The sequence below is a fragment of the Parambassis ranga genome, chromosome 15, assembly GCF_900634625.1.
Source record: "Parambassis ranga chromosome 15, fParRan2.1, whole genome shotgun sequence".
Classification (NCBI taxonomy): Eukaryota; Metazoa; Chordata; class Actinopteri; family Ambassidae; genus Parambassis; species Parambassis ranga.
Genome location: NC_041035.1, coordinates 19,064,447 through 19,136,480, shown reverse-complemented (window position 1 = coordinate 19,136,480; position 72,034 = coordinate 19,064,447). Strand labels below are relative to the sequence as shown.

The window sequence follows — 72,034 nt, the reverse complement described above, 5'->3', positions numbered from 1 at the left end:
TGTAATGAGACGCAAGTTAAAACTGTGTTAAGCACATCAAAGTACAACAAGGGATTTCTCCACTTTGATGACTGCTATGAAAATATATCTTGACTGAGGAGTGAGGAAACATCAGAGATGCTTCATTAACGCAGAATTTTAGGCCCTTTGAAAGTTTTTTTTTTTTTTTTTTGGAAAAGTGCCTCAGAACAAGTTTTATTTACAGCTGGATGCAGGTGGGATTATTTCATAAACTTGAGTGTTTTCACATGTACAAGGCTCAACGTAGCTTCTAACATGACCAGCGCTGCTCCGAGAGCAGCAGCAGCAGCACAGTGGCGTATCAATAGCATCTGACTTTATTAATCTCTTTGAACACAGGATAATGCCTTGAGCAGAGATGATTCTGCTTTTAAGCTGGAAAATCCACCCCCCCCCCCCCCCTTCTCTCTCGTCATGTCGAGGAGCTGTTTTCAATAGTCTAGTAACTGGAGGCCAATCTTAGCCCCCTGACCTGGTGATGATTTGTTGTGGAGAGACGACAAAAAAAACCTTAGGCGCATGTCGAAGCACTTCTAGGAAAAAAGTGTTAAGAAACCGACAACAACAACAACAATCCCATTAAATGGTTGGAGAGCTGCTGGTGTGGTATGAAAGGGAACATATGTTAGTGGTATCGAGACATCGGCGGCTATCGCTCGGTGCTATCATCACCGGCTAGAAGAGGATTAACTCGGAGATGCTGCTGATAAATGGCTCACACCTACTGTAGCTCAGAGGAACGCACCTTTGTTTACGTATTGTTCACACAACACACAGTGTTTTTTACCGAGGTCCTCCTGCCTCCTCTTCCTCTCAAAGTAACACACCGTGGGAGCGACAGGCAGTGAGGATGTTGACATATTCCCTGGCTGATTTAATGACCTGTTTAATTCTGGCATGTCTGCGTCTCTCTCTCTCTCTGATGTTTCGCAGTTTTAATTAGTGTAATCGTCGCTCTTTAAAAAAAAAAAAAAAAAAAAAAGGGCCACAGGGTTGTTTAATGGGTCATGTTTGTCAAGATGCACAGAATCTGAACACAAAAGACATGCCATTTACTCAGCGCTACAGTCTTCCAGTGATTATGGGTGTCACAATTGATAATTAGAGGTAGAATTGATTCATCTGAAAGCCAGAATGAACCTCTGTGCTGTGAGGAAATTAGTTTGACAGTGTTTGGATGAGCTGTGTTTACACTGCTGCGTGTGGCTGTGGTGTGGGAGCACTTCACCGCTGTGTGCTGTGGAAGGCAGACTGAGGGAGCTGACATCTGGATATTTTCATTAACGACAAGAACTTACCACAGAAATTATCAATGCACTGTTTCATCCCGCTCACATGATAAGCAGAGGTTACAGCTCCGGCTGTCAGGCGGTTCACACACTTTCCTTAAAGTGTGTGAATTAGGTCAATGTATAAATCTGTTTAAATGCACTTCCTCCATAATTAAAAGTCGGACTGGTATGTGGCTTTCATATACACCCTCCTAATTGTTTCTACATTCAGAACTGCTTGGAAAGCATCTATTTTATCATTTAGCACAACTTGAAGAACAAAAAAAAATGAACTTTCAATTAATTTTCTTCTTCTTTTGCTATCGTGAAATGAAAACATTCCCACGTCCGTATATGCTGAGCATGCACTCATCATGTATTCATCTTCATTCTGCAAACCACATATTGCATTTTATCTGAATGAATTATTAACCAAGTTAATGAATATTTCATTTTTCTTTATGGAACCATTTAACAGTCCCAACAGAGGTAATGACATCTTAAGCAGGCCAAGTACCTGGAAGAGAAGAGCAGATTTAAACAGTCAGGTTACGATATATATATATAAAGATGTTCAGAGCTTTTATTGTATTGTATTATATTCATTTAAGTATAAACACGTCTAACTCTCACTGACCTGCTCTGATTTCAGCACACACAGACCTGAAATCCTTTCTGTATCTTAAAGGACGGACGCAGCATGATCTGCAGCAGCCGGAGGGGATTTACACTGAGAAAATGAATTTAATGGTGTAATTAACATTAGCTTGATTTGTCCCAGGAAAGACCTCAGCAGGTCCGGCCTGTGTGGTAATTTATGGCTGAGCTCCTATATGAGGAACACTCACCTACTGTACAGCAGGTAATTACCGACACAGGTCTGATTAGCAGGGGGAAGAAACCGCTCCGTGTTTTGTTATTGACCAATTAATACTGCAGGACAGTGGCAGGCCACTGAATTAACCCTCAGATGTTACACTCCTCCGTGTAGACCAATCACAACATGTCCTTGTGAACAAAAAATGACACTTTTATCGACAATATGACCCCAACATACGACCACCACATGGTTACGTTTACGCTAATGGGACGTAATAAACCTCTGTGTGAAGGTCTGTGTTAAGGGAAAATGGTGCGGACACAGCGCGGTGGACCTTCACTCAGGAGTCTGGTGTTCAAGTCCCCCTTACACTGAGAGCTGTTTTGTTTTCACCCATGTCAGGTTTGTTTTTTACTCGTGATAAAAACAAACTGCAGGTGAAGGAATGATGATGGTGGTGATGGAAAAGGAAGTGATTTTACATTAAATCAGTGTGTTTCTGTATACAGAGCTATCTTTTTGTTCATGTTTGATCTATTAGACCTTTTGGCTTACTGTAGCAGTAGTAATATAGTATTAAAATATACATTGGACCACATGGAGACCCCCTCATGTCTTCTAGATGTTACAGTAAAAATAGAAACTGGCCACATTTCGAAAGCTCTGATTCTAAAATCAGTGAAGCTATATCCTCGGATTGACACATTTAGTCAGTAATCTGAGTGTATGGTTTACATAATCCAGCCAATCTGGATTATCTGACTGATGTACACCCTGATGCTAAGGTCCACATACAACCTTTGGACCAGGTCCAGAAATAACTGATGAAAATATACAAATGATGCCAAAGTAGAAGACAGAGTGAGAGACGCCCTCTAATATTATATAATGATGAGAAAACAGACTTTATTATGGATTAAATGTTAACTTCCCATCACTCACTAACACTGCTGCCAGCCGCCATGCTGACTCCAGATCCTGGTTTACTGACTGTTGTCTCACCAGGACAGCCGTCTTCTGTGAGCACTAATGTTGCCATGTTGGACGCTTGTCTAACAGTCCGGGCAGGCCCAATGAGCAGGGAACCAATTTGTGTCCAAACCCCAAGGAGCTCCAAACTCTCCCAACTAATTCCCTCCATTCCGACTCCTTAAAACCTTGTCTCCACACAAACAATAGCAAAGCTTTGTAAAAGTGACTTTAAAACCTCTGCCAAGCATAATTTATCATTTGAATGACAATAGACCACTTAGCGCTGCCTAAATTATTTCTGTGCTCTATCTGCTACTCGACTGTCTTTGTGTTGTAACAGCGGACGATCATTAACGCCACCGGGTGATGTGGTGCTCTCTTATCTCGGGCTCTGTCCTCAGAGTTCGTTGCAGATAGAAACTGCTCGGCCGTGACGGCAGCAACTTGTTTTCTCACTCCAGGACTGGTCTAAGTCATGACTTATTAGACTTATGTGTAACAGAGTGAACAATACAGAAGTACAATTATACTTTTTGGAGCGATTCATTTATCATAAACATTTTAAATTAGCCCGAGCAGTAACAGTCTTAGTGGAACAGGCTTAAAACCATGTTCGCTCTCTTTTATCCTTACATTCTGAATTAATAATACTTTTCTTCTTACTACCTATAACAGGATGCTACTAGCTGTGCAGCTAAAGCCTGATGTTTGTGAACACTGCTACATCAGCGGCAGGAGTGTTTTAGCCTCATCAATGCTCGGCACGAGCTAACCTGGCACCAAAAAATTAGCCCGACATCGCCAGGAAAATGCAGAATGAGGTTGATGATTCCAGGCATTAGAAGTGGCTGCTGTGCCTAACGAAATGTTTTAACCCAGTAAAGTAGTAAAGTAATATGCAACCACCAAAGCAGACCATTGCATTGGCCCCATGACCAGATGACCATGTGTGACCATCCAGCATAAAGCATTCAGCAGATCATTACTGATGGGGCTTAAAGGTAGGGTAGGAGATTTCATTCTGATGCACTTTTTGTTAAATTAGTGTAACTTCTCTTTACCATCCGATAGCAACCGATTAGTTCGGCAGTTTCGCTTTAAAACGAAGAATATGAATCATCTGTGGAAGCTATAAAACATCAGCCAATCCTCCGGGTGGACCCTGCGCCGAGTATTGGCTGGTTGTCACTCTCTTCCTGCTCTGTGCACCAGAGAGGTACGTGCATGATGGCCGAAGTCACAGACCGCAGCTCGTCTTCAGGTAATGTGCGTCCATGTGATTGGGAGGCGTGGCTTCGGGGTGAGCTCAGAGAGAAAGGGGCATGTGTTTACTTTCCAAATCTGGCTGACTCTCACTGAGTTTTCAAAACCTCCTACCCTACCTTTAAAGCTACCGCTGAACTGTTCCCCCTCTTTGTTGATGAAGATTCTCAGTCATCCAGTTAATAATTCGTAGAGAAGATTGAAGCAAGGCGTCTGGACTTGTAGAGTTTTCTTCTCTTTGTTTTGACACTGAAAACTCACAAATGGGCCGAGTATGTCTGCGCTCAGGAGGTTGTCAGAAACTGCTAGCATAGCATAGTACATTGCCACTAGAGATTTAATCACCTGATATAATGAGTCACTGCAGGAAAGGCTTCATGTTCTCTTCAATGTGGTGGAAAATTATCGCGTCAGCATGTCAGATCCTGGCAAAAGTTCAATAAGATGTGTTCCTTTTTTAGAATGTTTTCCATTTCCTCATACCTCTCTGCAGTGTTTTGTGTGTGTGTTGTTTTAGTAAATCTCTTCCTGGTAAAATCATCTAAACAAAATCATGATGATGATGATGTGACAGCATGTTCTCAGCAGACAGGTACTGAATTCCTGCACCTCCTCGTGCCTCTGCGGAGCGTCTTGTTCTCCATACAGTGATAACTAGCCATAATGAGATTTGCCATTAAGAAAGAAAAGAATGAAAGGAACCCCAGCCATCTGTATGGCTCACTATAGTAAAAGGCTGAATGCTATCGAGCCAGAATTCAATCGCTGAATTATCCCCTCTTTGTGTGCGTAGGGCCAGTGAGTACCTCACACTATATTCATTTCAAAAAAAAGGCCTCGATTTAATTAGTTCTCATATGTTGAAAAATTCATGAATTTGTCTGCAGTTCCTGCTGCCATTGTTGGGCGGTGGTGTTAGGCTTTCAGGCGGGTTGGAGGGAAAAATAGCCCCCCACAAAAAAGAAACAACTGTTTATGTAAATAGACACTGCGTGTTTACTCGGTGGAAGAAAGCGAGGGCCCTGAACAGGGTGCTAAGCTTAGCGTGGCTCCGCCAAAGGGGACCTCTCACCATCAACTTCAGTCTTATTAAACTGATTACCAACTCCAGCTAATTAATCAGAGACAGTGCCCTTTCTTGTCATGCAGGGAGGGAGCTCTGTGTGTCTCACAGAGTTCCCCTCTCTCTCTCTCTCTCTCTCTCTCTCTCTGCCTCCCCCTCCCTCCCATCTGCTCGCCTCTGCTCCCCCCCTTTCTCCCTTTTCTTTTCCCCGCTTTGATTGAAGTAGGGGAATGGTAATTTTCATGCATCATCTGGGCCGGCAGGATGGGAGGACAAGTAGTAATTACGTTAAACAAACAAGGCCGAGATTGCTTGAGAAGCTACCTCTTTATTTGAGCTGGCGAAATAAGAAAACAGGCTGAGAGCATAATGGTTTCAAAACACATTTTACAGCCCATTTTGTTCATTGCGTCTGATACGGTTTTCATCTTAGATAAGGAGTCGACCCAAAACATTTTAAGCGAGGACATAATTGCCATTTAGTAGTAGTTTGGTTCAGGTGGTGCGCTGTAAGAGCTTCAGCGTCTTTGACTGTGATTCTGCAGCCTTTGGTGTGAGCGTGTCTGCAGAACCAGCCTGAAAGAGATGCTAGTGCTACGATCAAATGACTTTTCTTTTCAGGAAGGTAAATGCCACAGCAGGCTAAGATCTTACTGCAAAACATAAGTAACATTCGGTATTACAAAGTTTGATTTGGCATCATTATGATCTTTAAGCTAAAATGTTTTCTAGTATTCGTACCTATATGATTATGGGATTAAACCTTATGATCTGCAGTAATGAGCCACTGTGGTTTCTTTAGATTAGATTAGAATGAGTCCTTTCTACGGTAGCCCTGAATGGACAAACCAAACACTGACCCTGCACAGAGCCTTTCACATGTTTATGTTGTTTAGCTGGTGGCCATTGCAGGTTTTACATGCCATGCTATATAGCATAAAAGGTGTCTTCAAAAACTCCAGTACCCCCCCACAGCCACTAGGGGCTGGCTCCAAAAGTGAGTCAATCCCCATAGACCTCCATGCTAAGACGTCCAACCAACCTTACAACACAAACATGTTTACATGTCACTGTTTGGATGCAGGTGACATCTTGGACACTTCATCCATCCACAGTCTATGTACCTTAGCTCAGTGGATTAGCCGCATGCTAATGATGCTCTTTCCTGTGACTTGCTTTGTTTGTGTTGAGATGTTGTACAGTGTACACAGTGAAGTACAGGTAAGCCCGATCTGTCACCCGGTGTAGCATTCACAGATCCGTTTGGCACAGTGCTTACATTAAAAAAAAACAGTCTGTGGTTAAATATTTCCTCCACCGTCTGAGTTTCCAGTTTGATTCCTGCTCCGCCTGAGCGGTCTTTGTGTGGGACTGAAGAAGAAGCTCAGATCTCCCAACTCGTACTTCCTGCTGTTCTGTCTGATTGTGTCGTCTTTGTCTTAGCCTGATGTGCTCGCCTCCTTCCTCTGGAGAGGCTAATGCAGGCCTCCTTTTCTTTCCCCTGCAATCTTACTAAATGCCAAGTGTAACTGGTGCCCTATTGCTCCTAATTAATGCGTGATTAAAGAGTGAAATAAGGGATTCTACCAGTGATTTGTTTTTTCAAGGAGTAAGAAATTAATCCCCTTTGGATCTTGCAGAATCATTTAAGGATTCTCCTTGTTCTGTTTATCAAATAAACCAAGTAATTAGAGACTTTAGATAAGTAGGCTAAATTGATGCCCGCCCTATGTCTTCCCAACGCTAGTGTTCGCTGATAGAAACAGCTGTGTTGCTCTGGTAATGTGCAGCATTATACTTGTCCAATAACAATGCCCTTTGTGTTTGGTAGTCATGTAATTACGCCGGGGAGCCTCCTTGACCTTGGTAAGCGCATCTATCTCACTTGTGGATCAGTCTGTTTCATTTCTGAACCCACAAAGATACATCACAGGGGAGTTTACCCACTTCCCCATGAATGTAATTCACAGTACATTACTGGCAATGCACGATTGTGAAGTGTGCAATAGCGCGGTTATCCGAGCTGATGATACACGTACAGCCTCTGGATATTTAACAGCGTAATCCTCTGCTAACTTATTGTAGCCCTACTGTATCTGGAGAAGCAGCAGAGTGATTTTTATTACTTTCACCTGGGTACCCAGGGGAGGTATCTTATCTCTCCACTTGGATTTGCAGGTTGGTTTTGAAAGGTCTTCAAATGTTGAGAAATTTGAATTTAGGCTGCATGCCTAACCAGGCACAGTCACACGAGGCGACTTCACTTTGCCGTCCCATTCTCCTCCGTCCCCTCGCGTGGAACGGGGGGGGTCGTCCGTTTCTGGTGTTGCATCAGTGTTTCCAACACTGCACCTGCAGCAAGTGTCCGGTCTAAGACCTCAAACAGACACTTTGAAGCCGAGCAGCAGGGCTGGGCTCTTTAAATGACTTCATCTTGTCCAGATGAAAGAGGAAAAAATGATAGGTTTCTGTATCACAAACAAAGAGGAGTTGGCTGTGTGAGGAAGAGTTGATGGAGCCGTGCAGACATCTCAGGAATGTTAGGGTTAATTCACCAGCAGCTGTCCTGGATGCACCATTTGTGCTTTTAATTGCTGGAATTATTGCGTCAGCAGCTGGCTAGCTGTTTTCTAACTCACAGTATTCTTCATTGACTCTTTATGTTAATTAAATCTTATAAATATCAGTATGTCCTCACAAATAAACACCATACTACTACATACACAGATTACCCATTGGGCATTAAAGCTGCTTGGTTAGGTTTTAAATAAAGATCGTGGTGTGGGTTCACAATGCTACATACATTTTAGCAGAAAACATATCTTTGTCATCTCTCTCCATCAGTTTTTGGTTACCATGGTAACACCAACCAACACCTCTGACATCATCATCTCACTACGTAGATATTGTAGATATTAGATAACGTTCTGTTTGAGTGTTTTCTTTAGTATCGTTGCTTTGTTTCAGATTTTATTTCCATTTCCCAGATGTTTCCTCATTGATGACAACGTTTCATTGATTGATTGATTGATTGATTGATTGATTCCTGCAAATTAAGAACATTTACTCATTTTTATGTTTGCATAGCACTAGCCAGTCAAAGGAGCCATACTGGATATAGACCGACAAGCAGCACGAAGGTTTGTGTGGAGTCGTTGTTCCACTTTAGATCAATAGTTGTGATTGGCCCTGCGTGGCTGAGGCCAGGTGGAAATCTGCTTCGATGGGACGAAGGCCAGAGCAAATGAGCTCTCAGATTTGTCCGGTTGTTTGTTGGACCCATGAGTGTATGCACATCTACAGACAGTGCACACCTTTTAAGTTCATAACTTGCTGATTGATGATTATTCAATTAATTCTTTAGATTTCATGGATTTCTTGAATTTGCATAAATGTATGACTTGTTAATGAGATTAGCACCTGAGACAAATTAGCTTCGTTACCTTTGCCGGCATCTTTTTTTTCTATCCTAAATTAATCTACAATGTTACTGTCAGTAATCTCATGAGTAGATTAAGCATGTGAAGCCTGAAAGGAGCATGTTTACCTGCAGCGTGTTTGTCCTGCTCCTCTCTGTCGTCCTCTTCCTCCTTCTCCTTCGGGCATGTGGCCGCGCTTTGTCCTCCTCCTCCTCATTCTCTCTCATGGCGACCCGGCGCTCAGCCTTCCTCTAATTAGATCAGGAATTATGGTATGGATTAGGTGACGGAGGGCCATGCCAGTTCTTCTGACCGTGGTAGCTATTTCAAGTCACCATTTCAAAGTTATGTGCTTAATGCTGTGCAACCCCCCCGCCCCTCCCTGCCCCCCCCCCCCTTGCTTTGCATTAAAACAAAGCTGCAGGAAGAGTGACAAACACTGTTAATCTCTTGTTTGCTGGCAGTCCATTACAAAGGGGTAAAGCAGGATTTTTTTCTCCAGCTCCTGTAAACACTCAAAATTCAGCATTGTCCATTACCTCTTAAACACAGCTGATAACAAGCATCATTAATTAAACTGTGGGAGTAAGTGGGGTTACATAAATTGAAATTAATAATCGTACGCAAACAGAAATAGAATGCATGTTTCAGAATTGTTTCCTCTGAAACTCCCAAATGTAGCGACGTAGATTATAAGAAGGTTTGGCTGCCGTTTCGCCTGTGATGTTTCCACCAATCCCAGGGATAGGTTTAGTCATGGAGTGCTCCTTTAATTTGTTTGCCACATTCTCACATTTTCTCTGAAAAAAAATGATCAAGTAGGCATTTAATTACTTTAAGAAAATAAATCACTTCCCGTAGCTATTGTGTTGCTGCCAAGTCTATTGCACATAAGCTGCAAAGAACATGAAATATTTCACCACTTGTATTTGAAATACCCGCTGCAGCAGACAATGGCAATGGGGAATGTTGACTCCAGCTGGTCGTGTTGGACAGGGTGGACACCGTAGAGACGACGACGATGTCTGGCGTTTGCAGGCTGATGGACAACATTTATACATCATTGTTGGCCATTATGTCACAATCGCTGGATTTGTGTGTGTGTGATCATGAAGCCAGGAGGGGTAGCGTGATACAAATCAGGACGAGCATGTTGTGTTTGGAGTGCTGACATTACAGGAAACACCGGCGGGTCCTCGGAGGACTGACGAAGCCACCGCCTGTAGCTCTGTTGTCACGGAGAATCAAGTCATGACATGCCCCCCCCCCCCCCTGACAGAAGGCCACTCCGGGACCGCTCCACTCACACTTAGATTATAATTTAATTAACTTTATATTTTAAAAATGAAGAATTTTATGAATTTCTGAATTTATTTTATTTTTGCTAACCTGTGCTTTTTGGCAGAGGCTCCCACGAGTGTTGAAGGCCGTTTACTTTCATTTATAAATAACAGCCACACCGGGCCGTAGGTTCTCCTCTGGAGGGGGGGGGGGATCTCCAAAACTCCCAAAAGGTGACAAGCTAATCCCTGGTGTGCCAAATTGAGGGATGGGTTGGACAAACATCTGCCAAAAGCCACAGTTGAAAATCCATATGGCCGGGAGTTTAATTGGCGCGTGCAGGCCCGGGCTTGATGGGAGCATGGATACATGGCAGGCTGTGTGGGTGGGCAGAGCTGGCTGGAGGTTTGAGGTCAGGGCTCGGTCCTCCACTAATACTGTTTCACACTGGTGTCCTGGAGCTTATCTGTGACAGAGAGAGAGAGAGGGGGGGGGGCGTGTTAAATGTCTCATTAACGCCGGTGACCTCAGCCTCATAGATGGCCTTAGAGGAACTGTGGTCTTGAGACTCTGATTCCATGTTGGTTCATATTTTGTCATTTTGTAATTGCAGTCTGACATAACAAGAGTAAGAGGGTGATCTTTGGTGAGTTTGGCAGGTTTGCTGAAGTCTCATTTAATAAAGAATCACAATCCCCCCCCCACACCCCTCAGGTCCTTCCCACGTTGGAGAGGCTTGATTCATTAGGACAGCAGGTCTCTTGAGGGAAATCTCAAGGGTCTTCTAAGCATACAAGTGACTCGGATGACACAGAAAAACACTCAGAGAGCGAGCGAAAGGGAGGAAAAACAGCTCAGTGTGGAACTACACTGACATCATTTGCATGTTTTTTTTTGTGTGTTGAACATCTTTTCACATTCATTCACAGCAAAACAAATGGAGTTCTCCCCATCAACAAATGGCCTTAAGCGCTCCACCCCCACCCGGCAGCCATGGGAATTTCCATTAAAGGCGTTTGAGTCAGAATCGGCGTACAAATAAATGACGAGCTCCTGGGAAATCACAGCAACAAGCAGATACATGTTAAAACTCAGGAGAGGCTTCTCATTTGCACTGGAGAGGGCTTCCCAAAATCCAGATGTGGTGGAAGCGCAGACGGGGCTCAGGCCTCCTCGCCAGTAATGAAGCAATTAGACAGACAATTATGAACACCTGTGACGCTGATTGGCACCATGCGGCTCCGTCTCCTTTACACGGCGCTAAAGACGCCTGAATGTTGCTAAAGTTAACCTCTAACAAGGCCTGTAATGACGAGGAGAGCCAAAACACACCACACTGATCCACACACACACTCACACACACACACTCACACTCACAGGAGGTTCGCATTAGGAAGAGCCGCTCATCCCACACAGCCGCTTGCGTCATGTATTATTGAAAGCTGCTCTTGTATAAACACAACTCCAATAAATTGGGGTCTCAATTTTTCTGATTCATTAAGGTTAATGCAGTTTTAATTAGTGCTTGATTTGAAGCCTATTAGAAGCAATTTATAAGTCCTTTTCGGGGACCTGCGAAACAACGTTGCGTGGGATTAATATGATAAAAGGCACAAGTTGGAATTGCAGTCCCTCCTGGGTTAATGCACAGACTCAGGGATTCCTCTCTTTTCAGTGTAACGCCTTGTTTATTTGCACAACTGCTTTCAGGCACATTAAAAAAATCTAATGAATGGAGAGCTTTGGCTTCGGGGATTGCATCACCCATTGGACGAACAAATGAAACGGTGGTTAGGCTGTGGCCTGATTAAAAGGATGCTCAGGAAATAGGCTGAAACAGCTGAGGGCTCCATCATTATAGAACGTATAATAGGCTTTTCACCTATCAGGAGAGCTTCACGGCTCCTTCCCGCTGCTCATTGGTTTGTTTTTAAAAAAAAAACAGCTTCAAGGTACAGAGAAGACTGGAACTGATGCAAAGTGTTGTCACGATGAAGTCGGATAACTGTTACATGAGTCAGATCTTGATTTTTTTTATATATATTTTTGGGTCAGTGTGTGGTAAATAAATAAAAAAAAGTGAAACATAATAATTTTTATATTGTCCCTTTGTATTTAGCAGGTCAACTCCTACAATGGTGGACTGTATGACGCCTTAAATGCAACACGGTTTGACATATTTTAAATGTTGACATTTTTTAATATTTCATATTTCATGTGCATGACAGGAATGATTGATGTCTGCGTTTTCTCGTCTGAGACTTTAAATGTCTTTAAACACACTGGAACACCCATGAAGGGTCAGACAGCACAGAAACAATAGGGGCACTAACACAGGTCCATGTGGAACTATACTGACCCATATTATTCATGTGTCTTATGACCACAGAAATACTCCAAAAAGTGCAAATATTTGTATTCAAAACGTGAAATACGTAGCCATATTTACTATAATTTGAACCTGCCCTTATATCCCAGATACATTAGTGTTATCAGTGATAATACTGAGTCAATTAAATAACATGATTTCTGTTAAACGTTTATAGCTCATAATCTGCGTTTTCTCCTTCTGTCTTATCATGTTTAATCTCATTTCAGTTGTTAACATTACCAGCTCTTAACCTTCAAAGGAAGCTGAGATTTACAAGGAGACCTTAAACACAGCACAAAACAGTCCGCTCATGCTTTCAGCAGGGAACATCTTGCATTCAGCCGCCGGGCCACACAGCTGTTCTGAAAGCATCTTTCTTTGCTCTCATACAATATAAAACATCAAAACCAGAGCAAACACTTAATAGCACCGGCAGCTTCGGTATGAGTGATAGCGAGCAGGCTTTTGAAATGGTATCAGTGCAGTGGAGATGGCTGAAAATTACAGGAAGAGAGTGTAGAGCTGAACTGCTGACAGCAGGAGTCACAATACATTAGCAGATCCTCCGACTGGCTGCTCTTTCTGCAAGACGCTCCCACTGTACTCAGTTGAATTGTTAACACACATTGTTCGACAGTGTCACTGCTCCATTCCCCCTCTCTCTCTCTCTCTCACTCTCTCTCTGTCTGTATGCAGGGTAATTGTGCTCCACAGAGGTTATGAGGCAGGTGGAACTCCTGCATTTGGCTCGCAGGTTGTGGTGGAGGGCTCTCAGTTTTTGCATGTTTATAAATTGCCACCAGAAGTGAATAAAATGGTCCCATCTGTAAACTCCAGCTCTGCAGGCCCACTTCAGAGACCTGAGATCAATTTGGTTGCATTTATTCTCTGAGAGAGGCGCACAATGGGAGTTCGCTGAAGATCAGTTTTCAATTGGATAATAGGGTTGTGAAAAGAGGGGATCTAGAGGGCATTGCTTTCACACATTCTTATGGCTTCATATCTCTGTAACATGAACCGTGCACCGCGCCGCAGTCTCAACACCTCCATAAGCCTTTTTTCTGTCTTAAATCAAATTCAATTTGCACTTACAGGACTGTGTCGCCTTACACCGCTGCACTGTCAGACCTTACCGAAGATCCTAATGAGATATTAAGACATACAATCAAATTAAATCAAATTATGCGTCTGTTTTCTTTTAATTTTACACTCACATCAAAGCAAAACAGTCTTTCTATCCATCCACTGGCAGCTTGTAAAGATCAGAGTGTACTGCTGCTGCTACCGCAGCTGCTGACACCATCCCTCCTTCTCCTTCTCCTCTTCCTCAGCTCTCCTTTAACCCTGTGCAGCCACTAGATGGGGTATGATAACCACAGAGAGGCTCTCCCAGTGGGACGCCCGCAGCTCAGGCTGCTGCTGCTGCTGCTGCTGCTGCTGCTGCTAGCTGAGGTGAGGAGAACTGTCCGCCAAGTTTACCACACTTGGGTAACTTGAACTGATCTAACGTTGTGATCGTCAAAAAATCTACTCGTGCTTGATGGTTTGCATTTTTCCAAATTTTCTTTCACACACACTCAATGAGAATTAAATAATAACAGAGTTTGATTTATTTAAAGAAAAAGAACTTAGCACAAAAATAACTTACTTGTAAACAGTAATAATTAAAATGTAGTGCTAACTTATCTATAATTACACATTTTTGTGCTCACAAATTAGAAACACACAACTACACAAGCACGTAGTTGTGTTGTGATTAAAAACAGGCTTTAAATTTAACAACAGTCAACAACGCCGCCTCCTCTGAAAGGCTGGAACCTCTTCAGTGGGGCTTGTGATCTCCCCGGTGTACTGGTTGTTGTTGTTGTTGTTGTTTTACACACTGGACATAGTAGGACAAATAATATATATATTGATCAGTTGGGCATCACTGTCCCTTCTCTTTTATATTTAGCAACATGCTGCCGAAGAGTTTATTTAAAAAATGAAAATAAGTGAAAAGTTAATTTGTCTATTGAATTTATTAAATGTATTAAACCCAGCTGGTTTACTCATAAATTGAAACCATGACTGTTTTCAGAAGCAGCGTCTCTCTCTCTCTCTCTCTCTCTCTCTCTCTCTCTCTCTCTCTGTACGAGCTCCTGATTGGTTAAAATCAGTCAAAATTCATAACATGTCTGCTCTGCTGTGCCCGCAGTGCTTGAAATGGTTAAACAAATATATATTTTTTAAAATAAGACCTCATAATTGCATTTTGCTCCTGTTTGTGAAGGCTATTTTTTCAAAGGCTACTGTATTGTCCTCGTGTGTGTGTGTGTGTGATTGAGCTCCTGAAAGTGTCATTTCTGGTGCCAGTCACTCGGCTTTGGATGCAAAACTCTTGTAATACCTCTGATATTCTGCAAAAAAATGTCTTTAAATCACTTTTTATATCCTTTTAAAGATAGCTTTGAACTATATATATATATATATATATATATATATATATATATATATATATATTACTGAGAAGATAATTGTTTCAGAGAGCCTCTTTTTTTATTGAGATGTTATTGAAATTTCAAAGTTCTGGCAGCGGAGCCTAGAGTAATAATAATAAGTCTGTGGTAGTCATATTCTAATGATCTGAGCAAAGGGAGTGTATTCTCCTTTATCTGCATTAATGCTTTAAATGGTTCACAGAGAGTTCATTCACATCAATGGCCAAAATAGATTTATTTTACTTGGGGCACCTATGTCAACAGTAGTTACAGGAATTACTCTGGATGCGATCCCATTATAGGATGTCAAATATTTTGATGCCATTGGTAAATGGCAGGACGGCGTGGAGGACAACAACCGGATGGCGAGTCTGCAATTTCTGGATCAGAATAAAAAAAGAAATAAATATATATATATATATAAATATATATATACAGCCTGTCTGTTCACCTTTGCAATCTCAGGGCTCACCCCCCCCCCCCCCCCCCCCCCCCCAGCCAGCAATGTAATACTGAACAATGAATTTTAAATAAAGTCAAACATTTGCTTCATGCTCCTCTACAGTTTAAACAAGACATTTCTGATGGAGACGTGTGGATTTATTGTAAGTAAGAGATATAAGAGATAACTTAATCCCCAATTGGATTGTAAACCCCACCTCCACTTCTGGTGGCTCCACCCCATCACACCGCTTCTCCGTGACCTTTTGTCTCATTTCTCGCTGGGTAATGAATGCTTTCGGACTATTTCAGACGAAAAAGATCTTGCACATAGTCCAGACCATTGGAATGTCATATCAGAAAATCACCCAATCAGCATGCTGGTGTTGAGAGCAAACAGAGAGCGAGGCCACGGCGGTGCGCGCACACACACAGCAGTGCTGGACTGGGTCGTCTGGATGTCAATATAATAGACTGGCTTATGATGTGTAAATAACACAGCACTTAATGGTCCTCTGCTGCTCTGTCAGAGCATTTTGAATCAGATGGAGGGCAGCGTGCTCCTCTCCACTCCCATCATCCACCTCACCGTTATTATTTTATTTAAAACACACACACACACACACACATACAATGCTGAGTTTATCTGTAACTGTTCACTTATTTAAGCAGTAAATAGTTGTGATTGTGCAAAAATACAGATGTTTCCTTCAGCTATTAATTTTGTTTTTTACAGTTTAAAATCTAAATTCTTAAAAAACGGCTTTTTAAAGTGTAGAAAATCAACTTTCATATATTGCTAAATGAATATTTGTGAGTAAATCCTCTTGCTAAATAAAGTAAATTGTGTTTAAACACACTCCTCTAAGACATTTACATTAAAGAGATGTTTAAAGTCACTTTTTTGCACTTTTTTTGCATAATTTTAAATGGAAACTAAATGTAATTATTCACTTCTTGTGTACTTATATCAATATATGAATATAAATATAATAATTCTAGACTCCCTGAATGTAAACATTAAACTTCTGCATTTTCTAAACATCATAATTAATTCTGCCGGATGAATGGAAACATGCGGGTCAGCAGGCGCGTTTAAAAAAAAAAATTTACAAAACAAATATGCCCCCGGAGACATACTATGACGAAGAGGCTAATATTTTTATGATTTAATAATTACAATACACACTCTTCTTTTTTTTATATAAGTGTTTGATGTTGGGCGTCCTAACAATGGTGGAGAACAGCATGACATTTATGACAATAGCCTTGAAATTACAAGACTAAGTCAATGACACACTCCCCCTGTGTATTTGCTTTATTTGTTTATAAATGTGAACAATTTTGACATTAATACAATGCAGCGCTTTCTCTGTTAATTTCACACTTTGTGCCACACAAATGAGTTCTGTGGTTAAAAGTTAGGGGGACACCCTGATACCAAAATAAAAGCACACGCAGGTAAACACATGCTTTAAGTCAGCAGGATAATCAGCTGTAGTCACCGGGATAATAACTTCACCTGCTGATGACATACATCAGGTGTCATTACTCTTCCTTCCACTACAGCCCCGCTGCACATGTGATACGCTCGCGCCGCAGCAATAAATAGAAGTGACCTCAGTCAACGCATCACTCATGAGCCGTCTTTGATTCGGTCACTATTTCCGTCCGACCCAGGAGACGACAGCGGTTCCCACATCCACTGACCTTGGAGTCTCTTTAGAGCTCTTTCCAAAAAACCCTGCTGCTCAAGGTTGTATCCAATCTGTCTGTTGTTTTTCTACATTAGCAAACCTCAACCCACCCCCCGGAGACCCTCTTGAAAATTAACACCTGAGTGTAAGAGCTGTATATATATAGAGAGAGAGAGAGGTGGTGGTGTGGGAGCGCAGGTTGAGGCACTGGGTCAGATAGGGTGATCAAAAACAAAGCAGAAGGATAAAAAATATAATTTTACCTCCCCCATAATCCCAGGCTTCCAAGAATGACCTTTGATCTCGCAGCATGTGTGGTACTCTGAGCCGCCTGCTCGTGCTGCATGCCGCTCTGATCCTGGGAAGCAATCACCGAACGCACCGCTATCAGGAAGGCTGCTGGGGAAACACTCTAAGCCCGAGTCTGGGAGGTGAGCGCCCAGCAAAAAAAAGCAAATGTGCAGGGATGGAAAAAATAACCAAGTGCAGCCAACCACATAGAAAGGCTGATGGGCCAGAGCACTGCACGATAAAGGTAAAGTGGATACTGTATCTACAACACAGCCTGTGATCCGACAGCAAACAAAACTGGAACCATCTTAACGCTGGCTAAAAGACAATTAACAACTGCATTAGTGCGCCGCTGTCTTTTTGTTCGTGGTTTCAGAATGTGCTGTTTAACACGGTACTTCTCGCAGAGCTACAGTCCCTTAAAGTTTAGTGTGTTTTCAAAGGTGTCAGGTCCAAGCAGAGGATCTGTAATCACCGCTTCACAGACGCCATCTTAACGCCTCGGGCGCAGCAAATTCCCTGCATGTGCGTTTATTTGATTGTTTAAGAGCGATTTCCGGGAACCAAGTTTTGTGACGGGCAGGAGCTGCCTTGTAACAATTATGGGGTTAAATGGCAGTTGGCCACACAGGAGGGCATTTGCCTGCTGGCAACCCCTTCCTGCTCTGAAGGGGTCAGAGGTCACAGACTTTTCAGGAAAAGTCCATTTCTCAAGCAACCCTGAAACAGGTGGAGGCCCCGGACAGGCCTGTTTACTTAAACAGCAGAGGGGAAAATTAAACCAGAGGTGGAGAAGAAAGAAGCTGTGGAGGCTCTTTTTTTTTCATTGGACACACACTGTACCTGACGCTGAGCTCAGAACCCGATCTTTTTAAGAAGCTGTTCCATCTGCTGTGATCTAGTGAACTGGATTCATGTAGTAAATTAAGATGTAAGTGTGTGAGAGGTTCTGTCAGCGGGAGTTTTCATTTCACAAAATGTGTTTTTACAACTGCATCAGTAGATCTTCAATCAGCGGGAAAGGGTTAATACACTGAATTAAAAGAAAAAAAGGGCAAAAGGCAACCCGGCCGAACTCGACCCCTCAGTGCTCTCACTATTTGGATTGGTTAAATCGCCGGGACCTGAAGCTGAACCCATCAGGAAGGGCTTAAGTGTTTAGGATTAGGGATCTAACAGGCATTTGGAGGCCCTGAACCAAACCCGCAGGACTGGGGTGGAGGAGAGCCCCGGTGTTTGGCCTGCGCTGTAATCAAACAGGGGAAGGTATATAGGACCTTAGCACACACCTGCAGGAAGGGCCCACAGCAAAGAAACAGGCTCGGCGCTGTGGTGGCGGCGGCGGCGGCGGCGGCAGCGGCGGCAGCAGCAGCAGGGCTCTTTCTGCGGCTGCAGAGTCACAACAGCTGGGGCGGTGTACGGTGCTGTGGCCCAAGGGCAAGGTCAGCCCGGCTGGACCGGGGTGGGGTGAAAGAGGGAACAGCAGGAGGATTGTTTTCACTCCACTAGTGAAAACAGCAACCGTGGAGACGCTGAATGTGCCAGCTGTGGTTGTGGATTTCTAGTCCACAGGCTGACCCCATATTAACACTACGAAGGGAAGCTGGATCGCTAATGACCGCTGGCCTCTGGCCTCACCTGAGATACCCCCCACCCCCCACCCCCTGGTACAGCAGCCAGACTTCTGGACACACTGTGAGTGCACATCAGGAGATTTAATGCTGCTCATTCAGAGCTTTTATTTACTCATTTATATGTTGATATTTCTAATAAAACTAAGTCGTCAAATTAAAAATCGTTCCATATTTGAAAACATGTGATTTAATTTGGACAGTGTTTGCGGGGTCGGCTGGTGTGTGGGTGCAGCACACACACACACACACAGGCAGAAAGTCAACCTGAATCCAGCCATGAAAGCGTCCGGATTCACACATGTCCCCGGGCTTAATTGGGCTGGACAGTTAACATCAAAGAAGCCGGGCTTTCTATGTAATCTGTCCGCTCCTCTGCCACATTCTCATGCCTGCACTTTTTTTTTTTTTTTTTTTTATATGTTCAAACGTTGTAATGAAGGTCATTCTCCATCAATTCACTTTGATCTAAAATGACAAAAATTTAGCATTTTAATAAAAATTTCTTCATCGCTTTCAGCGCTCCGTTTGCAGCTCCGGCTTTTTTTTTTTTTCTTATTTTCTTCTCTTGCAGTGTGTGAAAACAACTCTTATACAGCTTATACAAGGTAAATGAGACTATTTTGAGGAAAATAAAAAAAAAAACATCACAATAAAGCCCACTGTGAGTCTCATCATCAGCCTCTGACATGCCCTAACACCTGCAGCAGATGTGTAATTAAACTGTGTGAAAGCAGCACGCTTCATAATGATTAGCTGCTTTTATAGATGGTACAGAGTCAATTATGTGTAAAGTATAAAACATTTTTCATGGCAATAAAATTCACCTCTGTGGAAATCCCCTCATAGCAGACTAAAGATTATCATTTAGCCTCTTTTAAATTGAAGGGAGGCTTGTTGACTCTGTTTATTGCCGGCGTGAATCTTGTTGGAAGCGACCGTCTCTTGGAATTCTCTTATAAATAACACATTTGCGCACGGCGGCGTGCTCAGGCACCATCTTTTGCAGCTGTGTGTTTCTATCAGTCTGTTATAATGAGAAATCAACTGTCTGCAGATCAGCTGCTGAAATGCTGTAACGAGCCATGAGCGCTAATACTTGAGGATCAGTTGCACTGGATGAGGCGGCTTTATCCAGTTATTAGGGTAATGTAATGGAGTCTCCTAATCCAAACCCACCAAACCCTTCCACCGTAGGGGGCACAATAGTGAGGCAACACGTTATTCCCGCCACAAAGCTGACTTCCCCGCTAATGTAGCAGGACACTGAGGCTCACGCCCTGTTCAAACAAGTCCTTCACAGTATCTCCCATAAAATGATTTTCTCCCCCCCTTTTTCTTTTTCCCCGGCTAACTCTCTCTCCCTCCAACAAATGCTCTGCTGGCAAGGCATATTCTACGCTCCTTAATGCCAAATTAAACCCCAACTCTTTTATTTTAAATGAGAAAAGGCAAAAGAGAGTGCTGACAATCTTGATTAGGGTTAAAAAAGAAGGAGGGGAGAGAAGAGCAGCAAAAATTAAACGGTATTAAAAAATATAGAACATTACATTAATGCCGTCCGGCACAATTGGTGCTAATTGGCAGATAATCCAGGAGCTCTGGGCTGCCCTAATGCCGGGGCTGAGCATATAGGAACGAGCCGGGGCCTCTTGTCCTCTCCCACCGCAGAGTCCTGGAAGCCACGGGATGGGGTCAGAGCGCGGTGGAGGAGGAGGGATTAACGCTGGCATTGTTGGCTCTTTCCAATGGAACATGACCTTGACGAGAGTTTGGTTCAGGCCTCCCTCCCCCCTCACTCCTCTCCTTCTTCTTCGTCCAAATATTCCAGCAACATGAACTTTAATAGGAGCATAATGGGCAGTTTTAGAGTGCCAAGAGAAACACGTGAAACACAGAGACACCCCAAATAAAAGCTGACATTCCAACACCTCTGAATCTGAACCCACTTAGGAAAGACCTCTCCGGTTATATTTATGCAACCCTACACTACAAATTGCTGCTCAAATTAGGATTATATATGATGAGCAACAGAAATATAAACAGATAATTTATGCACAAACACATGAAAAACTCCGATTTATCAGGAAGGAATGAAAACAGTTTATCCTGGACTCTGCAGCAGTTTAATAACACTCCGGGCTCAGAAACAGCTGCTCCATCTACAACAATAAAGTTAAAGTGTGCCAAAAGCAGAGTGCTGATCCAAAGTGCTGTGGGAAAGCCGGTAAATGTTATGTGTTTTGAAAATGGTTCCGATAATCTTTATCCTAATCCCTTAATTGGGAGTCAATGTGGTCTCCAGTGAACATACAAAGCCGCTGGCTGGAAGGAACGCGGGACGGGGAGAAGCCCTTAAAGGGGGACCGGCTACACCTGGGCGATGAGCGCGCTTTTCACTACTCTGAGGAGGCTTTCAAGCAAGTCCTTGGCTGTGAACGTTCCCATGTTAAAAGCACTACCTATTAAGGTACATCCGAAAGAGATGTATTTCCGCGCGGTGTTTGAAGATTTCCCATTTGCATGAAAAAAGGGCCTCTGCTGCAAAACTGTAACTTGTGAACTGATCAAAAGCCAGAGGCCGTTCTGGAGTTGAATGGCTTTCCCCCCTTTGACACGAAAGAGGCTCTCTTGAGGCGCCTTCGCGGCGGTGGCCTTGGAGGTTAGGAAAATGTAGCCCCTCAGACCATACGGGACTATTCTCTGGAGTCTGGACAACACTTGAGTCTGCAGCAACAGAAGAGAGCCGGTCTGCCGCTGTGGATCAGCACTTCAACGCGTCTCACTAACATTCCATGAGAGGCTTTTACTATTCCTATGGACAGCCTTTCATGTGGAGAGGAGTGTGTGTCAGTGTGTGTATGGTTCTGTAGTTTTTAACTTTCTTATGTTAATTAAAAATTGACAATAAATTCTCAGTTTGCTATTTTAAAACAAAAAGTTGTGTTTAAACCTCTTGTTAAGAGTTCTGAAACATAAGAAAGTGTCGCCATGCAAAGACAAATAAATAACTTAATAGAGGTCTTGCAGGTCACACACACACACACACACACACGTTTGGGTGAATGTATATTGGTGCAAACATCTTTAAAGTGGAGCGCGGAGCGATAAGAAGCGGCAGCATTTGTTTTTCTTTGCAGGTTTAGTGAACGTGTTTCGACTCGATGCCGCTGAGCGAAGACGCCGCTGCAGACTGACGGGTAGCTTCAGCGGTCGTCAGGCAGGCCGGGTCCGGCGTCGACGCTAGACCCTAACACCCTCCACCTTTCTCCCACTCTGTGACTCGGCTGGTTTCACTTAGAGAACACGGAGAGAGCGGGTCAAAGGGTCACACCATGACCTCATCAAATTAGCCCCAACCGAGTGAGGTGTTTAGCACGAGTTAAAACAAGTAATCTGAAGGGCATTAAATGCAAATGCGACGACCATATGCCCACTTCAAACAGGATCGCTCCCATCCAGCCGCGACCCCCATCACCCACCCACCCACCACCTCGCCCTCTCACATACACACAGCGGAACCATTCACATGTCTCACAGAGTGGGGGGCTGTTAAGATGACAATGGGTTTCTGTCATGCCGACCAGGTGCAAAACATTTCAACTGCTGGCCGACTCCCGAGCTGTTTGATATCTGTTAACATTTGCAGCCAGGAGTCTGAATCGCTCTTTGAAAAATAGATATCTCTTACATTCATGTATGATCTGCATCAATATCACTTTTCATCCTGACCTTAAACTTGGAATATGGAAAAAAAGAGACCGAGGGGGGGGGGTGCTTACAAAGGTTATCCAGCAGTTCATGGGGGGAGAGAAGAAGAAGGAAGAGAGACAGAGAGAGAGAGAGAGAGCTGCTGTGCTTCAATAAACGCTCCGCCATGTGCCCCCTGTTAGAGGGAGTGAGGGCCTGGTCAGGCTGCGGAGATTATGGACGAAGACTGATTTTGCCCCCTCAGGCGGTGGCCGGGCTGAGAACATGTGGCAGCTCATATGTGCTAATAAGCACCTGTGGAGAGGGAGGAGAGGGAGGAGAGGGAGCAGAAAAAGCCCCGCCGGGCTCTGCAGCCGTGCCACCTGCACAGACCTCCACTGTGCCTCTGACTCAGTCAGGCTGGGAACATATAACTACCACTCAGGATGACTGGAATGTAAGAGACCTTCAGTGTTTGCCCGCTTGTTTTTGTCGCTCAAGCAAATGCTGAAATTTCGATTTCAGACTTTCGCAGTGCTGCATTGTTCTTTTTTTTATCTTGTTACTGTTCAGGTTGGCAAACATGTTGCCGCTGCAGGAAATGTAAAACAAGTCCCGGCAAAATGAAAATGATTGAAAAACACCATCTAATCACGTCTGTCCTGGCTCGAACCGTCCGCCGATTCACTGTCCAAAACTCTAAATGATCTGATTTCTCTTCTGAAATGTGTCATGAGTAGCACATTGAGGCCTGCAGGGAGTTGTATAAAAGTCTCACTTGTTCTGTGTGTGTGTGTGTGTGTGTGTGTGTGTGTGCAGATTTTCAGCCTTCATCTCATTCAAAACGGTGCACAGCTGCTTAGGAGGAATGTGAAAGAGCAAAAAGAAGACATTGTGGGAGAGCGCTCTCCTGTCAGTCAAAAGAAGTCTTATTAAATTTGTTTAAGCTGTGAAAGCATTTGAAGAAAAGAAACAATGTTCTTCGTGTGTTCCTGGTAACCAGCAGCTTTCCTCAAGTCCAATCACACAAATACTTCTTCCAATTAAGGTGGAGTAGAGTCGTAGATTTATACACACAACAAAAAAAAAATGGGGTCAACTCCCAAAATCCACATGAGTAGAATTTTTTTTTCGACTGATAAATAGAGATCACAGAGCAGGAAAGGTTTGGTACGAGTTCATAGCTGACAACAAATGACTTCTTCACATGCTCTGTCAGCGATGCAGCTCAGAGGCACATGTTCGTATGTGTGAGGAACAGACGAATACCTAAACGTCGACTTAAAGAATCAGCCGGCCGGTGGGTGTCTCCAGTTTATGAATCTTTTGCCTGCTTGCTCGCTCCCATCCAAGCGCTCAGTAAACCACATTAAAAACCTGCCACCATTCAGAAAATATGCATCTGTGTAATCTTCAGAAATCTGCTTCGAGCCATGAGTGATGTACTTATGCATTTTTCAATGGCCAAACGTAGAGAGATAATCAGCCCCCGGTGATTTATGGGATTTCATATTTTCCACATCTGGATACTATATATATATATATATATATACAGGAATATTTAAGACACTACTTTACTACACGCTGCATACTTCATTGACAATCGGACTGTATCACCACACATATCCTCCTCTTTTCTTTTTTTTTTACGAGTCAGGAGGCAAATGTCAGAAGTGAGAGGGTCTGTGTGGAGATAGCGAGGTAACGATGGCAAACATGAAGCAATAACTTTACCGTAATTCATCCCAACGCACACTGGAGACGACGCTCAGCTCTGCAGGCAGACGCTCACTAAAAAAGAAAAGTAGCTGTATTAATTTATTTGAAGGACATTTAGACTTTAACCCCCCCCCCCCCCCCCCTTTTACTTGAACACGATAAACTTCTTGTTATTCTTAAAGTTTCTTGAAACACTCTGGATTTTTTTTTTTAATTGAACAACAGAATATTTGAGAGTCGTATTAATTTTCTGCCCAGTTAGGGATGTTTGAGGAAAATTGGCCTGTGTCAGCACAAGAGTTATCAAACACATTGCAAGATACTGCACATTCCACTTGATGTTTCCCAGCTTTTAACTCTCCACAGCTCACGTCACACACACACACGTCATTAATGGAATGAACTCACATCATCAGCAAATTGCATAGTTTAACTCTTCGCCATGATTCTTTTAAAGAACTATAAACTTAATAGTTTAATTTATAGTTGCCCCATTTCTTCTCTCCGTGTTGTTGCTGCTGACTCTTTAAAACAGCAAAAGCTTGTTGTATTCTGCACACACCATTAACCGCATGAGGAGTTTTTTTACCTTTTAAACAGACGCGATGAGAAAACATTATGACAATTTATGCACAAAGTGCTCATTAAACTTTAGAAAGAAGAAGAAACTTTTGTTGTATTTTGATAGGAATGCAGAGAAACGCGTGCATCAGGGACGAGCGGCCGGCGAAGGGACGTGCCTTTTTGAAAAATAATGCGTGCGTGCGCTGAAAATAAACCATCTGTGTTATTTAACACACTTTGCAGCAGTGTCGAAACCTCAGGTGAGAACGTGTGATTTTTTTTTTCTTCTTCCTCCCACAACAAATTATAAAGTGATCTCACACTAATTGAGAAGTTTACATCCTAAGCAGCCACTAATAAGAGCCCTTTGCTTCCAAAATATTCCCTCTGCAGCCGACATTTAATAACATTTCTCCACATCTTTCATTAACTCAACAACCCCCCCTCTCTCGTTTACATGTTGATGCTGCTACGTTTCTGTGAGAACCGCCGACTTTATGCTGTGGACTGTATTTGCAGTTGGCTCTAAATGAAAATAAGTCCCACACATTTTAAATCCTCTCCCTGAGACCCTTTGGGCTTTTGCCCCCTTGAAGGAACAGAAGTCTTTGATAATGACTACATGTTTTAGACCAATGACCCCCCCGCCCCTCACCCCTCGCCCTGCCCTCCACCCTTTTCCTCCTTCCCTAAACTTCTAATAAATAGCTTCAAACGTAAAGGGGATCCTGATCAGCGCTTTGAGCAAAGGAAGCATTGCAAGAGCATGAGATCAACCCCTGGATTATTCTTTGCTACGCTGAAAAGCAGACCCTCTCCAGCTCTTGGCCCGGGCATAATACCCATTGGTCGCCACAAGGAACACAGTTCGGATAAAGTGGTGCCCCTTTCATATAAGCAACAAGTGACAAAGGAGGAGATTGGGCAACTAACCTGCTGTTTAGATAAATAAAGGTACTCTATCAGCTCTAATAATTGCTAACCCCCTCTCCTCTTGCCCCATTGTCCACTGACAAGTGCTGCTTGGCCTCCGTCTAATTGCTGACAGATTTGATTTTTCAGCGACAGCAGGAGCTCTGTTTGTGGCCTTTACATCCAGTAATTACTCTCTGCCTGTCTCCTCCCCACCAGCACCACCACCACCACCACCACCTATTTTGTCCCCAAATCCTCCTTCTTCCTTCTTCCTTCGTCTCTTTTTTTTTTTTTAGTTTCAACATGAACACACTTCAGTTACATTTTAATGGGAGAGCAGGATTAAATCTCCATCATTAGAAGGTGTTTGAATTATTTCTGATATCACAAATATATAACATCAAGCTACACAGAGATATAATGACCGCTGCCTAAAATAAAATGAGTACTTACATTGTTTTGTCTACTCCCACTAATTATAACATCGCTCCTATGAACACTGCAGCGCCGACAGTAAACAGACAGAGGGACTCACAAAATTGTGCATTCATTAACAAAAAGTGTAAAAAAAGTGTGTAAAGATGGAAAAAGGACGTGAATGGAGTGGAAACAGCTCTGATTAAGTTTGACACCTGTAACCTTTAGCTTTAGCCAAGACAACACTTTTTCTCCTTCCTGAGCACGCTGGTTTCTTAACAAGTGTGGCCTGTTCCCTCCTCCTCCTCCTCCTCCTCCTCCTCCTCCTCCTCCTCTTCCTCCCCTTCCTCTTTCCCTCCGGCCTGCAGGAACTGCATGTAACAAGCGCTACTACCCCATGGGAGAGCTAGAGGGCTCACTCCAAAAGCGGCGGAGCCCAGGAGAGCTCTCCACAATCACCCTCGCAACATTTTAAAAAGCTAATTATGCCAGAAACAAAAGTACACTTCATTTTTTTCACTTAACACAATTAGTCATAAAGTGCGTTTTCTGAGTTCTAAATCTACACAGGCTCCCATTCTCTGCCAATTATTCATAGTTTTCATGTTGGTATCACATTCAGAGTTTCAAAGCAAACATATTTTCAGTGCTGGTGTCTGTGTTAATCATCCCACCCACACATTTCATGGATTAGTCATTCACACTGCATGAAATATGAACCGGAGCGCAGCTCTGCCAACTATATACGTACACATTATCCACAATATTCCTATTGGGGAGTTTGAGAGGGTTAGGTAGACACTATATATACACCAAGAGAGAGAGAGAGAGAGAGAATCAATGATTCCTAATCCACTCAACAAGCAGCTGAGATAATTATGCATTTCATAAATGATTAGCAAAATACAGGAATATTTAATCCCTCTTTGCATTGATGTTCTTTAAACAGCGCTTAGGTACACCAGGGCACATGATGAGCATCAAATTGGCCTTTCTACTGGAAAATGGCATATTTGTGGTAAAAAAGCCATGTTTGAATGTGACCTTTTTTTGCAGGCATTAGAATGAGGTTTTTAAACATATCCATAATTGAAAATGGTAACTATTTACAAACCGATGGAGTGGCTTAGAGAGCGCAGTGTTATCAGTATCAATTCAAATTTAAGGGATTAAACGTCAGGTGTGCCATTACCATATGTGGATTGAGTCGGGTTTTTACAAAATTATTGATGGTCTTTATGGAGCCAAGCCGGATTTTCAGAGCCACTAAATTTGTCACATGTTTGACTGACGAAGACTCGGGTTTCCCTTTCAACTCGTAAACGCGCTGTTTGTAAAAAAAAAAAAAAAAAAATGAGGTGCAGACGTCTGTCTCTACAGGAGATCGCTGTTGTTTCTCTTCTGTCTCTGCTGAAATTACACCTGTATGGAGATGTGTGTGTTCTGTGTGTTTCTGACACTTCTACTTCTACTTTTTTATGCTCACACAGTATAAGGTTCTGCCCATACTGATGCCTTGCCATAAAGTGTGACACAAACATGTCAAAATTCAGCATTAACAAAATATCTCTGTCCAAATCTCTGATGATGCTCACCATTAAAATTGTGTTTTAAAACAAACCATGACTTTGACTGACACCTTTCCTTGTGTTTTATTAGTAATGTCTAAACTTGCTCAGTAGTTTTTAATGCTTAAACCCGACCACAAGCAAAAATAAATCTTAAGGCCCCGTTCACACTGGAGAAAGTCAATCCAGCTATAGAGCAGGATTGAATCCACATCGCCTTTAAGCTGGACACGTTCATACCTATTTTCAAATCTGGCTATCACACACACGTGTCCGTGCTCAATCCAGCTCAGTCGGCTTAAATAGAAATGTCTGGCTCATCTTAAAATGCTTAAATAAAACTTCCACATATAACGCATCCACTAAAACCAGTCATTGTAACATCAGGAAATCACAGTACAGTACAGAGTGTGTACATCACAAAAGGTCATGAGCTTCAAATTGCCAATCAGAGATGTCAGCTCTGCTTAATGTCATCGGAGTGACCTTTTGTGGATGATATGACACAAAAATTAGACAATACTTCAGCATTTCTCCATCATAGACCTTGACCTTTGTTGTCACATTGACAACGTAACAATTATCAATATGCCATCACCTCAAAGAAGGAGGAGGACTAATACTGATTCAAATTTTTTTCCCTGCTTACTTTTAAGAGAACGATGAGCTACCACTACAAAAGTAGGCCAATGAAGAGGTGTCGAAAACTGCAGTTCCTCCTGTGGCCTCTAGGGGCTGGCACCAAGAGTGAGTCAATCCCCATAGACCTCTGTGTCTAATGTGTCAATCCATGTTCCAACTCTTTGCCTGTATTGGGAGTCTTGGTGGATTATGACGCCGCCAACCTGGCGACAAACAGTCTATGCTACAAACAAACAAGCTAAAGTGAGTGAAACATCTGGAAGGCAGCATGCGAAGATGCAGCATGTGTTGTGTCCTGGAGAACAACAAGAGGGATGATGACAGGGCATCCGTGTGTCTGACCTGAGCGAGGAACGACTCCAGGGAACAATAACCGGATCCCTTCAGCAAACGCTGACGACTCCACGTAGCACACACACACACATCTGCTGCAAGACAAAAGGAGGCATTAAACGTGATTATTAAACATTTCTTTTGTAGAAAGGGCTGAAAGCGTCGCAGATTATTCTCCTATATGGACGGCGTCGGCGATGGCACATCATGGCAGCTGTCATGTAACCTGGCAGGTCAGCCACAGTGTAATCAGTGAGACGTGTCAGTCCGGGGTTGTAGGTGCTCACACTTTGTTTGGCCTTTTAGCACCGTGAAGACAAAAGGTCATCTTGTTGGGCATTTGTGTTATCTTTTCATTCATGACCCTGCTGACATTATGCTGCCAAGGAAATATTTACAGTAATTATGCACCTGCATTCTTCTTCTTCTTCTTTGTGTGTGTGTGTGTGTGTGTGTGGGGTGTGGTGATAGATAGATAGATAGATAGATAGATAGATAGATAGATAGATAGATAGATAGATAGATAGATAGATAGATAGATAGATAGATAGATAGATAGATAGATAGATAGATAGATAGATAGATAGATAGATAGAATAAAAAACTTTCATAATATTAAAACCATTGAAAATAGAAAATACAGTATTGAGCATATTCTAAAAAGCATGGGATTAATTTCCAGCATAAATTACAGCAAGCTGTGCAGAAATACATGAGCAGCTATTAAATCCAAATAAGAGGAAAGAAACCATGTGAGAATGTAAACATGTCTACTGGCCCTTTAAACACATTTAATTTGTAAATGATAAAAACAAACATTTCACCATATAAACTATTAGTGCTATTAGTTCTGTAGTTTAGGTTGTGAACAGCATAAATTATCAAAGTACCATCTTGTGTGTGAGCAGGTCTGACTGTGTGTGTGTGGAAGAAAATGTTAATTTGAGGTTTAATATAGGCAAATTGCTATAAAAGTGTGCAGACTGAGTGGCTGTGTGGGATGTTTATCCTTGTAGGAACTGGTAATAAGATGATTCCATTCTGCTCCGAGCCCTGAACACTGCTCAACGTAATGATACAACCCACTCGTTTTTTCCTGCACCGCTAAAGTAATACTCCTTTATATTTGTGTGTGTGTGTGTGTGTTTTCCCCCATTCCTTCTGTTTAAATGCAATACTTGTTTTACATGTATTCGTACTTACTGGCAATGCAAATGTGTGAGCTCTATCTGCCTATACTGTCTGTATTTATGACTTTAAATTCCTTTAAATCATTCCACTGAAAAAAATAATAATGAATGAAATTGAAACGAAATTGAAATTAAAATATTCTGTCGTTTGTTTAAAAAAAATCAATGAGTCTATATTTTCAGCTGATAACCCTGACTTGACAGAGAGTGCAAATGAGCAAGATTTGTTCCCCATAATTTCCGTCTTCACCCATCCAACAGGCTGCGCTGCAGCGAAACTGGACTGGAGGCGTCCATACGAGCCAAGAGAGCCCGACATAATGCACGCACCATGTGCTACAGAACCACTCATTTCTTCTGGACACTTGCAAACCCTCTACACGGATTATACAGAGATATAAGGAGCTGGAAACGGCCTAACCTCTGTCCTGCCATTCCCAATTCATTCCGAGCTGACAGCTCTCCTTTTGCTCGGCGAACATGCTCTTGTCATTAGCATGCCTCTGAACTTTGCCTCACGGTGTCTCCTCTGAACAGTTCTGATGAATTATTTCATCCTGTACGGGGCTCACTGCGGGGCATTCACGTGTAGGTGCTTCCTCCGGCCTGGTGCGGGGTGGACACCTGTTCCCCTGCCCCGCTAAACATGACCTCAGAGTGTGCTGCTGACATTAAACTGTGCATGTTAGAGTGCACTAATTTACAGGCCTGCAGGGGCACAGCAGGGCTGCTATCTGGATTTGATCCTTTACTAAAAACTCAACAGCTTCTTTTTCACTGTTTTCTATAATGCTCATAGAGAAAATACAAATTTGTGCTCATGCCTTGTTTTTGGATTGATTTTTATCTATAAACAATTCATAAAGGGATCATTTCTGAATTCCATAAATGCTTCGTGTCCATTTTATCCTGTCATCACCACACACACACACAACAGGCACAGAAGACACCTACAGACTTACAAACAAACACAACAACAAAAGTCGTGACGTAGCCATGTACCGAACACGTGATGGAGCCATTTTCACACAAGATGGGGGGGCGGGGCCAGATGTGTTCATCCAGTGGAGCTGACGTGAGCGCTGTAAGGTTCATCGAGTTCCCCGAATAATTTAGAAAACAGCACGTATGAAGAAAGGAAACATTTAGTACACAATTCAGAAATATTGTGGACACAGTCAGTGTGTATGAAACACAGGCAGAATCTGTATCAGAACAGTCAAATCGAATCAGAAGAATACAATACAAGTATCACATCAACAGTTACTGTCTCTAGAAAGAAAAAATCCGGCTCCGACCGTCCATTTCTCACCAGTGACCAAAGTCCAGATATCTGCTTCCAGCATCCGAACATGTTTCCAGAGATAATATACTGTTTCCTCTTTAATCCCTGGAATAACTTCACATAGAGACATCATCACTTGGGGTGCTGTGCTAAACAGCAGACTGTAATCTGACAAAAATACTTTTCCAAAAAAAAAGTCCTGTCCAGATCTCAGTGGACACAACACCAGGAAGACCCACACGAAGCTGGGACAGGGCTGGACTGGATGGCTCCGAGGACAACAACCTGACTTCCACCTCTGCCGTCATAAAATCAGGAGGAGGCCATCTTGATTAATTGATGATTACAGATGATCGATATTCAAGAAAAGATCACAAAGTGTTCAGATTGCTGGATGTTAGATTATCCCATTTTTTTGTTATTTAGAAATAAGCTTTACATTTTCTAATATCTCTCTATTGATATAACTCAACACACATTATGCAAAGGTGCATGCTGAGGTTTTTCTGACGTTACTTTCACTAACTCTTTCTGAGGTTAGAAGTTAGAAATCAAGACCTTTAGGGAGTCACCAGGTTGACATGTTGCCCCAGCTTAGCGGGCCTTTTTAGCTCTGCTCGTCATGCTGCAGTCGCACATCTGCACCTATATATCAAAGCCATGCACAAAAACATTCCTGAGAGCAAAGCAGAGGTGATTTGTGTGCGTTTCTCCTCCTTTTTTGATTAAAATTCATCTGTGATCTAACTGCTCTCTCGGCTAAAAGCTATACCTTTTAAATCAGTCATCCGTCCAGAGCTTAGACCTGCACCACATTAAGACCAGCACTGACATCACAACTGCCCCCCCCCCCTCCCCGCCGTGCCTCATGCCTCTTTCATATATTTTCTCTTGTCCTCAACAGATGGACAACCTTGCAGCCAGAGATTTTTTTTAAGTGTTTAATAAATGTAATACAACCTATATAGTGTTGAAGAAAGGGGCCTAAACCAGAACCATGTGCAGCGATGGCGGCCGTTAGGGGCCAAGGCTAATGCGATTCAACATGTGGACCTGGCCGTGCAGCAAGGTTCACTTACATGTTGGACAGTTTATGACCTTCAAGTCGTGTTCCCTAAAAACGCAGACGGTGTCCTTACGTTGCTGCGCTCTAATTTATAGCGTGAGAGTTTGTTTTTAAATGCACCAATGTATTCTCTATGAGAGGAGAGTAATAAAAGAATGCAGGTGATGCAGGAATGCAGCGTCTTTCATGTTTTTATCTGGCGGAGGAAAGTTACTGCAGTATTATGTTCCTACAGATGGTAACACATGAAAGTGTTTGACTTATTGTCAAATTAAGGAAGAGTGTCGTGACCCTGCTTGTGTATCTGTGTGCCTGTGATCGTTACTTCATTCAGATCAACCTGACACTGCTAAGCACAACAGATAATAAAATAATCCTGAAGAAGGAATGTGAGCAGTGATGAGACCGGATAAATCATAAACACTTGGAAGTCCACCAGCAGCTGTGCAGCGTAAAAAACTGAAGACTAAAGCTTCACCAGAGCTCACCTTCAGAGGTAAACACAGACTGAGGGATGCTCCAAGGCCTTTGGCTGCCTTATAGTGATTAGATTTTACCACACTCTTGTGATCAATGGCCACTTTCACACGGCGTCTGTAGTATAAAGCAGCGCTGAGGACCCCCTCAAAGTTCCACCGTTTCCTTTGCTCATTCACAAACTTAAAAAGAAGCCAAAGCCACACGAAAGAAACTGCAGTTCTCCTTGTCACCTCTAGGGGGCTAGCTCCAAAAGTAAGTCAATCTCCATTGACTCCCATGTTAAAATGGCTGATTCTACAGCAGAACAGTTCTAGTCTCCATTGATAACTTACCGTGTTTGGCATTCAGACAGATTGTGACGCTGCCAACATGGCGACAATCAAAGCGCCACAGAGAGGCTCAAAATGGCACTTCAGAAACCTATGTCCATAATTATATGCTATCTATGGGGAACCCCCATCAACCAATGCAATATTTATTGACAATGGAGAAAATTGCAAATTATAGTGATTGATTGCAGCAGAAAATAAGGTTTAACTGTAAAAATGTCTGTTTTTGGTGAATTCTGTAGATTACACGCTTCATATAAAAGTCTAATACAGACAAAAAATATTCCTACTGACTATGCACAAGATATCAAATATGTCAGGTTGACACATCTAAAATATTTCTATTTATTTAAGCAGAAAACCTTTTGTATAAAAAAACTGGAACAGCTTGAACCTGCAGCAGCACAGTGCACAACGTTAAATTAAATTTAAAGACATGCCGTGTGTGTAAATTCTTTTTAGGTCAGCTAGAAAGCCATTCTCTAACAATAAATAAGATATACGGTGCATGGCCTACATTTTGCCACATTACAAAGTGACATTGTACAGTAATATCCACCTAATGTAACAGCTAATGTAAAACATGAGGGTGGGATCCACAGATGCATTAAATGCTATCTGACTCACATTTTTGTGCAGCCTAATATTTCACTAAGCCTTAGCATTTCATTCAGAGATGTACTCTAGATAAGTGCAATAATCTCAGTTTGATGGATGGCCCAGCCGCAGCCTCAGGCCAGCCGTGTGTACACACACTTGCACTGGTTGCGGCGGAACGATAAAAACCAACATAGGCAGGTGTGTTTGGTTAAGATGCACTTGTCAAGTGGGGTGACAAGCATGTCTGTGTTCATTCAAGTGAACCCCTTATCTGCACCTCCATGTCCCACTCATGAGACAAAAGCACTTCCCATGTTTGTATGATTTACCTCTCCAAAGTAAAGCACACACACACACACACACACACACACACACACACACACACACACACACTGTGTTGGCTAAAATACGTTATATAGCTTCTCAGTTTTGCTTACCTGCACAGCAAAGACACAAGTCAGCATAACGTCTTACGTCGTTTGTCGCTTTTTTTCGTGTGTTTGTTTCTTTTTCTTTGTTTTATATTTTTCTTTTTTTTTTAATTCTCCTGCATCGTGAGCGCTAACGTCCATACTCCTTATTTTATTCATTTATATTACGCATTTATTATTTTATTATTACTTATTTATTAATTATTTATTACCCTTATTTTATTTTATCTTATCTTTTTTTTGTTGACGCGTGAACTCTAGCCGGGGTGAGCAGGAAGTGACGTCAAACCAGGAAGTGAAGCTCGCCGCTGGACGACAGAAGCAATGGACTGCTACAGAAACAACAACTAGCATTAGCAGGCGTTTGCCCGAGAAAACGTCGTATGAATGTGTCTGTGAAAGCAGCGCCTGCTGAGCTGAAGTGCTGAATGTCCATCTAGTGTCGGTAAAAAAAAAAAAAAAAATGACACCGAGGTAAGTTAAAGGTGTTTGTGTGTGAGATGTTGGGTTTGCTCAGTGGCTAGCCACATTAAGCTAACGCTCTCCTGCATGCAGCCCATATGAATGTAACAGTAGCAAAGCTTCATGTTAACGTACGTTTGTATTGCTTTTCAGTGTTTTAATTTACTTTTCAATGTGTCTAGAGTCAGTTTAATGACTGGAAAGGTGCTCCAATCTATAGAGACTTAGCTGAGTCCACTCGGAACTCAGCTAAGTCTCTTCATTTTAAGGAGACAAACTATAGATATGAGTCACGTAAACACACGTTTTACTTGAGTATTGGCAGAGCTTCTTATATTGCTTTTAATATAATATTTCCAACAATCATCCCACTTGATGACTCACTAATTCAATGACAATAAACCAGAATGTGTCACCTCATGAGATCATCATTTTCTGCCCTGATGCTACACCTTAAGGAAAAATATTTATAGATTTTGTATAAAATCACTATAGAGAATCTAATTTTTATTTTCTGTCTGCTTCAAATTCTCATCTTGTTGCCAAGGACAGCTGTCGAATTTGGCTAATAAATCATTAGCTGGCTAGTTATCAATGCTCCCTGTGCTCCCTTATGAGTCACGTTGTGGTTCTGGGAAAAGATACTGATGCTGTTCGTTCTGTCTTTTTATGTCTTTGCAGATGACTCACCAGTGGCTTGGACATCTGTGATGTGATTGAAAATGAGGCTTGCTCAGTTTGTCAGGCTTGTCATTGCTTGCAAAGGTTGTTACTGTACTCACATAAACCACTCGGATATGGACAACACACCATAGTAAATCATGATTGTAGTTATGTTCACGCTCTCTAAAATAACGCAACAATCATATTTTATTCTACTTTGAATGGATTTCAGTTAAATAACAACAACCCGTGCTGACGATGTCACTGGGCGAGCAGTCTCAAAAGTGGTTTCCAACCCATGTCCAAGCCACTGTCCTTCAAGCAACCGGTTTACAGCCCAAAGGCAAAAATGGCACCAATGATGCCTACACAATCATTCAGCTGGGCAAGGAAAAGTACTCGACATCAGTGGCAGAAAAGACACTCAACCCTGTCTGGAGAGAAGAAGCTTCCTTTGAATTACCTGGTTTACTGTTGGAGGGTAACCCCGAGGTATACGAACTCTGCCTTATTGTAATGCATCGCTCTTTGGTCGGGATGGACAAGTTTCTGGGCCAAAGGTCCATCAACCTCAATGAAATCTTTGATAACAAGGAGAGAAAGAAAATTGAGTAAGTATCTCAACTGTCAAAGAATGTGCTGGATGCCTTCATTGTTTGATTACTGTTGTGCTCCTCTGCACTGCCCTAACCACTAATTCAAAATAAGGGGATAAATCATTGCTGCAGAATTTCAGTGTTGTTTAATGGCATGTAGAATGTCATTAAGAACCCAGCCTTTGAAGAGGAAGTAGGACAATATTAGCACAACTATTCCAGTCATTGTGGGTTACAGCATGTGCTAAATCTGATGCCATTTGTCACATTTGCCACACGTGTTATTGCTATAATAGGCCTCACCACCGTGCTGTGTTTTGCGTGTCATATTATATGCACTTTGTTCTTAATTAGGTTCATGACCTAACTTTTTTTTTTTTTTTACACCACATGATTTAATTGCACTGTCTTGACTTTATTCTTTTCATGCACTCCGGTTAGAAATACATTTTATTTGGTAGATCTGTTTTAATTTAAAGTGCAGAAATTAAATCATTTGTAACACAGTAGGTGAACTGGTCTAACAGAAACAGTTCACACACAACCGTCAGAGATGAGGCAGTGCGTTTATTCTCAGTTAGTGACCACATATTGTTTGAATTTTTCCATCTTGCTTGGCCCTCTATTGTTTGAAGCTTTGCAATGAATTGCCCTACATTGTTGGGAGATTATTTTTAGCTTAATCACTGACATGTTGAGCTCTTGTTGCCCTAATTGAAACGAGTGGAGCTGGCCAAACATGTTGTGTTAGTCACTCCTGTTGACTGTTTTTTTTTTTAAGTGTTATAGAATATAGAATATGTTTTTGCACCCAGAAGTGCCTGTTTTTTAATCGTGTCAAGTAAAGTTTAGCTGTTCTACTTAATGTTTTTGATCCGGTCTGAATAACCTGGGTGACTTTCAAGGCCCAAAAGGAATGCATGTAAAAAGAAGAGATTGTAAGGTGCCTATAGGCGTGACATTGCCTCACAATAGTGGGCGTTAGTAGATCTGAGTCAGTCTTTTTTATAAACATGTCACTTGTGAAGGCTGTTAACCTGCCTTACTGTAAACCCATGCTGGTATCAGGGTAATCCCCTGTGTTTTATAAAAGAGTTGAGCAGAAAAAATAATGATTAAATGTAGAAAAAAACTATCACAGTGTTTAGAGAAAGAGGCAGTGCTATATTTGGCTACGCTTGGGTTGTTGACCCTCACAAGTCCAACACACACACATTTCCTAACCCAACATTTAGCAAACAGGAACTGAGTAACCAAATTGGATCTGGTGTTAATTAACACACTGCACATTTCAGCCTGGAAAGACATTAGCACACTTCCTCTTTGCCCATCAGTTGGGAGAATCACAATATGTTACAATCAGTGTGGATGGGTTTTATTTATTTAGGTGCTTGAACCGATGCACCTCCAGGCTGTGCACTTTTTCAGCCGCGGTTCTGTAATGGATATGCCCGTGTTGCTTGCTGGCCTAATCCTGCACCGCAGCCATGTTTGACAATGATGCCGGGACCCTCGATACTATATCCACACTCCACAGTGGGTCTGTGTTCACCGCGGCCCATCCGCAATGTTTTTGAACTGACATATTGGGGAGGAAAGCCCGTCTTGATATCTGAGTAGGCAGCCCATAATTATCGCACACCTGTGTTTGTTGATTGTGAGGAGTTTCCCAGCGGTCTGGGCCAGAGTGGGAGGATTGTGGCTCCAAGCACAGGGAGGTTTATCTTGGCCTTGAGACACACGTGAGGTGCAGCCTCGGCCCCACAGCAGCGGCATGCTGTGGCTGCTGATCAGCCTGAGCACGGCCCGCAGCCTGGGAATTGGACCCAATAAGGCCTTTCATGACTGTACTCCTGAGCCACGAGCTAGACAGTTTAGAATAGCGTTCAACAGCTGCGGTTTTTTAAAAGCCAATACCAACACTTTTTTTTTTTTTTTTTTTTGGATTAAAGCAAAGTGAAATTATATGCTGGACAAGGAATACTGCAGATCTTGACTTAAATCCAGCAGGAAATATCAGCAATGGTGCTAAAATAAATACACTTATGCAAATGTGTTTTAGGTCAAGGGTTCTCCAGTGTAAAAAAAATTGAAAAGTTGATTATATTGATGAAACCCTACCACGATTTCCATACTGCTGTGGCAGAACACACTGATAATATTTGCTCTGTTTATTCATACGCGGGTTTCCTAATGGACACTGTCACAAGCCCTATAATACAGAGGATACGACTCATTAGCATGTATGAACCGTTGTGTCGCCCCACCATGTGGCTTTGCAGCTTCCCAATTGCTTGTCGTTGCATTTCTGAACAAAGGCCAGATTTGTGCAAATGCCACTTTATTTCGCTCAGAGCGAAGGCATAAATCCCATTACTTCCAGTTGAAAAAGCAGAGAGGTTAAACAAATAGGAGCCCAAAAAGCAGCCTGAAATGGCCCATATTATTCTGCAGCAGGCTATTTCTTATGTTCAGTTTGCAAAGAATAGTGTTTATTCTCTGAATGATAAATTGTATTCTCACTTGTGTCAAAAAAAAGTTCAAACGATTTAAGCCCCTTCGTTTGTGTGTAGCTTTGGGATTAGTCTGCTCAAATTAGCTTTTTCAGTGGTGTCCATAAAGAAGTAGGTAGAGCACATTAGAAAGAATGTGGGCTTTTTTTTTTCCATTTGTCATATTGTTTGAATGTGTTGGGACTTTTACCACATTCTGACTTTGTATACCTGTCTTTCTGAATTATGCTGAATTACGTACATGTAATCAACTCAGCGGATTTTTATAAATCCTCCTTTTTTATATAAATTGTCTCATTGAATTTGCTCAGCCTAAGCTTCCTGCTTACACACTCTCATTTTAGCTGGTATTCCTTGGAGTCCAAGCCGGGGAAGAAGAAGAAAGAACGAGGTCGCATCCAAGTCAGCATTCAGTTCATGAGGAACAACATGACAGCCAGCATGTTTGACCTCTCCATGAAGGAAAAGCCACGCTCGCCTTTTTCCAAACTGAAGGACAAAATGAAGGGCCGCAAACATGACAGCAGCTTCGGTGACGCATCCTCGGCCATCCTGCCTCGGTCCGCTGTCTGTGACTCGGAGCCCAGCCGCCAGTCCTTAGCCCCAGAACCACAACCTCAGCCTGAAGCAAAGGTCAAGAGGCCGCTGCTCGCCGGGGCCCATAAACTGTCCGCAGCCCATTCCATGTCCGATCTCATTGGGACACATTTCCGACCCAAACTGGACTCCATGAACTCCATAGAAGAGAGTGGTGAGCATCAATGCATCTAATAGTTTTTTGGATAAGCAGAGACATTTTTATTGTTGTCTGTTTCAAAAAGATTGATGATGATGATGATGTCCCTTCTTGTGGACAGGGACAGGCTGCATTTTTAGAGCAGGGTTGTAATTATAGTATTTTGCATTGTGGCATCTCTTAAAACAAAGCACACTTCTCTCTTGTGACGTGTGTCGGTCTTATTATGTCTGGGATGCTGTTGTTTTGGGACATTAAATATAAATGTTGTTATTGTTGTCATGTTTGCTTTTATATCAGTGTTTGACCTTTCTGCTACCAGCAAGTACAAAAGCTGCACAGGCCTCCCGTTTTGACCCTTCTGTTTAAGTGTAGCTGTGTAGCAGTTTTAATTGATTAGCATAAGATTTTCCAGATGTCTTTAATGATAATAACCAAGCATTAATCAGTTTAGGAATGTGACTTTTACATACATCACATATTTTTGGTATCTCCTCCAGGAAGTACAGGTGGCCCTCACAGGCGTTCCCAGAGCGAGGTGCCAGGCTACCAGGACAGCGAAGCACAGAGTGACCCTTTCACTGATATCAGTGACACCCTGCCACAGAAGTATGCCACGCTCCCACGCAACCGCAACCCATTTGAGGGGGAGCACGGGCAGCTGTGGGACCGGGCGGAGCGGAGGGAGAAAAAGGAGAAGGTCAGCCTGCTGGAACGTGTGACGGGAAAGAAGGAAGGCCGCAAGACCAGCAACGGGGGGCGTTCGGGGAGCTCCGGAGACCTACGGTCCCCCAACCCCTTTAGTGGAGACTCTCAAGCAGACACCAACCCATTCAGCTCCAGCTACAAAGCCAGGTAGTCCCATTTATGTTGGTCTTTAAAACACACTGCCAGTCATTCATAACTTCCCAAAATATTCATTTTATTCCATGTGTGTACTTCCTCCATCCACGTGGTTTCAGTCTGTTTTCAGCTCTTGTACATCAGTGGTTTTATCCATTTTTAGCACATCACTCCTGTGTGTTTTTCATCATATTCCATGAATCATCTCACAATCCCAAAGCACGATTTTACTACCCCATACCTCAGCCTCTGCTCCACAGGATATTAGTCACAGCATTCCCATAAAGTTTTGAATGCCTCGTTGATTAAAATCTACTATCTGATCGACCCATCTCTCTCTCTCTCTCTCTCTCTCTCTCTCTGCCGCTCATTCTGTTGTCAAATATTGTTGCTCTAACATTTCCACTGGGCCGGTTACATGCATTTCCTGTGTTACATAAAGAGTTGGTGAGCACTGTGGCTAAGTTCTGGTTTATCAGAGTGGAAGGTGTCATTAGTGGCTCTTTAGAGTGCCTGGGCTTGATAACAGAGCCCTCTGAGCTATAGTAATGAGATCCTCTGCCGAGATAGACCACCCAATTAACCACTTATCTCTGTAGGCACAAGTCCATCATCTTTACAGCTGCCTTTGTCATACACTGGCTCAGTGGTCATTTGTAATATGGTGCATGAGTTCAAAAGGTAGTTTCAAGTAAATGTACTGGTGCCACGAGGCATATTTAGATTTTTTTTTTTTAATCTTGTCTTCTCACAGTTTTGCCTTATTAGCTGATGGAACATGCCTTATATACTGAAGTACTTTTATGTGATTAGTGACTTTGTGTTTGATTGTTTTGCAGTGATAAGAAGCCAACAGACACCATCACCTTCGGCCAGAAGAAGAAGGACAAAAAAAATGTAAGAGAAACTGCGACTCTATAAAAGCAAATGATTTGCCACCAGGTGAAGATGCTGTAAGTTGTCATGTTTACCTGACAAAGACTGAGATGGTTTAAAAAAAAAAAACAAATTGGGGAAAAATGACCTCACTTAAAGTGTACCGTGCAGATTTTTAATTGAGAACTCTTAAGTTTCGTTTGACATAGCAGCTGGTGACATTGATCCCGGAGGCCTTGGAACATTCTGATGTGCCATTCAACTAATTAGCAGCTGCACACATCGGTCATCATGTCTGATTCAATCATAATTTGAAGTGGTGTGAAATTTCGGGCTGTAAGGTCAGTCATGGTGGCGCGTTGCACAGATTCTGTAATTGCAATTTTTTTTTTCTTCTTGTTGAGAGAAGGCATAGAAATGTCATTTAATTGTACAGGATATTTTAACAATTTAGTTTTATTTAAATTATCCTCCAATTTAAAAAAAAAAAACAACAAAAAAAAAACTAAAATTTGAAGACTATTACAAAGCAAATCTGGTATATATGAGGGAGCAAGGGGGAGCAGTAGCCAAACTGATGCCTAAATGAGAAGGAGAATGCTGATAATGGCTTTCCTCACCTTTCTTTGTGGGTGTTGAGGGCTGTCGGTATCCACACATGTGCCCCCGTGCATGCTGCTGTGCCTTGCAGAAATGGCAGCTCCCATTTCCTCTGCTTCAAGGCCCTAATTAACCACACGCAGGGGGGGTGAGGGAGGGCAGTGAGAGATTTCAAAGGACCGAGCTTTTAGATTCTCAAAGCTGAGCTCATTAGAAACTGTAATGACACAACTGGAGAATGCCAAGTGTGCGCCTTATCTTCTCCTTACTACTGATCGCAGAAAAATGGTCATCATTACTTTGCCAGTTCATGGTCATTTCCAGGCCTTTGTCACCAGCCACTAAAGCTCCTGATTAGTATGCTTTGTGTGTGTGTGTGTGTGTGTGTGTGTGTGTGAGAGGGAGCATTAGTGTGTGCATGTACATGTACACACACTTGTATGTGAAACCAGCATCCACTTCCATATGGCTGTCGGGTCTCTTATTCCTTCTCAGATGGCTTAAGTGCAGTATCTTTCAGCGAGATGCTTTTTTGTGTTGTGTGTGTGTGTGTGTGTGTGTGTGTGTGTGTGTGTGTGTGTGAGGAATAGGTTACCGAGCTCTGTTCCTGAAACCCTCCTTACGTCGGACATTTAATCTCTGTGGCAAATATTTCATTTTGGGTTGTGTCGCCCCACAGTAGCCTCTGTGCTGTTAGGAGCGATAAGATACCTGGTAAGCAGTCCTGCTTCAGGTCTTTCGGCATTGTCTTTACCCAGCAGTACAGGCTTGAATGGTGCATGGGAGTGGAAGCTGATAAGTGTGGTATTTTAAACAGGGTGAGGGCTTTGCTGCTCCATCCGTTCGGGGGAGGATGCCCAGCACTGAAGCGATAAAGTGGTCCCTCATTAAAAACGATTACAGCTCCTCTCGTACCCGCGCAATATGATCTGCACATACCGTACCACACTGCTCCGTCCAAATAGACGGTCCTCAAAGAGCAAAGCTGGACTTGGGTTGCATCCTTATTTTGGTATTTATTAGCTTGACCTTTAATTGCTCGAAATATGCAGCCTGGCATTTCCTCCTCAACACAAAGATTCCCGTTTTTTTTTTTTTAGGAATCTTACAGTTAAATACTGTCAGGCTGTGCCCACTCTTAATTAAATAGATTATATGTGCTGTAATGTTTTTCAGAGTTTGTCAAGATGTTAGCTGTGTGTCAGTGAAGTCCCATTAAAGCCATTAAACAGCTTTTGATTAGTTATAAACACTGCTGACAGTATTAGATCACAACATCTGCCACAGGATCCATTGACATGCTGGAGTAGCACTTTAGCATCTCTCAATTAGTCTTTATTATCAACAGAGAACAAAAGATGAATATATCAGTTTATGTCACTTTAGACTAGCACACTTAATTGGTCTGTTATTTCTGTCTCTGTTATGAGCAAACATAAAAACTTGACTGTCAGAAAATCACATCGCTCAGATTATTCAGCCATATTTGGTGTATTTATATAAAACAATACTATGCTTCATATTCAGTGTGTGTATATCAGGCGGTCATATGTAATTGGTCACCATGGTAGCCAACCATGGCTAACAGAGATGGGACGATGCCTCATACTGTAGGTTGGGTTTGCTGGTGTTTTAACACCTTAACCAGGTTTAAGAAGGTGGAGCAGAAGTGAGGTTTGTGACGGTGATGAAGCACCTGGCTGAAAAGAAAGCAACATTGCCACTGCCTTCCTAATGTGCTGGTTATTTGTGAGGACATTACCCAGTTGGAAAAATTTAGTGCGGCCCAAATCTGGCTGACTTCAGCGCTCTTATCTGGCCCACTTAGAATGACAGCAGTCTGATCCACATCCACATCTGAGCCGCAAGCAGGCCAGACCATAGCCACATCTCTGCCAAAATGGACCAAATAAACCACAACTGGCCCAAATCTGGACCACTATAGACTCACAGGCAGATTACCCGGTGCTTACTGTGCCACATCTTAGTCAGAAGAGGCCCACGATAAATTTGGGAATCTTAAGCCACATTTGCTTTTTTACCTGTGGGCCACTAGAGACCACTCATCGGGAGATCCATTTCATCGGGGCCAGATGAAGCCCACGTGTGTCATATCAATGCCAGCAGTGGGCCACATTTTCTTGCTATCTATGGTATGGATCCATTTTTAACTTTCAATACACCTAATTCACCATTCACTCTCTTTCTTCTTCTCTTTTTTTTTAGGAGGTGACCCGAGAGAGCGTGGCCGCCTACAGCAGCTTGTCCTTTGAGGAAGTTGTGCAGGAACTCATCAAGCAGAAGGAGGTGGTGAAAAAAAAAGACGCCCACATCAGGGAGCTGGAAGACTACATCGATAACCTGCTCGTACGCGTCATGGAGGAGACGCCCAGCATCCTACGAACACCCTATGAGCCAAAAAAGAAGGCGGGTAAACTTTCTAAGAAGTAGAAAGAAGACGGTACTGATGAAGGTTTAGCAATAGCTCCTGTATCAGTATCATGGTAAAATTAGTGGGAACAAATGGTATGATTGAGAACCTTTTTATTCTATGGATAGTTTTTATAGACAGTTTTTAGTTTGGTCATTTTAGGTCATGCAGGTTTTTACCTTTTTTTTAGTTTGACATTCCTGTACTTGTATTTTATGATGATTACTTGCCGCGGTAAGTAATCATTTAGGTACTTAAACAGGATCAATTCATCAAGTCAAATCAAATCAAGACATTTGATTATGTTTTGCTTTGTATCGTGTGCACTTGTGAACTCGCAGAGGTCTGTTACACACACACACACACAGTTGCCATCGTCTGCCGTCAAGCTCTTACAGTGTAAACGCTGCCAAATTTATGTTTACCAGATGCTGTAGTTTGCTGAAAGATGGTCAAGTGGTTGATATGATGAAGCTGTAGTTACTGTGTTTACAATCGAGTCTGAAACTACAACAGGAGGCAGCATCGTCCTCTATGCTGCAGATGTGGATGAATTCAGCCTGAGTGATTCATGGAGATTGTTAGAACGACCGGAGAAGAGTTACACTGAGAAGCTGCTGGGAGTCTGCTCTCTCTCTCTCTTTAGTTCATTGAGACACATTCCTGTTATTTACTGACTCCACTTTTTTCTTTGTGATGACTATCGTTTCATTTTCTGGGACCAGTTAAAGGGTCTCGACTTGCTGGAGGTGATAATTTTTCTGACTTAAAGTGCAATAATCAAACGTGTTGCTTTAAATTCTTTTGTTTACATTTTAATCACATGGAGGTAAACTCTAAATATCGATTTGATGGATGGGAAAGTGTGGAGCATCATCCCTCCATGGTACCCAGCTGCATATGCTGAATAATCTTTATCTAGAAATGCTCCTTTACATATGAATATTATTTAATGTGTTGTGAGGTACTTCATGTTGAAACGACTACTGTATTAACACTTAAAAGCTACGGCTCATTGATTAACTCGTGAGTTCAGGATCCATGAGCTGTGCCTCTGGGTTTATTTTCCAAAACACTAACATTCACATGCGATGCTAACTCAAGGTGAACAATCAGTGGATGCTGTGTAGGTCACAAACAGCAGTTTGATGCTAATGTCATTGACTCTGCACTATGTTAGCTGTTAATTTATCTGTTTCTACAGAACAAATGTTGAATGAGCTCCTGCGCAGCTGTTGGATCTCACCGCTGGCACCAAAATGAACTGAATTAAAGCTGATGTTTGGTCTCAGGTGGAGGCCTTTTAACACTACTATAGTTACTGATTGTTAGGTTTACATTGTATTCCTGTATGCTGGAAAGCAGCTTCACCTACAGTGTTAAATATTTCCTGATTAGCCATTTTTAATATGATCAAATATTTATATCAGCCCACGATCCACCATGTCCTGCTGGTGTTTATCGGTTTGAAACTACTTTACAGTCTTATACTGTATATCTGACCTGCACACTGTATGACACCACACCACAGGTGAGACAAACTGCTACACTGTATTTGTGAATGTCAGCTGTTGAAACACACACACACTGTTTTTTTTTTTTTCATGAATGTGACATCACTCTTAAACTCAGTATGTAATTATTGTTATTATCATTTCATGCTGCTGTGGAAGTCTTATTGGATGATCTCTTTCTGGACCTAAAAGCCAAAATCTCCTCTTACTGAATGTATTCTGGTCGGCTTTGAAATTTCTACAGTGTGTAGTGATACACGGTCCGGTGACAAAGCCATTGATGCTCGCCTGCCTTTAAAGTATTTGGTGCATCCAAAGAGATCATTTCATGGGTGATTCTGTTTTTTCTTCCTCTCTTTATTCGCACAAGAATTGGACAAGAGGTTCGGATGATACAGTTGTGATGATGATGATGATGATGATGATGATGTGGGGTACATTCCTTCCTATCAGGACAAAGATTTGCATTTTATAATGATAAAAAAACATCTGAATCAGTGTGATTCATGAGTATTATGTGATGTTAATTGAGAAGATAATTGGTTAAGAGTCGGGTTTCCATGATGGAAATTGTTTGCCTTCCAAGTGTAAGACATGTGCGCTCATGTTTTACCTTCTACTGTAACAGTACAGGACTGACATGGACCTTTTCTGAGCTCTTAATGCTTCCATTGTACATAGAATTGTGTAATATCTCCTCACAGTCTTTGAGCGTTTGGACACTTTGCTGTGCTGTAAAGTGTTTGTGCTCTTCAGGGAGGTATTTGGTTTGAGGCTCTTCAAAGTTAGAATAACCAGGAAACATGTTCACCTCCCTCATTTGAGACAAACAGACGCTGTTAGAGTGATTTCATGTTGACGCTCTTTTGCAAAGCAAATGTAATTTTGATTTGAAGTTGATAAATTGCATGACGTAATGCATGAATCAAGTGAATTCAGTTACATAAAAGTTTATTTGTCAGATGACGCAGAGAACATCTGAATTGATGATCTGTTTTTTTCATTATTATCATAAAATAGAACGACACATCCTTGCATTATATCATAATCCATGAGCTGAAATAAATGATTTGCACCATCACAAAACAGGTGACTTACACTGGTGTCACTGCTTTGTTAAACTGCTGAAATAACAACTAAAATCAGCCGGAGAACAGTTATAGTGTTGAATAGATTTGCACCCTGAGGTTATTTAGTTGAAATGAAAAAAAAAAATGGGGGAGGTGAGTTGTTCAAATGAATTAATTTTGCCTGTCACTTCTTCTTTTATGGTGATTGACGCCTGTGCTTTATGCTTTAACATAATTTGGTGCTTTGCTAGATGTCAAAGTGAGACACAAATTTAAATGAAAACCATTTTCTAGCACAGCAGTGTGTTGAAAACAAATCCCTGCATCATTATTCAACAACTTGCCTGCATCATAAACGGCAGTGTGTGAATATGCAAAGCACTTAAAAATGCTTACAGGCAACATTTCATTTCCTTACTTTTTTTTTTAAAGTTCGCCTGTGCGTTCATTTTGAGTTTGTACAGATTGAGTTTCACATGCATCAAGGTGAATGTCTGCCCTCAAACAGTGCATATATATATATATATATATATATATATATATATATATATATATATATATATATATATATATATATATATATATATATATATATATATATATATATATATATATATATATATATATGTGTGTGTATGTATATATATTTGTTTATATATATGTGTATATATATATAGGATTTTTTTCCCCTCCCTTGTTGATGAAGCATGCATTGAACCTTTCGATGAGCCGGATCTCACAGCCCCTCAGAGTCTTATAGGCCACAAACAGCTGCCAGACAGTAAGAGTTAAGCTGCAGCTAAATCCCCTGATGGTGCTTGTAATGTGGCACAGTTAGTAAAGAAAAGGATGTTTATAAATGATCTGGCCAGTTAGCAAAGCTTCATTGACTTTTACAGAATTGTACTGTTGACCACTGCAACATAATTACATGCTGGAGAGGAAATATCAGTGGTTTACGTTTTAATCAAGACACACGCCTTGTGATGTAAAATAGATGTTTGTTTGGATTTTTTGCATGTCAATCATTTGTTTTGATCATAACACGCACACACAAGCCAAAAGACATGGCCTTGCCTGATCTAGGCACTATCAGTCCTCTAGACTGGATTATTCTCACCTTGTTGTAATGTGATTTATCTCAGAATTGTACAGTAGGTTGTGAAGGAGTAGAGGTTTCACACAGTAGCTGATATGCAAGACTTTTCATATCTGGATGTTTGGGGCAAGAATGTATGTTTATTATTATTATTATTATTATTATTGTAGCTCTGGAAACACATGGGGGTGTAGAAGATGTGTGTATTACGGCAGCAGTATGATGCTGTTCATGGGGACAGTTTGTAAAGTGCCAACAGAAGCACTCGCTCATCAGATCTCAGTGATGCGTTTCTTAATATTCACCCGATCTCCACGTGCTGTTCTTTGTAACTTTTAGATCGTATCACCACCATTATAATCCGATTCCAATGTTTCACTGGATGTAGCTTGAAAGGCACAAGAAAGATTGTATTGTCCTTTTCAATAATAAATCCACTGGAAAAAAAAGGAAAAAAGGCTGCTTTCTTTGTTTGTTTGTTTTCAGAGGCAGGCCGATCAAAAGCCTGTAACCACAAATGAAATGAGAATTTTCGAGTATAATTGCATTCTGCAGCAGATCTGGTTAATCAAACGTTGCAGTGTAAAATCTGATGCAAATCGTCCTTAAAGTGGATTGCTGTTCCTTTCATTTAACACCTGTCCTATCGTTCTTATGGGTAAATTAAAAGCCACTCTCAATTAACTCTGATCTTACTGGCAGTTAAAGCATGATTAGTGTTTCTAATTGTGCTGATTTGTGTCAAGCTTTTGTTTTCCCCTCTGCTCAGAGCGGCTCTTCCTTTTGTCTCGGAGAAATTCCCATGCCCTTCTGGCAAAAAAAAAAAAGGGGGAGATCATTTGACAGCAGAGTAGCAAGATTGCTTGTTTAAAAACTCCACTTTAATTTGCTTATGAGTGCAACAAGAAGTGTGTGTGTGTGTGTGTGTGTGTGTGTGTGTGTGTGTGTGGGGGGGGGGGGGGGACAAGAAACACTTGTGTTGTTTATCAGCTGAAGCTTTTTGTGGGGACGGTTCACTCCCCCACTCCTCCCTCCTCCTCACCCCGTCTTTCCGACCACAGGTTATAAAACATGACCTCTCCCCCTGCTGGCTCCATCTAGTCGTCCCTGAAGAGGAGAGGAGCATGTCAACAGTGCAGCAGCTGCCAGTGCTGCCATGTTCTGGGAGGCTGACAATGGAAGTGAGGCATCAGTGGTAACCATGGAAACCAGGAATATATATATATATATATGTATGTATGTATATATATATATATATATATATATGTATGTATGTATATATATATGTATATATATATATGTATGGATATATATATGTATGTATGTATATATGTATGGATATATATATATGTATGTATATATATACATACATATATATATATATATATATATGTATATATATATATGTATGTATGTATATATATATATATGTATAATAGATTTTACAATTCGACAAAGTGCGAGCTGACTAAATAATTAGGTCAAACTTTACCCAATACCATGTAGCTCATAAATTCAAAGTAACTGCAGATGCGTCCTGATAAATGTTTCATCTTCCTGTGTTAACTTATAGTCCACCTGGGCAGGCGCTGAACATAAATAAGTGTGTAATTGGGGCTTTATGTAGGTGTCACCTGTTGTATTCATAAGCTAATTGGCAGACTCATTGTCATCCTTACACATTCATCATGAGATTGGATTTCACAGATCCCATCTCTGGCACGTGTCACCCGAGTGTGCCACGACGATTAAAGCCCATTAGTTCATTGTGCATTATATCATATTGCTGTAATTTGAGGAAATATCCAAACCAAAGGTTGTTATGTAAGGTTCTGTGGGCGCAGGGGAGCCCTGGCGTGCCAGAAAAGGGCCACCCACAGGTCACCTGCGCACCCCTTTAAATATGGATGGGCGTCAAGTCAGGGATCAGTGTCACCCAGCACGTGTCCATGTGAATGGAAGTGCCTCAGGCAATCATGGAGAAACTTACAGGACAAGAAATTCAGCAGATGGATGAGGTGTTTTTGGAGAAAAACAGCAGACAGCTATTTGGGCAGCTGGTCTGAACTTGTTGGATGATCGGGGGCCAGATGTCAAGGTTAACCCCTCCGAATTCCCAAGAGCATCAAACCCCACCCACTCCATCCAACGCAGAGCTCTTTGTTGGATAGTTAACTAATCTGAATAGGTGCTTGAGATAAATCAGGTGTCAAACGTGCCGTGGATCCCGGCATTGTTCCTCCTATTGATGGTATTGTCTTCCTCTGATAGCTGCCACGCGTCGGGTATCAGGTGAACAAAGCCAGATGACAACCCGAGGAAAGGGAGAATCTGTCCACGCTGAACCACAAACAAGGGTGGAGCACAAAGACAAGAGGGGATGCAGGGTCATTAAATAAGCATGCAAAGTTAAAACACACACACACTGTCAGACCTTTTTTTAATCAAAACTCAGATCAGATTGGACATGCCGATGAGATTTGTTGACAAAATAAAGGGTCAGTGTTACTACATATAGTGTCTGAGGATGGAGTGTGTTATTACTAAACACTGTTTTATTTGACATTATAGTAGATTTTCCATGTTTTTTTTCCACCTTTTTCTTTATTTTTTCCTCCCCGATGTCTTTTATTTTGAAATTCCACAGCGTGACGCCACAGGTGAAGTGTATGTTGGGTGGTCATGTGATTCAGGTGTAACGTTCAGTGTCGGGCAAAAACAGCGCAAACGGCAGCTCTGCCTAGAGGTCAGTGTTTCTACATAAGGACTCACAACAGCTCCATGTTCCTCCTTATCCGACTTTGCGTTTATTGCAGTTACAGTAGCTATATTTTCATTATCCTGTTTTAGCTAGCTTACAGTTCGAATATTTTTTCACATTTTATTCCTTACTACAAACAAACGAATACGTACCTTACTATATATACCATATATCAATTTTATTCATACCAATATTACTTTCTAGGTATGTTATATTACCCAGTGATATTAAAGTAAAGATTCTGTAACTTAAAATAGCTCCGGTACACATAGCTGCTAGCTAGCTAGCTGTTAGCGGCAGCGTTTAGCTAGCTGTCGTTAGCTCGCTAGTTAAGCTAATTTTACAATTAGCAGTGGCCAGTGAGCCTCTTTATCATTAGTACGAGTCCGCCCTATAACTTTAGCTTCTTATACACAAGTGACATAAAATAGTGGTCAGTTTTCAGTCTGCAATTTTGCTTCTCCACGCCTCGTTAACACTTTATTGTACCTTTTGCAGAACTTTGGGGGAACAGGTCCAGCTTGCAAGAAGTGTTTGGGTCTTCTCGGTAAGTGCTGACAAACGTGAGCAAACATTAGTCTGTATTTAATCACGCTTTAGCCTGCTATTAATGAGGGATCAATGTAAAATGTAATTTGTGAGTTTATTTAGTTTTTAAATATCAGTATAGTTAGTAAGAGTTGCACATAAATACAGTCTAATGTTCTGTGAATGTTATAATACAGATGTTCATATGTTTGAAGGAGTATAAATTCCCCTTAATCTAAAACAATATCCATCAGAGCATGTGTTGTTATTGCTGTGGCTTATTTTGCACTTGTAACTATGATTTGTGAGCATCACAGCAGGCAAACCCAGAAGCACGCAGGCCACTCGCTGGATAGATCACATTAAAACTTCACTGCAATAGCTCAGTAAAGCCATGTTAAAACTAGAGTAATACAATCAATCAATCAGTCATCTCCTGACTTCACAGCACAGGAGAGCTCTGCTGGAATGCTGCTAAGCTGCAGATGTACCAGCCAAATTACTCCAGAGGGGAATTACCAGGCCATAAATCCAGACGTCAAGAGGATGGCTGTAGCCTATTTCACGGTAAGAAATCCGTGCAACTTGTTTTCACAACTTCATAAAGAATGTCTCCCCGTGCACGGCTCGAAGTTATCACGGCGGACAGATCTAAACATGTTTGCATCCAAACATAGCTTCTACATGATGGTGCGTTTGAACATCATCAGAATCTGCTGCCGTGTTCTGACAGGCCCCTTGAAATGAATGATCTGTAACATGACTAACTGAGAATAACTAACAATCATCCCCTGCTCATTCATAATGTTCTGTTAATCTGAGGCATGCTGCAGCCTGCAGGTTTAATCTTTCTATAGGTATAAGCTCAGTTATTAAGTGATGTATTCATGCTTAAGTGTTACCAGCATTTAAAGATCAGTCATCGTTGCGTGTTTGTTGTTGGATCTAATGGTTTTAGCCGAGCTCATGATCCTTTCACCAATTTTATTTGTGCAGTTCTCGTGTAAGTAGCAGACAAACAACAGACATACAGTCTAGTCAACACGACACAGTAACCACTGGCATCAGATTGTTGGCAGGTACTCGGCTTCATTATTGCTAATTAAGATGTATAAATATGCTGCCTGGCGCTTGACTTGTCGTTTGCAGTGGGACTTTTTTTTTTCCATCAAACTCAATAAGTGCCAAGGTAGACAAGGTGAGGGCACGAGGACTGGTAGTGATGCTGCAGTGTGTACTCTGCGGGCACACTTCAGCTCAGCTGGCATACATCTGAATGATGCCTTCGGGTGCCAGCAGCTAAACAAGCCCAGGTTTGAGGGGAGAGTGTTGTACATTTGGGCTGAGCTAAGCAAAGTCTGCCAATGTCTTTGAGTGTCTGGCTTCGTGGTCTCTCATACAGAGCTCCTTGTTGAGCCGTGCTCACAGGGATGGCCAGGGGGACAGTAGGATGTGACATCACTGCACATCAGGAAGTGCTAACCTGTTACATAAATGAACCAGGTCAGTCAGTGTGTGTGTGTTGTTTTTGGGCATGGGTAGACATTTCAGAGAATTAATTTAGGTTTTTCTGGATGTCTTGGGGTTTCATGTCATTGCTGTGCAAACAAGCAATTTAAAAATTTGTAATGGAAAACGAGATTGTGCAGTGCAAAAGATTTACGCACTAAAAGTAAAGTGATGATGCTTTTAAGACAACCGCCAAGAATAGTTTTTACTTTCACTTGTATACAAATCCTTTAGGGTGCAACCTACTAACATTATTACAAAGTATACCTGTTGTCTGGCTCTCTTGCACTCTGAATAATCTAATTGTTTGGAATCATGGAGACGACAATGATCAACCTGTGTCGTATTATGAGAATTAAGTCTTTAAAAGATGTCATAGAAAAAGTGGCAACAACATATAATCATGTCAGAGGATCGGGTTGGAGTTAAAGCCCCACATTTCCCCTTTCTTGCCTCAAGTGGGAAATGCTGTCAGTTACTGTTGCAGAATCTCCTATAAATTCCTCATGGCCATAATATCTGTGGTAGATGTTGGTTACCAGTCAAGCCATTTGCTGACCGCTTCTAGTTTGTGGGGAGAGGCAAACGTTGGCTTGTAGTGATGGAAATATTCTGGGTTTCTGACAGAACATCATGCATAAATCCTCCAACAGTCAAGGCCAAAGCTACCTGAGAGAAAGTCTGATAAGCACACTTCCCTTAATTTGGTTAAATTGAAGATGGTGGTGTAAACAACAGGAAGCTCGTCATTTTCTGACCTTTGTGTCCATTGTTTATTTTCAGATCTGCATTCTACACAACATTCTTAGTAACTGTGGATCAGTAAATGGATTCCCAAACGGCAACACCTTCATTACCTCTTAAATATCTAGCCTGTATTCTCCTCTTGCTGACATGCCAGTTTGAACATGTGCTGTTACCAGGCAGGTCTTAGGTGTGAATGTAAACACGTGCCACCCTGCCTCATCCTACAGATGCCACACTTCTGCAGATCTGTTCGTGCAGCTTGTCCTCTGAGATAAAATGTTTTAAAAAAAAATATATTTGCACCATAATTTTTACAGTATCTAGTGATAATATTTTTGTTATGGATCAGTGGATTGATCTGTAATTATTATAGCTGATAGCTCTGTCCAGTAATTGAGATTTTCCTGCATGTATGAACCCCCTATTGTAACTTGTGTGATGAACACATTACTCTCAAATTAGGGTCACTGAAGAAAGCATGTTATTTCTCTGCGGTGACTAATTAAGAAAAAGAACAATTAACCAATTGACCAATTAATAACAATCCACTAATCTGCAAAAAGTGATTGTCAGGAAAGATCTATTGGCGTTTCTTTGCTGTGAAAAGAGAAGCTCCATGGGCGTTCTGCACCAAACGAGATTTAAAAGGTCTTTAATCTAATTAATCTGAGATAAATAATGGTTTATGCTATTACAAAAATCGCTCATAGAGAGGATTACAATACCATAAAATACAAAGTAATAACTTTTAATGAAAGGAATAGAAATGTCTTCCTCATTAACTGTCAGGCATTTTATTTCTTTAAGTGTTAGTCATCTTGCTGGATAATTTGCACCATATACAGACATGCAGCCATTTTATTTATTATCAACATATAGTAAGTGTCAAAGGCAAATGCAATACATTAAAAATATCTAGAAAAATATAAACATAATTACCAATATTTCCATTCTGTGTCATTGGGCTAATGTTTATGTGCAAAACTTTGTATTAGTTATTGATCTTTCATATTTTAAGCCTTTTTATTTTAAGTGCATAACTTAAGATGCTATTTATTTGATCCTTTCACACAGAATTTCACTTATTATTTTTCTGTTTGTTACCTCATGACCTCAGGGGAGACTACACAGCTATAGATTACCGAGACATGACCCCGGGGAGGCGTCGTAACAGCCTGCTTTGCAATATAGAAAATCCTGTCTAATGCAACTTTTCACGTGAATGGGATTACTTCAGCGTGTACATGCATGTGCCTGTCACCACTGCTTTATATAATTGTTATTTTACAGAAAACCAACATGCCTTGTTGAGTTGTATACCTTCAAGTGTGTTAATCATGCTTTACTCCAGGCAGCTCGGAGCGTGTTACCAGCACTGCAGTGCAGGGCATGTAAACTATCATCACTTTTGCGTGTTCTTTTTCCAGCCTCCAGTATTATGGAATGTCTCCACTGTTTTCAAAGTGTCACATAGCTGCATGAAGACCTATCAGACCTTGGCTGGTGAGACGCTTGCTAGCCTCTATGGGCTCCTTTGTAGGGGGGGTAAAATGCTTTGCAATTTGCAAGTGAGATGAGTTGTCAAGCTTTTGGAGACATGCAGGTGGCTCAATTTGTCTCCATGTTTTGATATGGCTGAAGCTGAGAGGATTGGCAAAGTGGTGCTAAAGCCCCACAAGTTTTAAATTCAGGGAGTGCTGCAATTAATTATGTCGCCTGAGTTTTGACGCACAAAACATTACGCTGTCACTCCCTCAGTGAGATGATGCTGAGAGAGACAGAGATGATGTCTTTATCCCTAGAATGGAATAATTTCTGACTGACTTTTAAAAACAGCCAAAAAAAGAAAAGATCGTCTCACACAATCGATAAAACTTTGATCAGGCGTCCCTAAAAGCAGTAGTTTATATGTTATGAACGCATCAAAACATCGGAAACGTCTGACTGCTCTTAGCTTGCATCCACTTAAGGGTTGTTAAAGTCTGTGGAAAGACAAACAAATGAGACATTAGCATAATAATCTTTGACATTTTTATATAAATAAATGTCTGTTTTGTACCTCTCTGGCAGAAGGACTTCAAAAATTATGAATCAGCCTTTAGCTTCGGTTGGGTCTTCAGGAAATGATCCATTTTTAGTCTAATGAAGCAAAGATGTGTTTTCTTTAGAGGAAAGAACACTGTGATATTGGCATATTGATAGGTGATAAATTGCTGAGGCTAAATATATTTTTACAGCTTGAGGATTTGCTGCTTGGTTTGTAACTATCTTTGGATTTTTTGTTAGCAGGAGACAATTTGTAAAGAAGTTATAGTTGTTATTCATTTTAAGGAATAAAACCTATAATAATTATTAGTCATACATCACAGATTTGTTTCATAGGAATCTTCTGATGAATAAACATCCTGCATTTGATTGGAATGTTTTCGACGCAACAAGCATGAGGCGGTGTTGTTTTGAGAAGACGGCAGTCGTCGAGAAGTTGTTAGGCTAGGTGGTGGTTCGTCTGGGGGTATGAGTTTGGAACATGCAGTCTCCTCTCTTCGAGCAGTGAACCAGAACCAAGTGGAGTGAGGCTGCTGGGCCACAAGAGCACCATTGTTCTTCACATTAATCAAACTGAGGAAGGGCAGGTAGCATTTCCCTAGCCCACCCTACATGCACACCCTGCCAACCTCCATGAATGGACTGCTTTTTTAGCTGGCAGCGATTGGCCATCGGAGCTCCGAGAGGATGTGTGTCTGTTTAATTAGTGTGATGAGCTCAGCGGAGTTTATGTGCAGTGTCGGACACCAGGTATTAACCCCTCGAGTTTGACCCTGTGAGGGGGGTGGCCGACCTCAATCTTGACATCTCCTTCTTTCACTGTTCTCGCTTTCCCTTCTCTTCATTAGAAAAAGGCAGATTAGACAGAGGAAAGCAGACTAGAAGAGGGGGAGACGGCAAAACTCAGCCTTCATTTTCCAGCCGCCCCTCTTCGTGAACTTGCCCTCAGATGAAGAGAACAAATACTGCTATGATACTTCTAATGATGCTGTCATTAGGATGCTGAGTTGTGGTTTGCTGCAAAGCTGCAAGCTGCTCCCAGAATTTTAAAAGCTCTCCACTCTCATAGTAAAAACACGTCCTGATAGGAACATATGCTTGGCATTGTGATTCCAGTGGAACTTAAATCATCTCCGAATTATTAAAAATAAAAGGAACCATCTAGCATTCAAAGCCATAATTAGTGCTGCGGTCTCCTTCACTCTGTACCATAAACATCCATAGAAATGACACATAGCTCATTCACTGGCAGCTGCTTTGCTTACATGTTGGATGAGAGGGAGCAATGTGTTAACATCACCCAGGGGCACTGTCTTCTAATTCATTTAACCACAGCAGTGTTTTCCTAACAGCTTCAGCTGGCAATTAAAAACCATGAAAAGATACAAAAACATTCTTACCATGCCAGACGCACTTTCCACAAAGGTAAAACAACCACTTCAGGCACAATCAAAGCTTAGGATATCATCCTTTATCGGATTATGCACTTTATTAGTTCAGTGGAACAAACACAAGCACTTGAGGGGCATCTACTTTAGGATTTTAATGCCTCCTTTGCTCGCAGATTGGTAGTTTATGCAAGAGCAATTAATTAGTAAAGCGACGTTTCCTGTCTTTCTTTCTCATATTCCTGCTAATAGTCTGAAAAAGTGACATGGTCAATGCAGGAGCACACGTCAGAAAGTTAGAGGGCACTTGGAGGGCACTTCCACTGATGAGTTATGGTAATGATTTAGGAAACTAGTTTGAATTAATTCCATAAATGGCTAATTTGTTAAACCATCTGGCAATCATTTAAAAGCTTTTAGCTCATGTGGCCTAGTCCAGCTAGGGATTTTTATAGGATTACAGCATAAGGACATCCTATAAGCACATTATGCAAGCAAGTGCAATGCATGCCAGAGTGAAAGGTAAGGATAGATGTTATTTTTGTAGGAAAACGATACCAATCCGTATTCATATTAACTTTAAATAATTCTGTCTTTTTTGTACTGATAAACAGATGCATGTACACTTTTTTTTTCTATTTTACCACAACAAGCTTAAACTGTATCACATTTTTGTTCCAAAGAGTAATTCGGGCTTGGGGTTGTATTTATTAATATCACCCTTGCAACTAAGGGAGTGAGGAACAAAGAGCTGGAGTCACAGCATGTCAGCTTTCTAAAAGGCAGTGTTTGCTGCACCCCCTCTGAAAACACTTTATTAATTGGATTTAGATATTTGCAAAATGATCTATTTAATGGGATTACCACTCGTATAATGATCTTATTTATGAGGGAAGCAATCCAAGCTTTGAGGCAGGCTGATAATGCATTTCCAGCTCTTTGGCAGTTAATGTTGTGTTACAAGGGAAGATAAAGTTGAAGTCCCATTGTAAGTGAATAGGTAAGTAAGCCCAGTGAAATGGAGCTGGTATGGTGGCAGGTCAGACGGGCTTGAGTGGCCGCACTCGCATTCCAGAGGCCTGTCTGGACTGTAGGCTCAGTCCTGCTGAACTCCCTTACAAGTTCAAGGCAGACGTAAAGAGCGAAGGAGGAGGGAGCAGAGACAGATAGAGTCCCCCCCTCCAAACCTCAGCAGCATAATGGCCCTTTCTTACATCTTTATCCACCTCAATATCTCGCTGAAGCTTTTACAGACCCTGTTTCCACTTAAATGCCTGAAGGTAATGTCCTACCTTTCCCTCTCCACTACTCTCCTCGCCAGGAAAATTGATTTAATCTCATCAACAACAGTATTGGTAGCCGAAGAGTTTAAGGAATGGTGGAAATTATCCATAGATATACTGTACATGTTGAACAAAATATCACAAAGAGAATATTTGCTGTTGTTTATTGTAGCTCTTTAAACGGATCTTCCGTGTTTGCCAAGACATTTAAGCTGTTGGATGATTTCCCTCACGCAGGTTTTAGCTTCGTTTTGTATCTTTTCATGTAGTATAGAGCCACTAATGCAAAAAAAAAATAAAAGTATATATGTAAATGCAGCTCTTTTTTTTTTTGCAGAGCGTGCAGACTTTAAAACATTACCATTTCAATATAACATTTTGATTTATATGTGCTTAAAAAATAGGTTATAATCTTTTACTTTAAAAGGATGTATTCTCAAATGAGATTATGTTAATAGACTGTAATTTGCATAAAACGGGTGGAAATATTAAACCAGATTAAAAATTCTGCATATTTAAGAGTTTTATCCATGCTGTTAGTCAACAAATATATTCTATTTCCCTGAGAATATTAGAGCCTAAATGTGACACTGTGGAAAAACACAAACTGTGCCGCAGAAGCACGGGAGTTGGCTTATTTATGAGTAAATAACTGCACTTTTACAGGAGTGTCTCCTGTGAGGTACACTATTACTTTATTTGTCCCATTTGTGCTGTTGAGCCCAGTCAGTGTGATCTTTTTTTTTGTGGAGGGGGTCTTTTGAGAATTAGTCTCAGATGAAGGCTGAGGCACAATGTGAGGCTATAGCGACAAAGAGAGCCCTCACAAGCCTCCATTCAGGACATTAATCTGCAAACAAGTGTCTTTTTTGTCTCTCGGAGTCTTATTTTCATCGCCATCAATTTAGTACATAGATTGAAAGTGATTCAGGCTCTGTTCTCAAGTTGCACACCGTTACGGCCCCCCAAGCTTTGACTCTTTTCAGTGGGTCAGCTGTGTGTTTGTGTTTTGTTTATTGTACATACCCAGAATTAATAAAAAACAAACAAACAACTAACATGTTTACATTAAATTACCATGGTTAAAATATTAGTCATTTTTTTCCATTTTACATAATATTATTTGATATAAAATTACAGTTGTTTCATGTAATATTTTCAGTTATTTTATGGCGATAACAATATGCATTTATGTCTTTATTTACAGTGCAATATATACAAACATCTCTCATCAGAACTGCTCTTGTAAAAATATATTTACTTTCCTTTGAAACTAGAATACAACAGGACATTATGTCATATAATTAAAATTATACCCATCTACTAAGAAGTTAATTATTTTATTTACCATTTTTCTCACTGCCATATTGAAAATTAGTAAGTTTGTTATTTTAGAATTAAAAGACTATTGCTCTAGTCTTTATTGTTACAATATATGTATATATAAAAATGTTCATATGTATGTTTATGGGTTCAGTTTGTTTTGCTCTTCCTCCTGTACACGTGCAGAGAAATGGAGCCACACTTGATAACCTTAAGTGACTTCTGGGAGCCTGCCCCTGCAGTGAATCAAATGTGAACCAGCACTGTAGCCCTCGCTTGTCATGTGCTGCATACTGCCCCTTGTGGTGTGCTACAAACTGAGATGGAGATTGTGACTTGGCAGCAAGATCCTCTCTTTGCCCTGAGGCTTACACATTTGTACACTCATTTATTTATTGGTTTATTTGAATAGCTTTGCTATTGTGAACTTTGGATAGGTTTTTATTTTCATTTTGTCTCACTACGATGCAGTCCGGAGTGATATTTCTTCCATCTGGCAATGGCCTTTTCTGTGACAGCTTTCCTGGTTTATGTTCTAGAGTTAAAATTATCATTACAATATGTTATGCAAAAGAATCCTTCTCATAATAGCTGGGTCAGGAAGACGCTGTATTAAATTAGTGTGAAAACTTGACATCCTTCTTCCGCCTCGTTGTAAATTTGCGAGGCTTTAATCGCCTGCAGATGTCTGTGTGTCCTTTCTTCTTTATCAAGGAGTTATTACTTTCTAAATAATTGCTCAACTGGTGGTTACTCTTAATGTATTTGTGAACCCTGCCTGTCTGACCTCTACTTAGTTTTTTTCTAATTGAAGCAAACATATTAGGCATATTTGCTGTATTACGTGTGTTTTGATGTTTCAATTTTGTTGATATAGATTTATGAAGTGTCAGCGGCTGAGGTCACTGCTCACTATTGGAGATTTATGAAATGCCTATGAGGCACCGTTATTCAAGTGCAATAATTCATGCCAGCCATTTTTATTGTAGTACACTTATGTGCTACAAACCTGATCAAATGCATCCCTGTGATATGCAGTCTTGCTGTTTAAGATGATTTGCTTGGAAGCTATCGGCACATTTGTCAGAGCGGTGTCAACATGATATTCATGTTTGGTTTGACTCATTTAATCACAAAGCATTTATGTTTTTTTGGATCTTTTGTACTCACTATGGTGGTAGCCATCTGAGAAGTCCCTAATGATACAGCCGCTGTAATCCCTATAGGCCCTAAAGCCTTTTTATTTCAAATGTGGCTGCATAAGAACTGATCCATTGTAAAGTGGAGCATTGTCCAAACATCCTGCTGGCAGTTGTCCTGAAGTCCATTCAATAGAAACATCAAAATGCCCAAAAATGGCTGTGCATACCCACAACAGCAACAACAACAACAACAATAGTATTGCTGCTCAAGTGAAAGTCTGAGCATGGCATGTTCTTCAACAAGGTTTAGGTTGTAGTCTTAAGGTGACGGGGGTTGTAGATGAGAGGTGTAAAGCATGTGGATCAGATGTTTTATCACTTGCACAGGCTTATAATGTAGGTTCCTTTCACTAGGAGCGGTGGGCGTAAGTGTTGTGTTCTGGTGGGCAGAGACAGTTAATGTCCCAGATCTACAGTATGAATAAAGTCATATTGTGAAGTGTGTGGGCTGATATGCTTGGCAGTCAACCCTGACAAGTAGATTAGCTCTTACTGGGCCACCTCTGAATGGCATGCACACGACTCAAGCGTTTCCAGTCACAGTGCTACATATCAAACATCTCAAACGCCCAGCAACACAGATGAAAGCACATCAAAACATGGAAAAAAACCTGCTCTATGCTATGTGGCTTCTCCACAGCTGCAATGGTTAACAGGAGTCAAAAATTGGCATGTCTAAAAAGTGGGATAATGATTATAAATGTGACAGGCTGAAAACTAATTACAATTGTCTCACTGTGTTTTCCAATAATGCCTCTAACATTTCTATAAAACTCATTTAAATCTTCCACAAGTCCAAAATTCAGTCTTGCTCTAAAGCCATTTGGCACATTTTTCTTTCAGTTTACATTTAGAGAGGATTAGCTGAAGAGCTGAAAATAATCATGCCAGATGTCTGCTACAGCGCGAAGACTGCCTCCCCGGTGGGCATTTGATTTTATTGAGTTTTTATCAGTCTTAAGTGAATACACTCTGGGATCCTCATAATGCACGGCTTCATGTTGTGAAGTCATGTACAACAAACTGAATATCATTTTACATTTTACAATAACAGTAAAAAAAAAACTCAAACACGCCCTTTGCTAATGGGAGTGTGTGAGGAGGAGTTCAGACAGTCAGCAACACTCTGTTTATAGCCAAGTTAAACAGACAGCACAGAGCTTAAATGGGCAGACTGGTGGAACAAACAGCATTATAAATGAAGCTAAATTCAATGACAGGTTTAAACAGTAAAACCACATCTGTACACTTTATAAAAGCCGTGGTAAAATGTCTGAAAAATCAGCTGTCACTCACACTGATTCATCAGTGTTACTGAGATGATGAGGAAATTTAGGCATTATGAGAATTTGTTTACATTTTGGCATTGTGTATAACAGACAATAGACAATTCAGAATTATTAAATATTAGATAAATGCATTGCAGTAATGGTAGTCGTGCCTCTCCGTGGCCTAGTCACAGTCCTCCTCAGAGACTGGGGCAGTGTTTGTTGGATTTGTTTTTTAGCTTTAATGAGCTCCTCTGGAATGCAGTGTCTCCCACATGTCTTGCGGGAGGGCGGGGCCATCTTATTGCTGCCACATGTTGGGCTCCTAGTGACTCTTCCAGGCTTGTGTGGTCAGCCAGTTCAAAGAGCCCAGGCTCATTTGTTATACAACTTTATGTAACAACAAGCCGATGCTTCACTGTGTCTGAAGAGGCAACAAAGGAATGCCGCCTTTCTTTCTTTGTCCTAACTGGCTCGGCCTGGAGAGACTTTCAGATCATCTGTTTCTCTAATTAGCATGTTTGCTGGACAATGTGTGGTATTGTGCTGCAACGTGGTGCAGAACTCTTTTATTTAAGTTCGTTTCTGTTTTTGAACCCTGACAGTACTGTTTGTTGGATGGTTATGGTGAATGGTAGTAGTTGATCACTGTCACTGGCAGAATTGGTGCGCCGTGCCACATATGGCAACAATCTGACATGGTAGTCCGGTCTTGAGGTTATGAGTGACTAGGTGTGGGCTCATAGGATCAGGCTGACTATCATTTCTGCTGTTCTGCAAGAGCCAGTTGCAGATCCACTGCAGGACATCTCAGCAGGAGCACAAACTCTGGCCTCAATAAATTCGTTTCATGCTGTTTTTGTGTGTTTAAAAGACATATTGTTTCATATGAGGGGAGATAAACTACATGTCAATTCAGGTTTCATTGCCTGTTACCACAAACTGGCTACTTATACCCTAATCATACTCATGTTCATTTGTTAAAGTGGACCAAATTACAGGGGGTCCTGACCATCACGTACCACGCACTTACTGCAAATAACCTGTTTTTTTCCTTTTTCACACATCAATTCCCCGGGGATGTTTTCAGCCTCACTAGACTGGCGTGTCTTCAGGGACCAGGTCCACTGCATGTGCTGGCTAGTAGGCCATTTGCAATAATCTCCTTTTTACCGTTTAGAGGCTAATTATGTAACATTACACCTGCCTCCCTGAGCCCTGGCTCTGGCATAGTGCAGAATGAGTTGCTCCCCCCCCCCACCACTACTCATAGGGGTGGTTAGAGTTTCTTAATGAGATTAGCCCAAAGCTGAAATCTGCTTTGTGTCCCTTGCTATATGGCGAGATAGTGGATCAGCAGAATCAAAGCTAAGAGGGGGGAATCATTGGAAGATGCAGGCAGCCGACCTCGTTTCTGTCTCCCCACCAACCCCCCTGCGTGTGACTTGGACGAGATTCGTCGCTATCACACATGACATTGTGTGTGAGCTTTGCATAGGAAATATCTTTGTCTCACTGTGATGTTTGCTTGCTTCACTGTTTTCGTGCCTTTTCTTTATCTTGCTGTCCAGTTTATATTTGCTGTTGGATCAAACTTAACTCAATAGTAATTTTCAGAATTGGGGACAGATGGGTTGAATATTGAACAAAATAAAAGGGGAGCTTTGCCACCAGTCTGGGATATAAAATTGTCTTGTTGTGGTCACTGTACTACTGTCTTTTTGTCTTTATTAACTCAAAATATCTTCTATTTTACAACAGACTTCTAACACCAAGCCTAAACTCTTATTTGTCACTAACACCATAATGTGAAAGACAGAGCTGTATAAAGACAGAAGTACACCACCCACGACAGCCCATCTACAATGGAAGCTTTTTTTTCCTCCTAATTTATTGGGACCTTAATGTCCTTGTGACTTTCAACTCAGACAAAAGATGAAAAACCAACAGTGCAGCCTGGACAGAATAACACACGCACATACTGTACACACACACACAGCGATGTATGTAAGCATGCAAACAACTTCAGCTGAGAATTCCCAGAGTGAAAGCATATTCTCACTGAACGCTGCAAGAGATAACATGTAAATATTTTGCCCACTTGCTCAGAATATGATGTTGATTAAGAGAGTAAAGGTTAAGGTTAGAGAAGGGGCAAGGATTAGTAGTATGGACTGCGTCTAGGGTTACCATAACAGCCTGGCTGCTGGGACTAGTAATAACAACAGAAGTAATAATAATCACAGACTAATTGATTGAACCCCGTGGCTTCCTTGCAAGAGTCATATTTGTAAAGCTTAATGCCTCCACTATGGCGGCTAAACTAATGCATCAGTTGCCAGTATTGCTTTCAAGCAAGTCACATTTATTTATTCAATCCAACACTTTTTTTTTTATTAGTAATAAAAAATAAAATAAAATGCAACAAAATAATTGTTACATTTTATTTTCTCATATCTGCCATTATACAGTATTTACTTATCTATAATTTTGCCACCATGCATTCTCTGTATGAGATCCTATCGTTGCATTGTAGTTTGTTGAATTTACAAAGAAGCCTAGAAGCCCTGAAGCCATATACTGCTACAGAGAGCTATTTGCTCTGCGTCAGCGGAGTATCCTGTCATGGAGAGAAAATCCCGTTTGAAGTATGGCCCCCGTCTTTCACACTGACGATAATGCTCCTGGCTTTATCATGTCCTCCGTGCAAAGCCCATGTCTTCTCTTTTGTCCGGCTCCCTCTCCCCCACTCCTGCACACCCCCTGGCTTTCCTCTTTTGTGTCACTCTCTGTCACATTGCTACCCGTTCACTGTGAGGAGAACCGGTCCAAACCTTATCCCCCTGAGGCATGCTGGGAAGTGTAGTCAAGAGTCTGGGGGGTTTGTTGGTTCATTTTTTTCAGGACTTGGAATTGATCGGTGGTCCAATGCAGCTTACATTTCAACTTAAAGTGGGAAACTATGCAAGATAATGGATGCACTTAATAGTAAATGCTTCATAGAATTTACATAGACGACCACACTATTACAGATAAAGAATAAAAATATGTCTTTTGATTTTATTTCTAAGGTTTTATAGCTGAATATATTCTAAGGTAAATACTTAGCATTTTAAATTAGATACATTATTAGTATTCATTCTGCTCTAGCTGTTCCTAAATCCACAGCTTAAATGCAAATGCACTGCAGTCTTTTCCATCCATGGCTTTGTTGGCCTCTCAGAAACCTTAAGCCGGTATCTTAAATAGGGGCCTCTCATGGCATATGCATGTGCAGTATCTTATCTGGTGAATATCACAATCATTCTCTAGGACATCAAATATTTAAACAGGCCATACAAACAAGAGACAGAAGAGAGGGCATGGAAACAAGCCTTTTTTTGTGGGCCTTGTGTGAAAACAATAAATGTGGAACCAGCTCTCAATATTTTCATATTCAATGACTTTGTATGATCCATATGATCCCAACATAAAGAGGGTCTGTGAACCCTCTCTCTTAAACTGTAGCAGGCATATATTACCAGGCTTAGAGCTTGGCAAGCTCCATATCCCAAAATAGATTTCAACAATACTCTATGAGGATGCATTAAATAAATCTCTGCTCAGCTAATCCGTGGAACAGTTCACATTTTTGAGAGAGACACTCCGGTAGGACAAAAGCGCCGCTCTGCTCGCCGCGCCTTCATCTGGGGACAGACACACATAAAGAGAGATATTTAGAGAGAGGGGAGGGAGTCGGAAAGGATGGTGGGGGGGTTAAAAATCCTTCACTAATGTGACAGAGAATTCTCCAAAAAAAAAAAAAATCAACATTGTGCTCTTGCACTGCAAAGCAGATTCTGTATCACTATATAATTTTCTTTTTTTTTTTCAAAGCAAGTGTGCAATAACTTAATCTTAAAGGCAAAATGTGGACATGAGGGCCATTTCGAAACATGTTGTAGATAAATGTTAATCACATTAGCATTTCCCAGACTTCCGTAAATCTCCATAAATAGCATGCTGAGGTTGATCCTTCTTTTTTGCCCATTGAGGCAAAATTACAGTTGATGAATTGCTTTTGCCATGCATGTAGGCTAATGAAAGCTTTGCTCCTGGGCCTTCCTCAACAAAGGCTCATAATTTTTCCACTTTCCACTAAAATAAGAACCTGTTCCACTTTTAATTAATAGTTTTACCCTCTCCTATTCAGGACTGTATGCATAGTTTCAAATTAATTTTTTAGGTGAGCCTTGGTTATTAATACTGTGGAAACAACCTCCTTTTGTGGCAAAGTAACAGGGAGGTAATGTTAGCCTGCAGGTTTATTAAGAATTTTCCCTCGCGTCACCTAACTGCTTAACACAACTTATGACACAGCTTGGAGACTGAAACATCCCACGACGGGGCTATTTCACATGGAGTCATCACATTTGTTCAGTGGAACTGAAGATACAGCTACTTACATTTTCTAAGCACTTAGGATTAACCTGTTCTGATTTTATGTACACCTAAACTAGAGCTCGTCAGCAGGGGATTTTTAGTTCAATGTCTTTGCGTCCTTCATGTTTTAAATGTGTATTATAACTGGCAGCGTTGTTTATATGTTGCTCTAAATTGAGTTTCATCTATTAATGGTAGTAATGCAAGTATTAGGTTAATAAGCAGCAATTAGCATGCGTTAAGGTGCATGCCACACATAATGAGTACTTGGATATGATTACTCAGACAGCTTGATATTTGAGAGACAAATAGCCAGCCATATGTGGTTATTACTATCCCATGACACATCTAAGTGTGGCAGTTTTGACATCAAACCCTCAGTATCCTCTCACAGCAGTAAATTATGAGTGTCATAATCACTTGTCTCCTGCTGAAAGGCAAGATATTTTCTTTGTATTATGAACATATCTGGAAATATTGTGACATCCTGTCGCCCCTCCACTTTTAACTGCCTGTCTAAGTTGCCAAACAGCAATCCTGTCTTTGTGTTAAAATCATTTTATGTCATAATATTTAGCTTCCTTTGCATAAAAGAATATCTGCAGCTTTTATGTGTTTCTTGATAATGGCAGCAAATAGCACTTATATTCTTTACCGCTGATAAGAAAGCAGAGAAAGCCGTAGAGGAGATTTTCTGGTGAAAATCCATTCCGTCTTTGTACCTGTGACTTAAGCTCAAAGGTGGGCGATCCATATGGCAATTTCGTATTTGTATTTCCAGGCTGTCAAAAGGAATCGGCCTTGACACTGAGCAGATGCAGCAAACCAAAGCGGTAGCTGCACTTAAGCACTGTGGGTGATTTCATACCAATTAGTGCAAATCATGGAGTACTTAAGATTATTGCCTGGTGAGTTTAGCAACAGTTTGACACCTCCTCAGAAACTGACCCCTCTCAAGTTTATTTTTCCCAATAGATTTTGGAGTACTTTGCATGATGTAAAAGTAATTTATCCAGGCTGGGACTTTTCATTTCACCAGCTTTTTTAAATATGGCCTCTGGTGACAAATCTGGCTTCCATCTAAGGTTGAGGTGGTCCCCTCCCTCATTTGCAGTAAAGTGAAGGGGTGGCTGGGCAGGGGACAGACTAACAGCCCCTCTTCGCTGCCCCCTCATCTTGGGGCTTTAGCAGAACTGCTCTGGCATGAAGTAGAAGCTGCCGTCTCCATGGTGACAAGTCACTTCAGCGCCACCAGCTTTACCCAGCACGATCAGCCTGTGAATTGACTGGCTTTAAAAAAAAAAAAAATAGAAACACTGAGAGAAAATATACTGTTTCATTCCTCTCCCCATTATGTTGTCTGGTGAAAAACAACCCTAATATGGAGCATTGGCTGCTAACACAAATAATGGCTGGAGAATATGCACTGAATAGCTGTTTCTGCTAGTGAAAAGCTAATGGAGGCAGTCTTGGCAGTGTGTGTCTCATTGAGGAGAGAGAGAGGGAGGGAGGGAGAGAGAGGCAGTCCCAGAGGTATGGATGGGGCTGCTGTGATAGTTGTGAACTCTTCCAGTGTTTATGTGTCAGCCAACAGTCTCCGGAAGGAGACTGGAGACATTCTCCACACTGTCTTCCAGACAAGAACTGGTCCCCTCAATTAAATGAGTTAATTTGAAACCATAAGCTTGTCCTTAATTAAGAAGAGCTTAGACATCTCCTGAAATGAAATATCTGAAATGAGCTATATTGACGACATAGTATTCCCCTTTGTTTCTGATCCTGGGTTCCCCATCCTCTTCCATTCGTCAAAGACTGTCCATGTGCAGGGCTGGGTTCATGCAAGACAGATAGATGGTTAACCTCAGCAAAATGTATATCGTTTTGAGAGAAGTTTCAGTTTCAAAGTAGATCCATTGTGGACTCCCACCACGTCTTCTCTCCTTCCATATTCCCCATCTGCCTGACTCTGTGCATCCCTGGTGCCAGAGAGAGAAGGATGAGAAAGGCAGAGGGGGAGAAAGGGAGAGAGATTGTGGCATTAAGTAAATAATTTGTATGATAATTCATTACAGCGCAGTCTTTTTCAACTTTAATTGGTCTAAATGAAGAGACATTTCACACCATTTAGATAAAAAAGAAAAAGGAGGCCAGCATAATGAAAAGGGGCCTGCCTATCGGACTTCAGAGGTTTGCTCTAAATGAAAATGTAATTGCAGGCGGAATGGTACAAGAGGAGAGACCCGCGCTGCAGATCCGGGGGTATCTTCAGACAGCCGAGCAAAAGCTAATGACTGAGCAATTTGGAACATTTACTCACCCCAAAGACTCTCATTAAGTCAATCACAGGCTTAGCCGAGACCCACTCGCAGCGTCGGAGCCGGCCCCGCATTTATTCCAACATCAATCAGGAGGGGCCGGCTTCTTCTTCTTTCAGAAGCCATGAAAAACGCCCAAGTAATTTATTCGGGATCTTTGAGAGGATAATGGCCAATTATTTGTTTATAACACTGGTTAAATTTTCATTAGGCAGATTAATGGAATATCATGTACTGTCAACACTGGACTGAGGGGTGGTGTGTCAGAGATAAACGGCCAAACAGATGATGTCGCTCTGTTAGTAAATTGGTTTTTCTGCAGCCCTTTTCCTCCATATGAAAATTTAAAGGTGGACAAGGGACGGGGGGTTGAAGCTGTCTCCAACAGGACCGGCGGCTGTGAGAGGCAGAGGGGGAAGACTGTGATGAACTTGATCCACCTGCTGGTTTTTTTTGTTTTTTAATGTTTGGTTGCAATGTAAAATTCCAGCACTGTATGTTTAGCCGATTTAAATATAAATCTATAAATTGTTACATTCTGCACACATTTATTCACTTCATCCCTTAAAGCACCTATTCTATCAATCTTACAGAACCCATAACCAATCCTTAGGAAACACATTTCAAACAGGCACTATTTGAAATGATAATTCTGGTGAATTTTTAGAGGCTAACTTTTTTTTTTTAATGAAGAGAAAAAGCTACTTTTACCAGTGACTGTGGGTGATAGCTTAATCTGACATTATGCAGGCGACACAAGATACCTGTAAGTGACAGTTAAGAGTGAAATGACAACTACAAGGCAGACAGGCTGCTGATTTGCTGACCCCATATGATGCTTAAAGTTGATATAAAGCAGTTTGAACCTTAAGTGGTGCTTTTACCTGAAAGTGGTGTGGGAATTGTCATTTTAAGCGTTGCATATTTGGGCTTCAAGTAACTTTCCTTTTCCCACCCCCAAATGCAGGGTGTTTGAGAATGGAGATAAAATATGGCATATCAAATCATAATATGCACGCTTCACCCACTAGTGTGCAAATGATGCGTCGTGGGTTCACATTCTCAGATTTATGAAACCTGAATTTTAATGACTTGTAGTTTAGGAGACTGCTATTTTTCGTTGAAGCTTATGGTGACTTTCAATAAATGCATGTTGCACTGTGAAGCGTTAACAGCTTGGATCTCATTTCAGCATGAATCTGTCACATCGGCTGTACCCACATTACATTATGATTACATACATTTCAAAGAACGTAGCCATCATTTTGCTCCATAAACCTTTGTGTCCTGGATGTGAGTTAATTTGGACTCCTGGATTGCAATCTGCCAACCTTAGGGCACCCAAAGTGCCTACTAGCTCCCCTATCAAAACAATCATCAGCTGAAGGAGGTTATCGTTGGGCTGGGCTATCTGTCACCCGGCCACCGGCAGCCAGCGGGACACAAGGGCCATTTAATTAGGCCTACTGCTCCTCTCTGGTGTGAAAGACTCTCAGGCCCCTTTGATTCCCTGCTGCTCTCCCAGCAGGAAGTGGTTGGTGATAATTGACACAGGATTTCCTTGTTAACCAGCGGCAGACTCTGTGGATTAAAGTGACAGAGATCTCCAGAAGAAAGTGGGGAGTAGATAAGGGGGAGGGGAGGAGGTGCAGAGGGGGAGTGGCGGGGGCAGCAGCTATTTACCGCTCTTGAGAAACCAGGGAGGAAATAGCAATATCAGACTGGTGCGCGGTCCTGCCGCGAGATGTAGCTCCCACTTATCTTAGCCATTTCAGCTTGGCTGATCAAAGATTGGCTTTCCTTAAAATAACCTGGGCCCAAGGTTGAGTACATGCTTCCACGCCATGGGTTTTTTTGGCAAATTATCAGTCTTTTCCAATCCCCCCCTATGAAGCTGCATGGCTGTTTGTGGAGGACTAGAGAGATAATCTCATTTCATTTGTACAATTATACACTATCATGGAATAAAAGCATATTTGCAAGTGACGTAATTTCCCTGTTTTGTACCAACTGGGTCACAAGCCTTGACAAAAGCATTATCATGCAGACAGGAGAGGTACCCAGTCGGCTGTAGGGCAAAGATGGAGCTTTCAGAGGACGTAATCCACTTTATTTATTTCTAGATTTCCTTTCTGCTTATCTAACCACTACACAGCTTACCAACAGACACTTTACAAGTGCTCATTGGAAGGCTTTAACAGAGCTCATCTAGAGATAAAAGGAGCTACTGTACTCTTCACTTTCTGTGAGTCTTCACCAACTTTTAACTATTCCAACTATTCCACTGGGAACAGCTTTCATAAATCCAGCTCTCTGGCCATTTCGCTCAGACCTAATATATGTAGCTACATGCGTGTATGACATATTTACTCATACACCTGACTAAACACTGCACTCCTTTGCCTGCCCAGAATGACCTAAATGTGGCATAAATAGTTGACTGGTCACTTTCAAGTGCTTACTGATAACTGAATGAGGTGATGGCAAGCTTCCAACAGTAGGACTGTGGGTCAGGAGCAGGTCCATCATATAAATCAAAGCAGAAATTCCATTCCTTCCTATTCCTCAGCCACTACATACATGCAGCTGTGGATATGTGAGAGTAAGAAAAAGTGAAGCTTTATTATGGCAGAAGTGCCACTGTGAGGACAGGTCAGGACGATGATGATAATGTTTAGAGTGCATCACAAACACAGTTAAACTGTGAGGAATAGAAATAAGTTTGTTAGATTTATCAATGCTTATATTATTAATAATAATAATAACATGTAGAAAAACGTTTTATTCTATGTCTCATGATCAGTAGTCATTCAAAAGTCAAAGAACTAAGGGTGGTGCGCACACACAGTGTATGTTTGCACTTTACATTTATTAAAATATGCTGCACCTTCCCCAGAATTTTAACAAAGTTATACAAAGACAATGAGGCTACTGTGTGTTTTTAAATAAGGTATCACCATGAGAAATATTTGGATTATGCTTGTTGCGTTCAGCTATTTCGGTATCCAGTCCAGCTTGGCTGTATCTTCAGATACCATTTGCATTATTTAAAACTGATTCACAGGGGAAACTTTTCATACTGCTCTGTACAGAAAGCACGGCAGAGGCAACGATCAGGATCCTGTTCCTGTTGCTTCACAATAAAAGTGTCCTGTGTGGTTCTATGTACAACTTTCTCTTCTAATTAAATACACTTCTGCTTCATTGTTAAGTATATGTCAAGTAGAATTGATGTGACCACATTTTGTATGGTTTAGTGGATCGAATATATTTAGAAAAGTGTCACAAAAGATGCTATTTAGCTGTGAATAAAACTACCCCATTCTAAGACTAAAGCTCATAGAAAAATAATGAATAAAATCTGCTTTATAAAATAAAATATTACTGAGCTGGACTTTCAGCGTACACAACATTCAAACCCTCATGCAAAAACCTCTTAAGTGCTTTCTAGAAAGCTCCTAATCCAGAGTTGATTCTGGGATAAATATGTACATTACTGATTGGCTAAGCTTATGCCAGGTGCAAAGTCCAGAGATGAGCTGAACCAACTTTGAAGTGTTTAGATGCAATATTACACAAACATGCCGCA

At 41.5% G+C, this 72,034-nt stretch overlaps 1 protein-coding gene across 2 annotated transcripts; it reads left to right on the top strand.

Annotated features, from left to right (window-relative positions):
• Positions 1-34,557: 34,557 nt before the first annotated feature.
• Positions 34,558-47,077, top strand: rab11fip2 (RAB11 family interacting protein 2 (class I)). 2 transcript variants are annotated; one of them, XM_028423950.1, is made up of 7 exons: positions 34,558-34,724; positions 35,394-35,477; positions 35,608-35,986; positions 38,829-39,235; positions 39,721-40,075; positions 40,903-40,960; positions 43,766-43,990. In XM_028423950.1, exons 3-7 carry the CDS (start codon positions 35,634-35,636, stop codon positions 43,988-43,990), a joined length of 1,398 nt encoding a protein of 465 aa, XP_028279751.1. In that variant the 5' UTR covers positions 34,558-34,724; positions 35,394-35,477; positions 35,608-35,633. The 2 variants fall into 2 exon arrangements, with proteins under 2 accessions (XP_028279751.1, XP_028279750.1); XM_028423949.1 differs by having other exon boundaries at positions 35,394-35,986; positions 43,766-47,077.
• Positions 47,078-72,034: the final 24,957 nt, after the last annotated feature.

Excerpts from the sequence above, each read along its gene's own strand:
- rab11fip2 (XM_028423949.1), top strand. The coding sequence starts at position 35,634 with ATGTCACTGGGCGAGCAGTCTCAAAAGTGGTTTCCAACCCATGTCCAA. Across the intron at positions 35,987-38,828 it reads AAGGAGAGAAAGAAAATTGA|CTGGTATTCCTTGGAGTCCA; the intron begins GTAAGTATCTCA and ends CTCTCATTTTAG. Across the intron at positions 39,236-39,720 it reads GAACTCCATAGAAGAGAGTG|GAAGTACAGGTGGCCCTCAC; the intron begins GTGAGCATCAAT and ends TATCTCCTCCAG.